We start from the raw sequence: 60,948 nt of genomic DNA, 5'->3' as shown, positions 1-60,948 counted from the left end.
CGGGCATTTAGAGTGACTGAATCTCCCTCCATCACTGACACTGAATCATCAAACACACACAGAACAAACAGAAACATGGTTTGTCACAGATAAACAGATTATAATTGTTTATTAAATTAAAGATTGAAATTTAAAATGAACAATACCTTAAAACAACACAAACAAAAAAACAAATGGCATATTAATTCATTTAAATGTTGTCATTATAAAACAGGTGTAACCGTTTTGAACTCACCATTGACAGTGAGAAAGAATCTCTTGATCTCACTGTTGATCAGTCGTTGATAATCTCCAGCATGTTCAGTTGTGGTGTTTGTGATGGTCAGAGATCCAGTTTGATTGTCCAGCTTCAGTCTGTCTCTGAATCTCCCATCAAGAACATCATCATATACAGTGATGTTGTCGGCCGGTTTATTGATTTCAGCTATTAAAGTGTTTTTATTTCCAAACCTCCACTGAATCACATCATCATCCTTCACTTCAGTAAGATTAGAGTTTAGAGAGACTGAATCTCCCTCCTTCACTGATATCTGAACTGTAACTCCAAACACTCCTGAAAACAGAGTTTTTCAAATCACTTGATGTTGGTTTGATGAAGCTTCACTAAAATACTTTTATTCATTTAAATGTGACATTAATAATATTCTGCAGCATTACAAAGACAAATGATGATGAATGAAAAGAGAAATAGATTTATATATGGAACAATAACTAAAATAAGACACTTTTACTTTAATGTTTAATGTCACACTCAAACTAATGCAGTTGAGTATCTGAGCTTCATATTTATTTTGTTATATTTAATAAATCACTAATAACTGAGTTTAGAGCTGAATTCAAGCTTGATCTGACAGTAAAATTAGTTTAATTATTTCTATATGAGAATAACAGTGAATGTTGATCTTCTCTGACTAAACTAACCAGTAATTTATCACATCAGAACAGAAACAACTGAAACCAGAAAAACACATTTAAAACTCACCATCCAGACGCCACAAACACAAGCAGAGCAAAACTAATTTGAGAAAAAAGAAAAAAAAATCATCGCTTTCAGTCCACGAATATGAAAAGCCAAACTCTACAAAACGGCTTCAGTAATAGATCCTGATCAGTGGGGTTATTTTCAAAAGTGTCCCGTGAAGTTGAGAAGTTAAAATGTCATTTTAGTGAGTCTTAAACTAACATAAAAAAATAAATAAAAAATTTACATTTATCATGCAAGACTCAAACCAGTGTTATTTCAGTATCATTGAGATACTATTTTTACTTATATTTTGAAACTGTTTTTATTTTTTATTTATTTTTTTTATTTTAGTTGAAGTTTTAGTAATTGTTGTGTGTTTTTGTGCTTGTTAGTGTAGAAGAAATTGTATCTTTAAAGGAGCCATATAAGATTGTGGCCAAAACTGGTACTGCTATCCCCTCCCCCTCCCCCCTGACTCGAGGTTGCCAGATAGGCTGCAGGATCCAGCAGGAACGTTTGTAGCTGCAGCTGTGGTAACTAGAGCAGAGCTGGCAACCCCGATGCCGAAACACTACTGACTTTGTGATTGGTAGATAGGTGGAGGGTGGAGCTTCAGGTCAAAACACAAGATGACAACATCAACATCAGTTGAGGGCTGCAACTTCACTTTTTAAATGATAATATCCTGGCCGGACTACTGTTGTCAGTGATATAAGTATTTGAAATGAACATGATTTCTTAATGTCTGGTGACATATCAGGGCCATTTTATGATTAATTGAAATACATTTCTTACATACAGCTCCTTTAAGATGTGTGTTTGTCTCTTATTCAGTGATATTATTTTGTTTGCCACCACATTAGTCATTTATTATTTTATTTTTTATAATTTGATTTATTTATTATTTTTAGCTAGTAATTGGCTATATTAGCTAAAACATCCACCCTGTTATGATACGTTGGATTGTAAGTGGACAGCTTCTACCCTTTAATGCTAAAAGGCCTCGACACACCAAGCTGACGGTCAGCTGTTGACCAACATCGGGCCGTTGTTGAGCGTCGTTCGCCTGTTTTTGCGGTGTGTTCTGAACCATCAGCACCAGTCGGACCTCGTTGCTCTGTTGCGAACGGCTTTCAATGGACAGTAGCTAAAACTGCTCGCTAAATGACGCTAGATGACATCATAGCGAGTCTCAGGAACTATATAAGGTTTGTCCAAGAAGTCGCTAGGTGAGATTTGATGAGAAAAGTCGCTAAAGGGGTGGGAAAGACAACATCGCTAAATGGGCAACACTGACTTACTGTTTTTTGGCCAACTGAGCATGTTGAATCAAGAAGAGAAAACAGTCTGACTGGCTGCACGTAAATAACGAGACGACGACACATTCAGCTTCCGTCCCCGCTAGTTCTTTTACAACGTCTTGATGTGTCAAGGTCTTAAGAGTAAGAATGACTTATACATTCTATTTATTTATAATGCTGTCAAAGTAAAGTATTGAATGAAATATGCTGTCATAAATACACAAATACAGCTGAAAGTTTCAGTGACTGCAGATTGTCTGTACTGTAACTTAATGCATGTGTTTTGTTAGACGGCACCAGCACTAAAAAAAATAAGCTGTTGAAGGAACTTAATTAAATTCAGGAAAACTTTTCCACGAAAATGAATTACATTTTTCCAACAAAATCTAATTTGTTCGAAATGATTTGTTGTAATCTTGTTGTATGAACTTAAATTCATTTAGTCATTCCTGCTAGTTAAAGTTTTGTCAGGTTGACTACATTTAATTTTTGCCCTGCCTAAAATCACCAACATTATAATTTCATTTAATTTGACTCTACAGTTATTTCCGATGATAGGAGCTACTAGTGTTCAGTTTAATTAATACCACTTTTTACAGAGTATTATTGAATATTACTTATGCAGGTCTGCAAATGAGGTTTAATGCACATATAGTGTAATACTGAGCCCACAGCTTAAACACAGTCGCCACTCTTCTGTATAATGGTAACCACAAAATTAAAAAACATTACAGTAATTCCTCTAAGTTTCTAACATTAGTGAATATTAAACACTAACATTAACAACATCATTCCATTTACAGAAAAACACATAAAATAACACTTTAATCCCTAAATTTACCCTCCTAATGCAGTCCCTTGCAAAGCATGCTAGGAACTACAGATCCACTGCCCAGTTAGTTGTCAACAAAAATGATTTATGTAGTTTTCACACAAATTAAAAATTGTCGGCAAATTGCCTTCTGTGTAAACGCAAACACAATCCCGGGTCACTTTATCCGTGTATTTTCCGGAATTTCTGTGTGAAAGGGGCGATAGAGTCTAGGCCTTCAAAAAAAAAAATGTTTGAAGCAGATTAGCACCATCTGGTGAGAGTATGGAGAGAAAGCGTAGAACCATGGTGTAACCACTAGATGGCATCTACAGTTCTCTATGGAGAGGCATGTGAATTCCCCAGCTTTTTATGGACACATTTACGTTTTTTTTTTTTTTTTTTACAGAATTTGTAACAAAAAATGCAATTCATTCAATTATAACACTTTATGTAAAATAATGTATTTTTTTTTTTTTTTTTTCAATTTCCCATTCATTTCCTATGGGGGTCATTTTTGACCGAAGACCACAGGTGTGACTATTTTTTTTACGACCACTTAGCATGCTCGAATCATGACCTCAATTTTTTTGTGTGTGCACATACCTAATGCCATAAAAGTCACCAAGTTTCATAACATTCCAATGAAGCTGTGATTTTTAAAAATTCAAAACAGATTTTTTGTAATAAAAATGTATTGGTGTGTATGTGTATAAAAGTGTATTTGTATGTGTGTGTGTGGGGGTGGGTGTGTCTGTTTTGCACTCTTGATGTTGTAGAGTGTCACCCCTTTACAGCAGTGTACTTTTTTGGGGGGATTGTGGCCGATTTGTAGATTGCACACACAAAAATTTGGAGAATTGTAATTTTTTTGTCAATTTCCCATTAATTTCCTATGGGGGTCATTTTTGACCGAAGACCAAAATCGTCACTATTTTTTTTACAACCACTTAGCATGCTCGGATCATGACCTCAATTTATTTTTTTGTATTCACATACCTAATGCCATAAAAGTCACCAAGTTTCATAACATTCCGATGAAGCTGTGATTTTTAGAAATTCAAAACAGAAAATGTTTCGGTCATAAATGACCGAGGACCGTCTGAGGGTTAAGTAAACTTCAGTTTTACATATATTAGATTGATTGAAGACAATTAAATTAAATTGTGACAAAATATTAAACAATTGTGTTACTTTTGCTTATTTTAATTAATTAAATTTAACAAGAGGCAAAGAAATATTTTTTTGAGTGAAGGCTTGATAAAGTTAAGTCTCTGTTAAACTGCCTCCTTGACATCATTACATACCTTTAACTTATAACATTACAGAACTGATTAATTGACGTCAATATAAGCTGAAAACCTTAATGTCAATCCCTGAATATTTTTATTTATTTTACAGTTATGACTGTATGCTTGATTAGAAATGTAGCCTAATGAAACTTAGCCGGCAAACAAAATACTTCAAGCAGAAAACACTGATTTACTCGCAGCCATTAAGTTTGTAAATTGCGCAGCTGATTGCATTCAAGTTCAGGTGAAGTTCAATGAACTTTTGAGAATTAGCTATATGATCTTTTCCCAACCCGAAACCAGACCAAACAAAAGACAATGAATGATGAGTGAGAACTTGAAGCATTACTCTGTTGAGGAAACCGTAGGACAACATGAACACAGTGACGAGACTGAACTTCAATGCTGTGAGTGGAGAAACGGCTGCACGCTTTAGAGACTGTAACAGCAAACTCATGCAAGCTCTCGCAGCCCTGGACTGATGAGTGTTTTCTGGACAAAACTGAACTAAAAACACTGTTAGACCTGACATGTACAGAGCTCTGATAGTGAATACGCTGTTAAAGCCACACTATGTAATTTTTCACCACTAGAAGCCGTTTATTCAAAACAAAGTTGTAGCTTGATGACGCCTTGACTTCGTGGAATCGTGGGAGTTGTTGTCTTCATCTCTCCAGCCGGTGGAGAATACAACGGGACTCGGGCAGAAATCATATTCATGGATGACCGGAATATATTGAAGATTTATTAATGTTACGAAAGCCGCTGGAGTGTAACGAGCCGCTGGAGCGATTGCTAATGAGAGACGAGCGTGACACACGGCTCGAGAGCAGTGGAGCTTTTATTATCCCGCAGACACTTCTGCTTCTTCTGGTCATGTGTGTGTAGGGAAACGCAGCGCTGTTTTCTGCCAATGGAGATATCCAAACAGTTGCTCACCAGTATAATAAAACACATAATATATATAAAAAATATATATATTAAAAAAAAAAACACACGAGTGTAAAGAATGCACCAATGAGCAGAAAGTAAATGTACTGCTGAGGTTCAATTCAGTGAAATGCAGACGCCTCCAGCTCTACTGACTGTAAGTTTTACTATTCTTCATTGTATATGGATAAACCTCATGCACCGCTGTGACTCTTTTCTGTGTCTGTAGTGGATCTCATAAATGTTGTTGTGCTCTGTACAGCAATTGTTTCCAGGATTACATGTTGGAGGATTTTCTTGAATAAACAGCGTATATAAATAACTTTGTCACCTGCAGAGTCTGGATTTTTCTGTCAGTTTGCATTTGCTCACCCTTATATGAATTTCCCCCTATCAGTACTGTCCTGTAACAGTGAATGTTGATCCTCTCTGACTAAATTAACCAGTAATTTATCACATGGTACCAGAACAGAAGCAACTGAAGCCATTAAAACACATTTAAACTCACCATCCAGACGCCAGAAACACAAGCAGAGCAAAACAGGGAGAAACATCTTCAACGGATTCAGTCCACAAATATGAAAAGACAAACTCTTCAAAACTGGTGAGAGATGCGCTGATGTGAAGCTGATCTGTAGTAAAGGGAAGTGAAACTCTACAATCAGTTAAAATAACTGCCTATTTATTCAGTGTTAATGCATGTGGCCGTCTAGCTCTATTTCTGCTGATTAATTCACACTTTGATCATTGACACTTTGAGCTCCAGTAGGCCTAAAATTCCTGTAAGTCAATGACATCATTTTCAATAGAAATAAACTGACCAATAACATGTTAAAAACATCTTAAAGCAACAGTTCGATCTTGTCATGAGATCCTGTGAGTGTTTGGCTCTGCTCTCTCCTGTAACTCTCTTCAGGACGTTTGTTGTTCATTTCTGATCAAATGTCTCGATTGTTTCTCCTCTCAGACTGATTTCAGAGTTTCTCTAATGGTTTTATGGAGCAGGAACAGATCGCCTGCTATAACTGTGTGTATGAAAGTGTTCTGAGATCTTCATATGATTAATATTCAACAGCTATGGATTATGACGCTGATGTGATGCTCTAAATGCTCACTTTGTTCAGAGTGAACACACATTAGTGAGACGCTCACACTGAAACACTGTGAAACTGTTCAACAATTTCTCACACGGCTCAGACAAGCTGCTAAAGACTGACGTCAGAGCTGACAAAGATAACTCCTGATAACATGTGAGTTCAGGGTGAGCCACTAGATGGAGGAGTTGCTCCTCAGACGAGACCACAGAGACAAATCACACTAGAGATTTTGGGCCCTATCACACACTGCAGCTGCAGTTTTTGCAGCTGTTTTTGTAATAAACATTACATTATTAAATGCAATAAAACATGGAGAGACTCTTGAACCTCAGAGTGAGAAAACTTTGATAAAGGCAAGCAAAAACATACAGCAAATATACAGCAGTAAAGTGAGATCTGTGGGTCTCTATTCATTTGTTTTGTTTCTGCCATAAAAGCCATACATATTGGATTTTGTAAAATCTGACTCTAAAAGACAGAAGCTCAAATAATAATCAGTTTTTTTTTTTGTTTTTTTTTTAAACACACTTGAAGAGCCTTTAAAGTTCAGTGTTCTGCTTTAGATTTCAATACTTCCTGAAAAAGATGAACATATAAATCCATTAATATGTGACAAATTTATAACTGTAAAATCAGTGTGTGAGAAATGACATCATCAATCATGTACCTGATGTGTGAATATGTGCTTGATCTCGTTCAGCTCTTCTGGATCTGATCTCATAAACCACAATGATGACAGTAGCCACGCCCACCAGAGCAGAGAGGACCAATCGGATCACAGCTTCAGTAGGACCACAGCAGTGGACAGAGTCTGAGGAATAAACACATCAAACTGAGATCAGATCAGTCCATAAACACTAATATCAGCGCTGACATCAGCTAATATCAGTGCTGTGGTACCTGCACATGTGTGACAGAGTGTGTTGATGTCCAGATGTGTGGTCTGGTTGCTGATGGGATTGTTCAGCACACAGCTGTAGGTGTTTTTATCCTGATATTCCACCTCCAGAGGTAGAGAGAGACTGATGCTGAGATCAGACGCACTGATGCTGGACAATACACTGATTCCTGCGTACCAGGAGAGAGTCACATGACTCACATTCACCACTGATGAACACACCAATGAACATGATGATGATGATGATGATGATGATGATGATGATGAAGAACAGTCTCTGCTGATGACAGGAACAGGCAGACGAGCTGGAAAACATGAGAGAATAAGATAAATGAGGATGAATGAAGATATTCAGGCAAACGAGGAAGAAACATCGAGAAGAACCGAAATGATCAAAAGCAGAGCATTTAAAACAATCTGATATACAAAGTTAAATATAAACCTGCTGTTAATGTAAAACAGTATGGTAAATAGTTATTTTAACTAATTAGTCATAAAAACATCAAACTGAGATCAGATCAGTCAATAAACACTAATATCAGCGCTGACATCAACTAATATTTCTGAATAAACAGAAATATGATCAAATCTAATCAACAATCTTATATTCGGTTCATAGTTTTTATGCGGTCTGTCATTTCAAACTATAAAATTATTCAACAATTCAATATGTAAATAGTATTTGAAGGACAAGACCAATGATCTCTACTCACCATAGACAGAAACTCTGAATGCTTTTGATGAGAATGACACTCCTTCAAGTTTATAATATCCATCATGTTCAGTTGTGGTGTTTGTGATGGTCAGAGATCCAGTTTGATTGTCCAGCTTCAGTCTGTCTCTGAATCTCCCATCAAGAACATCATCATATACAGTGATTCTGTCGGACGTTACATTGATTTCTGCTATTAAAGTGTTTTCAAACCTCCACTGAATCACATCATCATCCTTTATTTCAGTAAGATCAGAGTTTAGAGAGACTGAATCTCCCTCCATCAATGACTTCACTTCATCTGTCAAACACACCGAGAACAAACAGAAACAGGGTTCGTCACAGATTAAGACGGTTATTTTGATGGTTTCTAAGAGTAAATAGTTTAAAAGTTAAATTTGAAATGAATATCATCATTAAACACCAAAAGCAAAATGAGGTTTGAATTGAATTTGTGCTGATTAAAATATAAAACAGGTGAAACTGATATTTAACTCACCGAAGACAGTGAGACTGAAACCCTTGATCACACTGTTGATCTGTAGTTTATATTCTCCAGTATGTTCAGTTGTGGTGTTTGTGATGGTCAGAGATCCAGTTTGATTGTCCAGCTTCAGTCTGTCTCTGAATCTCCCATCAAGAACATCATCATATACAGTGATTCTGTCAGTCCGTTTATTGATTTCAGCTATTACAGTGTTTTCATCTCCAAACCTCCACTGAATCACATCATCATCCTTCATTTCAGTAAGATCAGAGTTTAGAGAGACTGGATCTCCCTCCATCACTGATCTCAGTCCTGAATCACCAAACACACACAGAACAAACATAAACAGTAGGGGTGTCCATGGTTAACCGATTAACCGATTAACCGTTAAAAATTGCGTAACCGAGTGAAACATTTTGCTCGGTTAAGTGGCGTCAATGGCGTGCACTGAATTTAGTTGTAATACATTTTTGCACCACCAGAGACCGCTAGACCAGTTTTCTAATATGAAGCGGGCAAAGAAAGCGCGCGTCCGAGAGTGAAGGCTGTGCGAGAGTGAAGGCTGTGCGCGAGCCAGAAACAAACATAAGCCCCTTTCACACAGAGATTCCGGAAAATACACGGATAAAGTGACCCGGGATTTGACCCGGGTTCATTTGATTTTGGTTCATTCACACTGCCAGTGATTTTCCGGAATCAGAGAGCGCGTTCACACACAACCTGTGTATGTCCCGGAAAGACACGTGACATCGATGTGACTTGTAATGTCTCAGCACAGCAGCGTCTTCAGTTTGCTTATGAGCTGCGATTTCTCTCTCGAGAAACCACGCTTGTGCATTTATTTCTCTGATTCGATCATAAAATTGCGCATTTCGTACCGTTTCACAGCTGGCGAACGATCCCGGCTTCAGCGTCATCACTACGACACGGCATTATTACGGCTTTTGTTCACACAGCGCGCGTCCCGGGACTGAACACGGCAATGTTACTACGTCCCCAACCCGGCATCGATCCCGGCATTAAACCCGGGTCGTGTTTGCGTTCACACAGAAGGCGTTCCGGCAATTTGCCGGCAATTTCCCGGGTTCAATGCGCTGTGTGAAAGGTATGGGGCGCCGTTTGTAAAGAGGCTCACGCTGAAAATAACAGCAACATTTTGTCACATTTAGCTTCAAACAATGTTTAAAAAACTGGTATGAATTTTTGACGGTCACTTTTTACCACATTTACAATAATATTTGTCAACTTAGAGATATTTTAAATAGTTAAATCTAAATATTAAATGTTACACCTAAATGTTAAATGTTAAATCTAAATGCTAAATCTAAATCTAAATGTTAAATCTAAATCTAAATGTTAAATATAAATATAAATCTAAATGTTAAATCTAAATGTTAAATGTTAAATCTAAATCTAAATGTTAAATCTAAATATTAAATCTAAATCTAAATGTTAAATCTAAATCTAAATGTTAAATCTAAATGTTAAATCTAAATGTTAAATCTAAATCTAAATGTTGAATCTAAATATAAATGTTAAATCTAAATGTTAAATCTAAATCTAAATCTAAATGTTGAATCTAAATCTAAATGTTAAATCTAAATCTAAATGTTGAATCTAAATGTTTGGGTTGAAACTAAATATTTAACTAATATGCAAATTCAAAATGCCGGTAACAGGAAGTGCCAAAATAAAAGCTCGAGGTGGTCAGTGTGTGTTTATAGCATGGTTTATAGTGTCAAATAACGAATAAAAACCATCTCATCCGAGGAAATGGACTCTTGGACATAGATTATCGTGATAATAACTACCTAAAATAATAAACACGTTTGGAGAAACTGTATTTGAAGAGTTGGCTAGTGTCACTTTTATGAAAAGTGCGGGACTTATGACCTGTAGCCATAATAGCCAGCCACTAGGGGGCTCACTTTGACTGAATGTCATGTCATTACTCTCATCACGATACTCTACAGTTTCTCCAAACGTGTTTATTATTTTAGGAAGTTATTATCGTTATATTATAGTTATTATTATGAGATGGTTTTTATTCATTATTTGACACTATAAACCATGCTATAAACACACACTGACCACCTCGAGCTTTTATTTTGCCACTTCCGGCATTTTGAATTTGCATATTAGTTAAATATTTAGTTTCACCCAAAACATTTAGATTCAACATTTAGATTTAGATTCAACATTTAGATTTAGATTTAGATTTAACATTTAGATTTAACATTTAGATTTAGATTTAACATTTATATTTAACATTTAGATTTAGATTTAATATTTAGATTTAACATTTAGATTTAGATTTAACATTTAACATTTAGATTTAACATTTAGATTTAGATTTAATATTTAGATTTAACATTTAGATTTAGATTTAACATTTAGATTTAACATTTAGATTTAGATTTAATATTTAGATTTAACATTTAGATTTAGATTTAACATTTAACATTTAGATTTAACATTTAGATTTAGATTTAACATTTAGATTTAGATTTAACATTTAGATTTAGATTTAACATTTAGATTTAGATTTAGCATTTAGATTTAATATTTAACATTTAGGTGTAACATTTAATATTTAGATTTAACTATTTAAAATATCTCTAAGTTGACAAATATTGTTGTAAATGTGGTAAAAAGTGACCATCAAAAATTCATACCAGTTTTTTTTAACATTGTTTGAAGCTAAATGTGACAAAATGTTGCTGTTATTTTCAGCGTGAGCCGCTTTACAAACGGCGCCCCATAGAAAGGGGCTATAGTATCCGCGCCACTGATGGCAGCACAATAATATCTGTCTGCAGAGCCGCAGAGCCACAGCTTTACCCCAGCAGTTTTACCTCGAGCATGCGCAATTTCATCACAACAGTTTTACCCGCAGAGTCCGTTTACCGTTACATTAACCCATACAATTTGTATTATGCATTTCCTAAACATGTACTTGCTAATCAATCACTTTATCTGAACAAACTATAGAACACAATCGGTCTTCCGACCTTTTACTATTGTGTTGATATGCGCGAGGGAGAGAGAGCAATACAGCGCTCGTGTTTTTTGAAGGCGGTGAGAGTGCGCGCGCGCGCGGCCGGGGCTCTCTCACTGTTTGTTCTTATGCTCCCTGTCCACTGATCTAAATAATTAGTTGTTACGACGACTTATTTGTTCCCTCGCTTTAATAAATCGTGGACACGTTGAACAAATTCCCTCCCTCATTTTGATTTAACGAATTACAACGTGGCCAAAAACAGTTTGATAATTAATTAGTGAATGCTAAAGACCTATTTTTTGTGAATTGGTGAATATTCAGGTGAATTATTTCGTGGCCACAAATTAATAATAATTATTAAACTGTTTTTCTTACCTGCTGTGAAGATAGCTCTTCAGTGAAGGCCGACTATTCTCGTACAGCTTTTTATTCCTTTTTTTGGTGTGTGTGTGTGTGTGAACTGGTGAATATTCAGGTGAATTGTTTCGTGGCCACGAATTAATAATACCTCAGCACGTTTTACAAGACCCTTCTCGATCGCAGCGTCAACGAGCACTTTGATCACTTGATTTAAAAAACAAAACATTTCAGCGCTAGATCGCCTAAAAAAAAACGAACGAAATGAATGCTCTGCTAGTTAACTGGTGATGTTTTGTTTATTTGTATTGGTATTCCTGCCGCGAGATGTTTCAAAAGTTGTGGGGACAATACAATATCGACCTTAGAAAATAGTGGTGGGGATATGTCTCACCCGCAAATTACGCCTATCTCGGGGTTGCGGCGCGTACAGCCGCACACTATGGTTAACCGAGTATTAACCGCTAAGGGCCTCGGTTAACGGTTAATGAAAAACTTGAAAACGTGCAGCCCTAATAAACAGGCATTGGCGGAAATCGTGGGGTGGGGGGTAATGGGTCAGGACCATCTTAGGGTTGACCCCCCTAAAAATAATTTTTATTGTAAATAGTATAATGATATATACTTAAAATAATTGTGCAAGTAGTAAAACAATACAAACATTTTGAGTCCCCCCTCCCTTGCCTCACAGTGCTTTGGTCCACTGCCGGCTCCCCCTTTTAAAGGACAAGTTCGGTATTTTACACTTAAAGCCCTGTTTACAGATCGTTTCTGATGAAATAGAACGGTTAAGATTAAAATGTGGACACATGCTGCTAGGCCGAGAATTTTCGGTTTCTTTCGCACCTCCGCAATGGCTGCGTAGGTGCACCGGAACAGTGGTTCTCAATCCTGGTCCTGGGGACCCACAGCTCTGCACAGTTTGTATATCTCCCTCATTTAACACACCTGATTCAGATCATCATCTCGTTAGGAAAGAGCTCTGAACTGAACTGGTTGTGTCAGATAAAGGAGACATATAAAATGTGCAGAGTTGTGGGTCCCCAGGACCAGGATTGAGAACCACTGCACTGGAACAATCCTTCCTAAAACGCATTAAACTTTCGTTTACAAAGACGTGAAACTCACCGAGTGGTCAGGGGTGTTCACTGATTCACTGCTCACACAAAAATCGCTGCAAAAGATGCTTTCCAACAGGTTTTATCGTAGTTTTTGTCCAACTCCATTGACTTGTATTGGATGTGCTGTGAGGTACGGTATTACTCCGCCGCCGGAAACCGGACTGGAGTGTCTATTATTCGAGCTCTCAACGGAAGAATGTTCGGGTGTGAGGCGTTTGGAAAAATACTGTAGGTCCACAGTTTTACAACGAATGGTAAAACACCTGTTGGAAAGCATCTTCTGCAGCGATTTTTGTGTGAGCATATCAGTGAACACCCCTGACCACTCGGTGAGTTTCACGTCTTTGTAAACGAAAGTTTAATGCGTTTTAGGAAGGATTGTTCCAGTGCACCTACGCAGTCATTGCGGAGGTGCGAAAGAAACCGAAAATTCTCGGCCTAGCAGCATGTGTCCACATTTTAATCTTAACCGTTCTATTTCATCAGAAACGATCTGTAAACAGGGCTTTAAGTGTAAAATACCAAACTTGTCCTTTAACTCACCACTACACACACAAAGTCCAGTGGGAGAGAACAACGTTTTTCAGTAGCTAGCTGTGGAACTCCAGTAAGTCAAGGCTATTTTATTCACTTTAAACATCGGATTAAGTGATTATTTTCTATTTAATATAGATCATATTGAGTCATTAATAAATCATGACCCCCCCCCCCCCCCCCAAAAAAAAAAAAGAAAAAGATGATAACCAATGTACTTTTGTAATCGATGCAGTCCGCTTTGTTAGCGGTTATAACGTTTACCCTTGTTTTATACAGATGCATTTACTTACTGTAGCTTACAGTATATCCCTCACACACACCCATAAGAGTGTACGCATACACTACGTGATGTAGTCTTGTAGATTAGACTAGTGCAGGTGCGCATTAAGATTGCCCCCCCCCCCTATTAAAAACAAAAAGCAAAATGAACTTCGAATTATTAATTGTATCTTTGTGCTGATTAAAAAACAAACAAACAAACAAAAAAAAAAAAACAGGTGAAACTGATATTTAACTCACCGTGCACATTGAGCCTGAACCTGTTGATCTCACTGTTGATCTGTAGTTGATAATCTCCAGCATGTTCAGTTGTGGTGTTTGTGATGGTCAGAGATCCAGTTTGATTGTCCAGCTTCAGTCTGTCTCTGAATCTCCCATCAAGAACATCATCATATACAGTGATTCTGTCAGTCCGTTTATTGATTTCAGCTATTAAAGTGTTTTTATATCCAATCCTCCACTGAATCACATCATCATCCTTCATTTCAGTAAGATTAGAGTTTAGAGAGACTGAATCTCCCTCCTTCACTGACAAAAACTCACCAAACACTCCTGAAGAACAAAAGATGATAATGAAAAGAGAAATAGATTTATATATGGAACAATAACTAAAAAGACACCTTTACTTTAATGTTTAATGTCACACTCAAACTGATGCTGTTGATTATCTGAGATTCATAATTATATTGTTTTATTTAATCAATCCATAATAACTGAGTTTAGAGCTGAAACTTGATCTCACAGTAAAATCAGTTTAATGTTATATGAGAATAACAGTGAATGAATATTATTGTCTGACTCACCAGTAATTTAGTGAGCGGTTTGCTGATGTCAACATTGTGGATCGAGTGGTTACATTTTTTTAAGTTTTTATTTTAATATGGTTTTCAATTTTGCTTTAAATTTCAGTTTAGTTTTAGTTTGCAAACACATTTCTATTTAGTTTTTATTTTATTTAGTTTCAGTTTTAGTAATTATAGTTTAGCAGAGCAAACAGAACACTTCCAGTGTAGACCTAAGCTAGACGTTTAATATCAGCAAAGTTTGTTTACACAGATTAGAGTTAAAGCTAAATTATGCAATAATTTTTCTGCCACTAGAGGGCGCTACATTCCAAACAACAACAACAGCGTAGCTTGATGACGATGTGAAGGAGCGTGGAATGATGGGAACTGTCGTTTTAAATCCACCGTGGATGTAAATCAGTCAGACGGGAATCGAAAAATCATGTTCATGGATGAGGCTAAGTTCTATTTTTATAATGGCATGCTTTTTGTGGCGAGGGGGGGCGTGGTTCAGCGCGGTCTGTAATGGGAGAGAGAAGAAACGAGCAAGTAGGTCAAGTGCAAATGACGAACACCTGTGTCTTATTGCAGTGATCGGCGTGGATAGGCCGCTTATAAGCCACGCTGGAACGAGAGAGAGACTGAAGAGAAAATTGGACGCAGAGAAAGAAAACCGGTGGATCCGAGCTCTCATTTTTGAACTGATTTGTGCCGTCGCGGTTGCCACGGTGAATGCATGTTGTGCGCGACTTTTGTTTGTTTTGTTTTATTTTATTTTAATAAAGTACGAGTCCCTGTCACACCGACCCCTGTCTTCTTCCTTCCTGACTCTTGAACCTCATCACACTTTTATTTCATTATAATGAATTAACCGCAAGAAAAGTAAGGTTTAATACTAAATTAGTTATCATTGATGTTACTGTATTTGTCGAATTCATTGTTGTGATAACCCGGCGCAGTTTTACGTGTTCTAAACAATTGTTGTAAAAGTACATTCGAACATACCCACATCATTTGCCAAAATACTGATTAATCTTTATGTATAACACATGCTATATTTATTTACATGGCCATAAACACCAGACGTGATAAACAATGTCAATGAACTAAACACAAATCTAAAGCAATAATACTTCCCTTACATAAACATAACTATTACCGAATGCTACATTTGGAAAATATAAAATTAAGCATGCTTTGTCGACAGAACCAGCTGCAATCGGTAAAGAATAATTGTGTTCCATAATGACTGCAAGAAACAAGCTAATGTTTCTTGCTTGATAGACGCTACAACTACAACTTCCACATTTGTCCAGGACTCCACGCAGTACGAGCGGAAACCGAGGGTAAAGCGGATATGACGCAATTGACTGGCGACTCCCAGCTCCCCCCTGCTCTAACGCCCCGTTTCCTTGGTTAAAATCGCAATTTTCTCACGATTTAAAAATAGCTGGAAACATTTGGGATATTGTAAGTAATCAACTTAACAAAATATATAACACTGGCCTTGAGATTATGGGATATTTTAATGCAAAATTCTTGCATATTGTACCTTTAACTGTCATGCAGACATCTTAATAATAAAAATACAATAATGGTTTGAGATTGAACAAAGCACCAAATAAATGGAACTTAAAAGTATACAAGAAAAAACGATGAAAAATTCAGACAACCTAATTCATATTAAAGATGAAATCTTGTTAAACATGCCATGTTTACTTTTTTTCAGCTGAACAATGTAGCAGAGTGACCACTGGTACATAAAAAAACAACAACAAAAAAACAGCTAATTTCATCTGACTACAGCCAACACAACCTGCTATGAAGCCAGTGTGGTTAGATAATGAGGTATCTATGCAGTGTGTGAGTGTCTACATGTTTTTCTATCCCGGTGGGGGCTTAAACCTGAATGCACACAGACTCATGAGGACTCGTGTCACTGTTTTGACCTAAATTGAGGTACACAAGCTTACATTCATACAGAATGAGTTTTTTAGAATGTTTAGAAAATGTAAAAATTCAGAATTTTTTCTGTGATGGGTAGATTTAGGGGTAGGGTTAGTGTAAGGAGATAGAATATACAGATTGTACAGTATAAAAACCATTACGTCTATGGTGTGTGTGTCTGTCTGTCTGTCTGTGTATGAGCGTGCTTGTGTGTCTGTCGTGTCCTGGGAAAACATTGTGGGGAAATGTCTCCACATGGATAGTAATATTCTTAGCAGTAAATGTTTTGTAAAAACAAAGATAATAACAGTACATTTCAGCATGTCAACCTTAATGAAAATATGACATCTCAAACATACAGTAGGCTAGATGTTGTTCTTGACGGACTTGTTTGGCTGTTGCACCCGCGTTTTGCACATGAAACTGCATTTTAAAAATGCTTCGCTCAAGTTCAACTTGCGTCTCATTACCTTGAACTATTTCCTATTCCACTGCCACAAACGCATCCTTTATGAACAGCCACTCAGGACTAGCGATGTGTTCTACGTTACGGTCCTACATTGAGCACGTCACAGGACAGCGGTTAATCGCCTCAGCTTCACACATGTGAAGCACCATTACAGGCATTTCCCTAAACAGCCACAGGTCAGATTTTACGCCAAAGTAAAAAGCTTATTAATTACGAAAACTATTATTTATCTTTGCTAATTATTACTTTATTTCAGTTCGTTTTTCAATAATGTTGTTAGTTTTGTTTAGTTTTAGTTTTTCATTTATTATTAATTATTAATTTTATTTCAGTTTACAGAAATGTTTTTTTGACCAACAGTTTTAGTCTTAGTTTAAATTTTCGTTTACGAAAATAACCTTGGTCTCCATTCCCGGGCCTCGGCCCCTGCCTCGACAGGATGTCTGCTCCCTGATTTAAAAACCCAGGGATGTAAACTGCTTTTAGAGAGAGCAAAATCCCTTGGGCCCATAGGAGGATCTGGTGAGCCAATTTGCATAAGTGACGTAACCTCAGACCCTCCTGATGATTGATGTAAGAGACCAGCGATGTGTTGTCTGTACAGACAAGCACATGATGGCCCCTCAGGTTTGGGAGGAAGTGTTTGAGAGCTTGAAACACCACCATCATTTCTAGCTGATTTATGTGCCAAGAAAGTAGATGGTCCTGCCACAGACCTTGCGCTGAGCACCCATTCATGATCGCCCACAAACTGTGAAGGAAGCATCTGTTGTTAGCATTACGCGATGACAAAAAGCCCCCAACACTGAGCCTTGGGCGAGGAACCTAAAACTAAAACACGTAGGCATCGCCGTGTGACCTTGATCATGCGAGATGGATTTCCCCTCGAAGAAAACCCCTTGGTTCTGAGCCACCACGGCAGCGGTCTCATGCAGGAGGCCAAAAGTTATTACGTTTGATGCAGCTGGCATTAGACCAAACAGTCTCTGAAACTGTTTCACAGTGAGTGACTGGCCTAGTTTTACCCCATTTACGGCTGAGAGAATCAATGCTATATGAGCCCCTAATAGCTGTGCTTGAATCGTCGTCGAATCCCAAACCACACCTAGAAAAGTGGTCCTCTGAGCCGGAAGGAGCGCACTCTTTTTGGCCACTGAGCCTCAGTCCCAACTTTCTCATATGAGACAGAACTACATCTCAGCATCAACAACATCAAATCAGAAGAGTATTTAACATTTAATTTCATCAAATGAAATGCAGCCAGAAACAAGCTGACAAGAATACATGGTCTGAATGACAGGATGAATATTCATATTGTAATCTCAAACAAAAAGAACCAAGAACCATAGCCTAAATTATAGAATGCCAACACTAGTTTGCACACAATCAAAAGAGAAAAATAGAAAGAGAATTCCCGTCTGCTCAGTTCCCTGCACATATAGCTTATATACATTGCGGACCCGATCAACACGTTGCCTTGGCAAACGCGGGATGAGCCACTAGATTCTTGTTGCAGAAATGCAGACGCAAAATCTACGCGCTACCTGTATGCACCGCTGTGACTCTTTTCTGTGTCTGTAGTGGATTTAGTAAATGTTGTTGTGTCCTGTGTCCAGGATTACCTCATATAAATATATATTTATATATATAAATAAATAAATATTTATAATATAGGTATTTAAATATATTTATTTGATTTAATATATTTAATTTAATATAGGTATATAAATACACTGTTAGACTTTTCTGTAATTTCTACAGTTATTTACTTTAAATCCCCCAGTATTATACTGCTATTTCTCTTTACAGTAAATAACTGTGATTCCAATTGCATCATGGGAATTTTCTGTGACGTCTAACACCACATACAGAGACTTACTGTATTTTTTTAATTTGCTGTATACTACTGTATTTGACGTAACTGCCTCTCTGGCTGGCACCATTCCACCGTGCTTTTTATTTCCTAATTTTTGCCTTACACCGCGTGTCTACAACGCTATAATAGCCAGAGGCTGTCTATATTGGACACATTGAAGCGACCGGACCTTTAAATGCAAACCTGTTTATCCCTTGTAAGAACTAGCGCGAGCGCTTGGACTCGTATCGGACTACGTCTGAAATATAACGGCCGCGGCGCATCACTACACTGTCTGGGATTTGTCGTGTGTGTCGCGTCAGAGCATCCAGTGTAGGTAATGGGGTCTGTCTTTTGTTGGATCGCGACGTTCGTGTCTGGCCCGGGGAAGAGACGGAATTCACTTCACCGAGAGAGAGATCAGCAAGCAAGGTAAAAAAAAAAAAACATTCTGTGTATGTTGACCATAGACTGGGTGTTGACAGGATTGTGCCCAGTTTAACGTATGTTATAACGTTAACGTTAGCCTGACGTTACTCGTTGTCAACATGGCGGTAACGAACTTTACCATGGTAAACTGAGCTAACGTTTCATTTTACACACTTTGTTAGATTATTGAATTGTCGAGTTAAAATATGCCAACGAGCAACGCGTTTACATTAACAATAAATGTGAATAAACTAATGTGAAATTCTGTTTATAGCCTAATGTTTGGCCTACTGATGAGAACCTTTATAGTTTTAGCATTAGTTTGCAAACTATACCATATTATAGTTTTTTTTTTTTTTTTAATGGAATTTAATATTTACTTCCATTTCTGTGTTTAAAGGCAACTGCAACAAAGCACCAATTCGCGCCAGTGACTTAGCAAGATTCCAGAGGTAAGTTAGGCCAGCCCATTTGTGATATATTTTGAGATAAGTTTACTGAAATGATTAGCATACGGTATGTGAAAATTGCTTTTGAGCCACTGGTGCAGACTAGGTAGCTTACAATATCTCATAAAATCTCTATAAAATTGGCTAACTTTATATCAAATAAGTGACCTTTGCATTATGTCTAACTTTATTACACAGCAAATGAACCAATCAGAAGATGGACCATTGTCTTTGTTCAGTCTCACCAGATTAAATGTATCCAGGTAAGCACTGCAGTAAAACTCTCACTAATTCATTCAGACCAAATCTAGCATTCTAAACAACTTAAGTTTATATTTTTGCATTATTTTTATATTTTATTAGCCAGAAGACTCTCTACCATTGCAGTTCCACCTGACTAGGAAGGTCCTAATATCAGCGCACAGGTGGGTTAACTACTGTAGGAAGGAGAACGATCATCACACAGTGATTTCTTGCATGTATCTTACTGTGTATTTGTCTCAAACAGGTACTCCTTCACGGCAGACAAGCTGAAATGGGCTAAAATCATCGATTTCAGTCTTTCTCTCTATGGATCTCAGCATTTTTGGACAGAATTTCGGATTTGTAAGTATTAAAATTTAATCTGGCATAATTTAATTTAGTTCTTTTGTATGCTATTTATTGACAAAAGCTGTTTACAAATATATATTCTTAAGTTTTTGTGAAAATAATAATAAAAATTAACAAAAAAGGAGGTTAAAAATAATGTGACACTAATATTCTCTCTCTCTCTCTCTCTCTCTCTCTCTCTCTCTCTCTCTCTCTCTCTCATATAGTTTTGGAAGCGGGATCTCCTCTGAAGGACTGAGTACATTTGTGTTTGTGGGCACGCATGCAGACCAGGGAACACTCTGATGTTGTCAATCAAGTTCTGAACAGGAACCAATCTTTGGAGAAGTTCGTTTATTCACAAAGGTGGACAAAAACATTGTGTTGGCTTTTTAAAGATTATTTTGATGATGACTTTTACTCCTATGCTGTAGAAAAGATGGAGTAGACAGTCAGACATTGATAATAATAAGAAATTACTTCTTTCAAAAACATTACGACACTTAAATACTTCTTTTGGCCACCAGTGTACATGAATCCAACACATTTTTGGAAATAAGTGAAATTATTTTTAAGATGGGGTTATGTGTCTTGTATTGTGAAAAGAACTGTGTTTTGTCCTGTTTTGGACATTTCCTTTTTGAATGCTTAAAAATGTATTTATATTCTGCAGTTTTATGAATGTAATGGTTGATATTTCATTATAATACTTGTATAAGCTAAACAACCAATGACTCTACATTCATTTAGTCAAATGCTAATGTTTTGTTTATGGTTTTATGTATGTTTTCAAAAATGTTTGCAGTGAAGGACAGCACATAATGTGTTAATTTAACACGTTTACACATCTTTGTGCTAACCTCTCTGACATATTTACTTTGTTAAAATCATTAACACAATGAATGAGTTAAAATTAACACAAAAAATGTTGTCTCTAAACTCACCCATTAATGTGTAAAAATTTCACACATCATTTCCAGCATTGGCATGTTTATTTTGTGATATATATATATGAAATGTTTTAAATAAAAAAATGGTATTTTGTGATAACTTTGTCTAATTGGTTTGTATGAAAGTAGTACTTATGTAGGATAAAAATAAAATTAATCTTATATCAAAATTATCAAATCTAATTTATATTTAGTACAAATAAAAATAATTACAGTAGTGTACTGATTAGCTTAGTTTTTACAGTAATACACTGTACTGATTAGCTTACTTTTTACAGTAATGCACTGTATTACACAAAACTGAAATACGGTTTGGTACTGTAACTCTTAATTACAGTAACTTACTGGCAACAGTGTTGCCAGTAAGTTACTGTAAAAAACCCTTGAAAAGTCTAACAGTGTAACCTGCAGTTTGGATTCTTTCTGTCGGTTTGCGTTTGCTCACCCTTATAATTTGAATTCCTCCCTATCAGTACTGTCCTGTAACAGTGAATGTTGATCCTCTCTGACTAAATTAACCAGTCATTTATCACATGGTACCAGAACAGAAGCAACTGAAGTCATAAAAACACATTTAAACTCACCATCCAGACGCCAGAAACACAAGCAGAGCAAAGCAGGGAGAAACATCTTCAACGGTTTCAGTCCACAAATATGAAAAGACAAACTCTTCAAAACTGGTTCAGTAATAAAATGACAGATGCACTGATGTGAAGATGATCAACTGTAAAGTGAAGTGAAACTCCACATTCAGTTAAAATAACTCTGAGCTCAAGTGAAGTTGATGACATAATTTTCAACAGAAATAAACTGACCAGTAACATGTTAAAAAAAGTCTTAAAGCAACAGTTTGATCTTCTCTTACGAATAAGAAGTATACTTCAAGTTAATTTACATGAAATATACTTAAGTAATGTGCGAGTATATTTTTAAGTATACATTATGTAGTAAGTATACTAATGTCAATATGTACTAGTAGTAAACTTGTAAGTGTACTATTTTAATGTAAATGTATTTTAATGGTAAATGTAAATGCACAACTAGTTCATAATTACGTTTTTCATTTGTACTGCAAGTGAACTTTTGAGTATACTAGTAGTTTACTATTTTAATACTTGTAGCAAAATTTATGAAAGTACACTTCGAAGTATACTCTCAGTAAACTAGGCCTACTTGTTTAATAGTTTTATTCTGCAAGTATACTTGTAAATTCTGAGTGAACTTAACATCATACTTGTAGTTTACTAATGAGTACAGCGGTGAGTACAGCGGTGATCGTGAGCTTCTCAAGCTCTCAACTGCTGTTTTAACAGCATCAAATTTATATTTGTTTGTGTGTTTGACAGTTGGTTAGAGGGCAAGAAGTGAGTGCTTCACTGTTTCAGTTCGCTGAGATCATTCCCTGTGTGCTCCGGCACTGGTGGCGGTCACATTTCCTAAAAGAGAAACACGGGTGCGTTTGCGTTTTTCTTTTTAAAAAGAAAAAGAAAATGTTATTCTGCCTGTGCGTTTCTGGATGCATTCATTCCCTGTCTCTCTCTGAAATGGTCACAATTGTTGCATCAGGTTTCTGGGCTTACAGCACACTGAGGCAGCTTTTGTGGACAGTTCATGTTCCCGCTGTGGGAATATGACTGTCGCGGTGTTGGTCGAGACTCTCCTTCGTCCGCGAAGCGCAAGTCCCCATTACCACGCCCCGCCTTCGGGTGCCACGTGGGGTGGGTGATAGGAGGATAGTGTTGAATGTCTTGCTCGGTAACCATTCCCTGTGGGCTCCTCAGTCTTCCCTTCCACCGCAGCCAGTGGAGTCCCCTGTGGAGCGTGCTGGCCCATATGTAATGGGTGGACTGGTCGTTTCACCCGGGGCTCACCCAGAGGACAGGATGCTGATTGCAGCATCGGAGGGTGAGCTGGCCTCTGGAGATGATGACTCGATTGCGTTATCTCCCTCTGGGAGCGTAACGTTGCCTGAGCCGAATCCAGAATTGTCAGCTATGCTGAAGTGGGCCGCCGAGGCAGTCGAGCTCGATTGTAACCCTCCGCCATGTCCTGCTCAGTCTCGGTTGGATGATTGGTATCTTGGGGCGGGCCCTGCTGGTTCTCAGCCCGCCACCCGAGTGTCCTTCTTTCCCGAAGTGCATGGAGAGCTTACTAGGTTGTGGACTTACTAGGAGTGGTTCTTTCCCCCTCGCTACCCTTGAGGGAGGAGCGGTGAAGGGTTATGAGGCTATCCCTCCAGTGGAGCGGTCTGTTGCGACACACCTGTGTCCAATGGCCGCTGCATCTGGGGGATCCTTATCTCCCCTCGCAGGCCTGAGAGCTTGCGTCAGGTTTGACGGTCAGAGCCTACAAAGCTTGTGGGCAAGCCGCCTCCTCTTTGCATGCCATGGCGTTGTTGCAGGTCTATCAAGCCAAAACACTCGTAGACATGCACGAGGGTAGTCTAGACCGTGCGCTCATGAGTGAGCTCCGCACTGCTGCTGACCTCACCTTCACGGGCATGAGCATCGCAGCGTGCGTGATCGTTCTAGCAGTGTCCACCCTAGTGGTCCAGCAGTGCCATTGTTGGCTCAGCCTGGTTGAGATGGCGGATGTGGACAAGGTTCGGTTCCTGGACTCCCCAATTTCCCAGGTTGGGTTTTTCGGTGACACGGTGGAGAGCTGTGCCCACAGCTCAACGCCGCCCAGGCACTGATGGAGGCCACCCGACACATCCTGTGGGACCGGAGGACGTAGGGAACGGCCACCGGTGGGAACGGCGGACATAGTCGACATCGACTGAATGGGGATCATGCTTAGGGAGCCTGTCGTCTTTGTACTACTATTTAATCAAGCCAATTCAACATTGGCGTGCGTGATTACACGCTCCGCCCCGCTTCACGGATATAAACACGGAAGTGGACACACGCACCAGTTGCTGTGCCCACAGCTCAACGCCACCCAGGCACTGACGGAGGCCACACGACACATCCTGCCCCGGTATTCAGTCGATGTTGACTACGTCCTCCGTTCCCTCCTTCAGGGAATGGTGGGTTGCATACGTAACCAGGACGTTTTATACTACAAGTTTTCTTTAAGTGGACTTAACATCATAGTTTACTAATTATTTAATATTTTTGCACAGTTTAAAGGGATATTTCACCTCTGGAAAGATGAATGTGTATTTAAAATAGATCATTTATGTAGAAGAAATTATAAGACATTTTTTAATTTGGAGCTTTCTAGACTGAGAAAAGCCAGATAATGTATTTTTGGCTTATGTGGATGAAAGACAACAACTCCCAGAATGCACTTGCTTTGCTGCCCTAGGAGGCCACTCCCAAGCCACACCTACCGGTTAGAGAGCGCAGTTGAAAACAACAAGGTTAGGCTACTAGTGAGTCTCCGTGACAAGTGCTCCGTGATTTCGAGATTGCCCAAAATGTCCGGGATTCGGCTTTTGCGTTCTACAGTCTCCATTCATTATGTTTACTGTGGCGAGCAGGACAAGGCTGACGGCCGCGGGAGAACGGCGCGAGGCCGGTGGCGTCATTACTGAAATTTTTTTTTAGCAATGTTAAAACGCACATCAACCGATCACTTGTTTAGCGTTCATGTAAACACTACATTCAGATTCACCAATCGGAATGAATTCAGTTAGATTGAAACAAAAGGTGTGCATGTAAACAATGAATGGCGATTGCAGAAAGCAAAAGCCGAATCACAGACATTTTGAACGATCTCGCCCGCCGGACAAGTCCGGGAAAAGGATGGTAACCCCTACTACTCAGCTTTCTCCTACTATTCAGCTTTCTCCACAGAACAAGAGCCTGCTAGCTTAGCTTCTAAAGAAAGATGGCTGACACTATTGGCGCTTTTCCATTACCAGTACCAGCTCGACTCGACTCGACTCGACTCGACTCGCCTCGACTCAGCTCGGCTCGGCTCGCTTTTCGCTCCGTTTTCCATTGCAGATAGTACCTCCACAATAGTACCTGGACGTCATAGCGACGCCGCAGGAAACTGCCGTGACTTAATCTTTTACGCGAGACACACCCGCTACCCACGCACACACAGGGCAAAGGAGGAAATCGAGTGTATGCTGTTTTTGGATGTTTTTGTTTTTGCTGTTTTTTATTCAGGATACTCCGTCTGGCGCGTGCAATGATGACGCAGTGAATAGTGACGATTCTCTCTGACCAATCAGCAGTCTGCCGTGTTTTCACGTCACATTTTAGTATCGCCTCAGCTCGCCTCAGCCCGCTTAGAACCTCGCCGGAGGTGGTACGAAAAAAAGTACCTGGAAGCAGGTACAGGTACAACTTTTACACAGTGGAAAACCAAACAGAGCCGAGTCGAGTCGAGCCGAGCTGAGCCGAGGCGAGCTGGTACTGTGTAGTGGAAAAGCGCCATATGTGTACATTCTGTGAGTGAGATCCCTCCCTCTATGGACAGGTTGAAAACATGCGGGACAGCCCCTCCTACTGGCTGTAGTCTCTCGCCTCTGGCCATAAAATCCTCAGATGACGCAAAATGACGATTTTTGCGTCATCGGAGGATTTTTTCCAGACAAAAAAATACATAAATCTCATCTCAGGGGGATATGAGGATGGAAAGCACGATAATTCGAAAATACTACAAGTTTTCTACTAATACAAAGCTTAATGCTAAATCCTGAAGTGTCCCTTTAAGTACACTACGATGTTCCTATTTAGGTATTAATTATTATACTTGAAATATACCTTTAATTGTACTTTAAATCTGATGTAAATTCTTATGTACACTATCAGTGGACTACACAAAATTTCACATACTCAGAATTACAAACATAAGTTATCTTTATAAATCAATAATTTCAAACAAATCTATTGTATTGGATTCCACATAAACATAAAATAACAATGACACTCACATTTACACTCCAGTTCGAAACAAAACAGTAAACACAATGTTTAAGGTAGGGTCAAGCAAGAAATCAGGTCCTAAAGAAACCACAAATCCAAACAATAGTTGTTCAAATATATGACAACAAAAATGTTTTATTCAAATGGGCTTCTTTGCAGTAGCTTGCTTGATGTAGTTTTCGTTGTTGCATTTTTTTTCTCATGATGCCTCTCACATCTTGCATTGTGATGTCAGGGAACTTTGACAGAGCATGGTCTGTGAGTTAAAACACACACACACACACACACACACACACACACACACACACACACACACACACACACACACAAACAAACAGAACGAAACATAGCTTTTAAAAAAAAATCATTCATTATCCTTAATTAACACAATAAAACAAAGTAGCATGTAGTGATATCTGAACACTAATGTAATAAAAATTTCTAGCTGAAAATGTCCTTTAAATGTCTAACTAACATAAATTAGGGTTATTTTTGGGCATCAAAGGGGCCTTGTGTGTCCCTGACTGGCTCCCTGTCAAGCTTGAATGAGACAGGGTTTCCCTGCCATAGACAAGCACGGCAAGGTCCCCGATGTACACTGACGGATTTGCCGTCCGCAGAGAGGTAAGCTTTCGCTTGGGGATCTTGACATCACAGCCTGGCACGAGAAACACCTGAAAAATAATTGTCAGTTTGCAATTGGTTAGCCTATACTTTGTTGTTAGACACTAAACTAATGAGATGATAATGAAACGCATTCCCTGGGATATATATCTCTTCATCATCTGAGCATTAATGCAAATAAACCAAGATATTATTCCCCAACCAAACAGGAAATCTGAGAGACATTCCCACATTTCCCAATAAAATTAACGAGGGTGCGAAATGCTCCTTTGCAATGTAAGCTTGTCCACACAGCTTTTTAATGACTCCACAGCATTAAACATTTCATTGGGAAATATGGGAATGCTTCCTAGATTTCCTGTGGTCAGGCAATATTCATAATAACCACTTATCATGCACATCCACCATGCAGATTTTTCAGGTAATGTGTATAATTACCGCCAAGTTGATTTCTGGGACATTGTATGATCACCTTCCCACATGGACCGTAACACTTACACTGAAACAAATTATAAACGCAACACTTTTGTTTTTGCCCCCCTTTTTCATGAGCTGATTCATTTATTTTTTATTCACAATATTAAGTCATATTAACTACTCAAGTGCCAATGATTTATGTTTTAAAACAAAGACTTGCTTCTTTTCCTATTTGGCTTGATGTTTTGTAAATGAGATTTAAAATTGTATCTACTTGTATAGCTTATTATAGAAGCTAGTATGAATAAATGTCGTTACAATACTCTTACACCTTGGAAGAATTGCCAATAACATCAGTAAAATGTATCTGTTTCTGTGTTATTATCGCTGTGTACAAGATCAGGTTCAGTTCCATGCTTATTTTATTTACTCTATAAGCTATTCCACCCACAAGCTTGTTACTATATAAACATGAACATGTTAGTTTATAAGGCAGTGTGTAATATTATGTTTTTTTTTTAAGTATTTAATAAACTACTCAATCAAAATAGTAAACACAAGTACAAGCCAAGAATACTTTATATAATATATAATTAATTATACTTTTAAGTATATCTCGATCAACAAGTATAGGCCAAATATACTTAGACTTTTCTGTCAGTATAAGTCAAGTACACTTAAGTGCAATTTGAAGTATATTTATGAGAAGTACATGAAAAGTAGACTGAAAGTATGCTTTCTTATTTTTAGTTTAAAAGAGGTATACTAATTGCACACTTGAATAAACTTATTTTTCTGTGATGAAGCGAGTGCCACTGCTCGCTTCCGGGGAAGGGAATAAAGGTAACTTGGGTCCGTGAGGATGTAAACAAAATGATGGCTTATTCGCAGAGCACTCTCGTGCAAGGTGTAATTTATTTACAGTGCCAAAAAAACAGACAGTCCACAGTGAAATATATACAGTATACAGGTGCACACAAAAACCTAAAAAGTACCAAAAAATAAATAAAATAATAATAAAGACAGAAAACTCTCCAAAATGTATCCACAGTAAAAGGTTTGCTTGAGGCACCGCAGTTGCACTCTCGCTCTGACTTGGTTAACAACTTGCTCTCTCCTGTAACTCTCTTCAGGACGTTTGTTGTTCATTTCTGATCAAATGTCTCGATTGTTTCTCCTCTCAGACTGATTTCAGAGTTTCTCTAATGGTTTTATGGAGCAGGAACAGATCGCCTGCTATAACTGTGTGTATGAAAGTGTCCTCTGATATCTTCATATGATTAATATTCAACAGCTATGGATTATGACCCTGATGTGATGCTCTAAATGCTCACTTTGTTCAGAGTGAAAAATACAACTGTGATCTCAAAGTATATTATAATGTGTCTCAAATCAGTATTTTCTCAGGTTAAAGGAGAAGGTGGGAAAGTTGTTTGTTCATTATTGTAGATAGAAAAAGAAATAAATTAATGATCTATTAATAATGTAAAAAATTACAAATAATGTTTTAAATAATATTTAAAAAATTGAAAGATTCATATGTGGTGCACTGTTTAAAATATACATAAAGTCTGTATTCCTCCAGGAGACGCTCAATATAATAAATGTAATAAAACATGGAGAGACTCTTGAACCTCAGAGTGAGAAACTTTATTGATAAAGTAAAAGCAAATACATACAGCAGTAAAGTGAGATCTGTGTGTCTCTCTATTCTTTTGTTTTATGTTTCTGCAAAAAAATATGAACAAAGCCATATATATTGGATTTTGTAAAATCTGACTCTGAAAGAGAGCAGAAGCTCAAATAATAATCAGTATTTATTATTTAAAAATAACACACTTGAAGAACCTTTAAAGTTCAGCATTCTGCTTTAGATTTCAATACTTCCTGAAAAAGATTAACATATAAAGTCATTAATATATCTGACATACATTTATAAATGCAAAATCAGTGTGTGAGAAATGACATCATCAATCATGTACCTGATGTGTGAATATGTGCTTGATCTCATTCAGCTCTTCTGGATCTGATGTCATAAACCACAATAATGACAGTAGCCACGCCCACCAGAGCAGAGAGGACCAATCGGATCACAGCTTCAGTAGGACCACAACAGTGGACAGAGTCTGAGGAATAAACACATCAAACTGAGATCAGATCAGTCAATAAACACTAATATCAGTGCTGTGGTACCTGCACATGTGTGACAGAGTGTGTTGATGTCCAGATGTGTGGTCTGGTTGCTGATGGGATTGTTCAGCACACAGCTGTAGGTGTTTTTATCCTGATATTCCACCTCCAGAGGTAGAGAGAGACTGATGCTGAGATCAGACGCACTGATGCTGGACAATACACTGATTCCTGCGTACCAGGAGAGAGTCACATGACTCACATTCACCACTGATGAACACACCAATGAACATGGAAAACACAAGAAAATAAGGATAAATGAGGATGAATGAAGATATTCAAGACATGTAATAGAAAGTTAAATATAAACCTGGCTGTTAATGTAAAAAAAGGTAATTAGTAATTTTAACTAATTAGTCATGATGAGATACTTCTTTAGATCTAGCTGTAATAAATAAAACGGGTGAAATTGATATTTAACTTACCATAGGCAGTGAGATTGAAAAGCATGATTGCATTTCTAAGGATCTTTACTTTATATTCTCCAGTATGTTCAGGTCTGGTGTTTGTGATGGTCAGAGATCCAGTTTGATTGTCCGGCTTCAGTCTGTCTCTGAATCTCCCATCAAGAACATCATCATATACAGTGATTCTGTCGGCCCGATTATTGATTTTAGCTATTAAAGTCCATTCATCTCCAAACCTCCACTGAATCACATCATCATCCTTCATTTCAGTAAGATCAGAGTTTAGAGAGACTGAATCTCCCTCCTTCACTGACACTGATATTTTAACTGAATCACCACACACAAACATGAAGAACAGAGTTTTTCACAGATTAAAGCTTTTAAACCACTTGATGTAGGTTTGATGAAGCTTTACAAAAAAAACTTGTGAAATGTGAAATCAATAATATTCTGCAGCAGTGCAGACACAAAATGATGAATGAAACCAAAACAAAAATACAATGACAAGAACAATAACTAAAAAAAGACACATTTACTTAAATGTTTAAAGGGCCCCTATTATGGATTTTTGAAAATGACCTTTCATGTAGTGTGCAACAGCTCTAAGTGAACGTAAACATCCTGCAAAGTTTTAAATCTGAAAGTGCACCATATATAAATGTAGCGCCCCCTACTTGCCTTTCTTGTAATTAAGTAGGATCAGCAGCACTCCAGATTCTCTGGTTGTGAGGAGAACATGCACGCTCACGTCATGTTAATAAAAGCCTTAAACCTTAAACATTCAGCCATAACTGTTGTGTCCAAACAGAGAAATTCTGTGTTCACAATATAAAAGACAGAATATTTGTGAAGAAATTCTTTAGTGAGAAAGCAAATAACACCAACTAACAGCAAAACCAACCAGACAGAACTGATAACATGTGAGTTCAGGGTGAGCCACTAGATGGAGGTGTTGCTCCTCAGACGAGACCACAGAGACAAATCACACTAGAGATTTAAAGACTTTATCGTTCCCTGTTGGAGGAAATGGAGCATCGATATGTTGTGTAAATGTATTTCACTGTGATCTCAAAGCATATTATAATGTGTCCCAAATCAGTATTTTCTCAGGATGAAGGAGAAGCTGGGGGAAGTTGTTTGTTTATTATTGTGGATAAAAAAAAAATAATACTGTGCTAATAGTAATGTATTTACAAAGAATGTTTTAATTTAAGTTTTAATAATGTAAAAACTGTATATGTGACACACTGCTAAGCTCTTTAAAATGTATATAAAGTTTGTATTACTTCAGGAGGCGCTTGACATGATAGTAAAACATGGAGAGACTCTTGAACCTCAGAGTGAGAAACTTTATTGATAAAGGCAAGGAAATACATACAGCAAATATACAGCAGCTTAAAGGGAGATCTGTCTTTATTCACTTTTTTGTATCTAAGAGAAATACAAAGCTGTAAAAATATGATGCTGAAAGAGAGCACAAGCTCAAATAATCATCAGTATTTATCATGAGAAAAACACTACAAAAAACACGCTTGAAGAGCCTTTAAAGTTCAGCGTTCTGCTTTAGACTTCAATATTCAATTCAGTTCACATTCATTTGTAGTGCTTTTCACAATACACATTGTTTCAAAGCAGCTTAACAGAAAATGCATGAGTCCACATTACAATTTCAGAGTTAACTCTAAGTTATGTATTTCAGAAATGTACATATACAAAATCACAGTTAGCTAAAAATTTATTAATTTAAGGCAGAAACAATGAGCTCATTGAAGTAATGAATACTTGTTTGTTTACAAATGATTATGAGATTTGAAAAAAGGTTGATTCAGAGTTTGCGTCATCTGAAGTCTTCTCGGGGTTTGGCGCCGTCTCTTCACAGGTGTTGGGCATCTGAACTCTTCATAATAGGCTGGATCCAAACTGCAACTGACATACTCTCTAGTTACCTCAGGATGGGCATCACGAGATAAAACAGAGAAGCAAATAATTAGTGTAGCCGCTGTTCATAACATTAAGCAAGAATAATCATGTGTATTTGATCTGATATAACTTTATAAGGTTATGAGATGCATTATATGAATGCTAGGCTAAAGAGATGCGTCGTTAATCTAGATTTAAACTGGGAGAGTGAATCTGAGACCTGGACATTATCAGGAAGGCCATTCCAGAGTTGAGGAGCCAGATGTGAAAACGCTCTCCCTCCTTTAGTGGACTTAGATTATATACTATTAGAAGCCCAGAATTTTGTGATAACAGATAACATTGCTGTTATATGGTCATATTGACCTAAGTACTCTAGCAGCTGCATTTTGGACTAATTGTAGCTTGTTTATTGAAGGTGCGGGACAACCAATGCGTTACAGTAATCTAGTCTCGAGGTCATGAATGCATGAATTCATTTTTCTGCATCAGAAACAGATAGCATGTTCCGGAGCTTAGCGATTATTTTGAGGTGGAAGAAGGCTGTTTTTGTAAAATATGAAGTATCATTTTCAAAAGACAAGTTGCTGTCTAATATAACACCCAGGTCTTTAATGAAGTAACTGTACATCCTTCTGAATGCAAATTGTATTCTAAGAGATTCTGTGTACAGGTTTTTGGTCCAATAAGTAATACCTCAGTCTTAGCTGAATTTAATAGAAGAAAATTACAGGTCATCCAATATTTTATATCCTTAACACACTCTGTCAAGATAATTTAGAGATTTCATCTGGTCGTGATAAAATGTAACTGAGTATCATCGGCATAACAGTGGAAACTAATTCCAAGTTTCTTATAATATTACCAAGTGGCAGCAAATATATTGAAAATAGCAGAGGGCCTAACACAGATCCTTGTGGCACTCCATAATTTGTTCTGGACGTTATCTTTAAAAAAGACAAAATGGTAACGGTCTGATACGGACCATCTAAATCACCTTAATGCCTGTGCCAACCAATGTAATTTTGTAGTCGATCTAAGAGTATTTTATGATCTTTAGCTGGGTTCCTCAATTAGTTTTCACCAAGGGCCAAATTCTGCCAACAATACAAAGCCAAGGGCCACTGACCACAGTTTTATGACCACAATGTTTGTTCTGCTACACTATAAAAAAATGCTGGGTTAAAAACAACCATTTCTAGGTTATTTTGCAACCCAGCGCTAGTAAATATTGGACAGAATACATGCTGTGATATTTTTACCCAGCTTGTTGGGTTGTATACATTAACCCATTTGCTGTTTTTTTTTTTTTTTTTTTTTTTTTTTGACAGTTGTGTTTTAATGTTTTAACTACAGAGATAATTGCTCATCATAACAGCAGATTATCTGAGAAAATATTTTCCTGCAAATAATGCACAACAAGGCCTAGGCTATCTGCTTCCATGAAAAATATAAATCAATTAAACATACTATTTGGCCAGTGGAAAAGATTGAGAAAAACTTTATCTGAAATGTATTTTACACTATTTGATTTATTTATTAAAAAAACAAGGCAAGGATAGGCTACTAAATGATTTTTATCAATGTAATGTGACGGCACATCCATTAATTGATTAGTTGTTTGGTCTATCAGAAAAATGTGGATCAGTGTTTCCCTATATAGGGAAAAGTCTTTAACCTGGTGCAGGCTTGATTCCCTCTGAATCTCTTGGGTTTTGACATGCTCCCTACATTAAACCAACTGCCTGTAATGAATAAAAAAAATCACTTTTTTGCCTCGTTTTAATGATTTCCTATTGTGGCTGCGATCAAGTTTCATTCTCTTGTTATTATAATAAAACTTGCATTATATATCTCTCTGTATGTTTACAGCATTAGGTGAGATGTTTTTTTCTTAAGAAAAATGAATGCCTATCTTGTGTAGCCTACCTAATATTTATTTAAATGAGTCAATATTAAATCAAATCACAATAGGCCTAATTGAATTGAAAACCAGAAATTGTACCATGTAGCCTAAACATTGTAACATGTTGTATAAAATTCATTTAGTTACTAAAATGTTTTGACAATCACAATACACTTATTGTGATGCAATAATTTTTTTACATCCCCCCAATCCCCCCTAACATCTCTCCCCAAACATCCTGCCCCCCGCCACCATAAATCTCACTCCAAGCAAAACTCAAAAGTTGGCAGCTATGCCACTTGGATATCTTACCTAATCTAACTTGTTTCCCTAAACTAACTTACTTCCTAAACTAGCGTCCTGCGCAGGAATACATTGACAAACAGATCTGCACATGTCCTTTAAATGCTTTAATCACGGCCAGGAGATCTTCCCGAGCAGTTCTCAGGGAATCTCTCCCAAGAAGCAAGGCCGGAGGATCTCAGAAAAATTCCATTGAGAATCCCACCGTAAAACACAGATAACACAGTTTTCTATAGTATAGAGGTATGGCATACATTTCATGCTGCATTACATAATTTCCCCACTATTTGATTGGTTCTTCAAATGCAAACCCCTCTGTTACTAGGTAAAGCAAACTCTGATCTTGTGATTACTTATCACAAGGTTTTAATGATGACTTCATTTGTTCATTTCCCCTTTTCTGTTATTAATACACATACAGTCAGTCAGTCAGTCAGTCACAAGTTTCCCCAAAGAGTTTGGAAACATTTAAAGCATACGAATGTTGTTCCTGCAAGAAAAACAAACGTTAGTTGATTAATTAAAGTTGATTAATTAAAATTTATTCACATTCCCCTCTCTGGTCGTAATCATTTATACGACCAAATACCTGGATTTTAATTACTCTAATGATCTAATTATTCCATACCTGCCTGATTTACCTGCAAACTAATTTACCTTTACCAAATCATCCCATTATAAGTCAGTGACCTTAATACCACCTGATATCTCTAATCATACCATGTTCCATCTTTTACATCATAGTACATTGCCTTTATAACTTTAGTAGACCTTGAGTCAAGTTTAAAGGGATACTTCACCTCTGGAAAGATGAATGTGTATTTAAAATAGGTCATTTATGTAGAAGAAATGTGAAGAATTTTTTTTAATTTGGAGCTTTCTAGACTGAGAAAAGCCAGAAAATGTATTTCTACCAGAAAGACTCGGGAGACTAAATACTGTGACAATTAACCATTTACTAGCAACCCAGCAAGCAATAAAGTTCTTTGGCGTAGGCCCCGTCCGTAGCTCGTAATCTGAGGGTCCGGACTCTGCATATCCTGCCTGAAGATCAAGGCAGGGGCGCAGCCGACCCCCGTGAGGTATGGAAGGGACCATCCTGGTGGTGGTGGTGAGGAGGATGAGGGAAGGATTCAATTTGGAGGAGGTGGGGAGGATGGTGGTGAATTGAAGCGTCAGCATCTGCGAACTCAAACATGAGTAAGTACCGATCTTATATACCACAAGTGTTGGAATGTGATTGGATAGATAAAAAGTAGAGTGACGTAACAATTAAGTCTTCCTGGCAGAACTTAATGCTAGAGCTTTCATTTTTGGCTTATGTGGATGAAAGACAACAACTCCCAGAATGCACTTGCTTCGCTGCCCTAGGAGGCCACTCCCAAGCCACGCCTACCAGTTAGAGAGCGCAGTTGAACACAACAAAGCTAGGCTACTATTGAGACTCCGTGGTGAGTTTGCCAGGGATTTCGAGATCGCCCAAAATGTCCGGGATTCGGCTTTTGCGTTCTACAGTCTCCATTCATTATGTTTACTGTGGCGAGCAGGACGAGGCTGAGGGCCGCGGGAGAACGGCACGAGGCCGGTGGCGTCATTACTGACATGCGCCGGTCTCGTATCTCTCACTGAGGAGGAATTTTCTTAGCAATGTAAAAAAGCACATCAACCGATCACTTGTTTAGCGTTCAGGTAAAAAAATACATTCAGATTCACCAATCGGAATGAATTCAGTTAGATTGAAACAAAAGGTGTGCATGTAAACAATGAATGGCGACCGCAGAAAGCAAAAGCCGAATCACAGACATTTTGAACGATCTCACCCGCCGGACAAGTCTGGGAAAAAGAGGATGGTAACCCCTACTACTCAGCTTTCTCCACAGAACAAGAGCCTGCTAGCTTAGCTTCCAAAGAAAGCCGGCTGACACTGTGTACATTCAGTGAGTGAGATCGCACCCTCTATGGGCGGGTTGAAAACATGCGGGACAGCCCCTCCTACTGGCTCTAGTCTCTCGCCTCTGGCCAGAAAATCCTCCGATGACGCAAAATGACGATTTTTGCGTCATCGGATGATTTTTTCCAGACAAAAAATACATAAATCTCTCGTCTCAGGGGGATATGAGGGTGGAAAGCACGGTAATTCGAAAATACTACAGGTTTTCTACTAATACAAAGCTTAATGCTAAATCCTGAAGTATCCCTTTAAGTATCTACTTTCTCTGAATTTTGAATCTCATTGATCTATTAGGCCTTTAAAAGGATACTGCTGATTAACCATTTAACCAATCTAACCAAAATAGAAATTCTATAATATTTTAATTTTTATCCTTAACACAAATATCAATCATTTTATTATTTTGTTTCAACCAATGTCATTATGTTAAAATTAACTCAGCTCTTGCCATGAGAATAGCCTTAGCTGCTGACATGCCATTTAATCTTTAACTATTTATCTTCCTACAGTCCTATTTTTCAGAATTAGCTGATGGACATAGCATGTCCTGCCTCTATTTGTTGGAAATGCGGAATAGTTCAAAATGGATCAATTGATCCAGATCATTAAATCTGTAACTTCATTCTGAATTAAGAAAGCTTTTTTAGAATTTTGCTTTATGAGCAAATATTCTATTTCACTGAAATGTCTTAACTGTTTAGATTCATTTTAGTTTAAATTGAACATGTTTGGGTTACATTGTTCTTGGTCTAGGTTTTAACTTTGTGCACCCTACATAATTTTCTTAATTCGTTGAAGACCTTTTCTCAACAAAACAAGTCCATATTTCATTTCTGGAAGCCGGGCTAAATAAGCTGTTACTGTACTGTATTCCTAGATAGACTAGACCCGCAGTCACCTCTCATATCAAATACAGACATTAGACAATACAAGAAAGAAACATTTCAATAATCACACTGGTAACTTCTTTAACTAATAATAATCCAGAAATTAAATATGTTTCCCAAAATCAATCTCCTTTTGAAAGTTTTTCTTTTGCTATTTTAACAAATGGAAACACCTAAAAAATATTTAATTTAGTCATTCATTCATCGCCATAGAAGTTTACCCAATTATCTATATTCGGACCTAGTCCGGCAAAGTAACTTATCATCCATTCTCTCATTAGAGAACAATTATTGCCACTATTAATTTTTATATTTTTTTAGCATCTTTGATATCTGAATTAGGGTTCGAAAAGTTTCTTCAAGAATAGTCCCTAGATTATTTATTATTTTTACAGTAATGTACCTATTTAGAGTCCCTATACTCTACAGAATTAAGAGATTTTCCTCTTCTTAATTTACATGTACCAAATATTTTCAAATTAATCAGTAATTGTTCAAATCATGAGATCTAAATACTCAGTCCTACAGTCTAGTTTGATTGAATCAAATAAAACATCAATAAACATCACACAAAATTAATTATTACAGTATTCTAAGCTTAAACCATTAGTTGGTCCACATCTTCCTCCAGATGTGTTGATCATCTTGTTGCCCCATGGACGTTCCATCTTCACAGAAATCTTCAAACAATCTTGGATCCATGGACAAAAAGAAAATAACATTTCCATCTCGTACCCCTGATGATGTCAGACGCTGGACAGCCGAATCAGAGGAGACGCTACGTGACGCGCTGAGTGACGTAGACTGGGAGATGTTCCGGGTGAGTGCAGACAATGACATCAGTGTGTTTGCAGATGTGGTTACGAGCTTTGTGGCCACACTGATAGATGATGTTATACCAACGGCGATGGTGAAGTCTTTTCCGAACCAAAAACCGTGGGTCGACAGATCCATCCGCGCTGCACTGAAAGAGCGCACCACCACTTACAACGCTGGACTGTTGTCGGGTGACATGACGGAATACAAGGCTGCATGCTACAAACTGAGGCGGGATATAGCGGATGCTAAGCGACGCTACACGGACAAGATGGAAACACAATTCGAGAAAAAGGACACACGAAGCATATGGCAGGGATTACATGAAATCACGGACTACAAGGGGGTTCGCCCCTGTATGGTGAGTGCGGACGCGACGCTGGCGAATGAACTGAACTCCTTCTATGCACGTTTCGAACCTAGAAATGCTAACGCTGGCCATTCTAACGCTGCACTGTCCAATGCAGATAGAAGGAGCTCTACCAGTGAGGCAGGACTCAGCCCCGTTTTTTCTGAGCACGACGTGAGGAGGGAGCTGAAAAAGGTGAACACCAGAAAGGCAGCTGGCCCGGATAGGATTTCAGGAAGAGTCATCAGGACCTGCGCTGACCTTCTGGCTCCAGTGTTCACCACCATATTTAATCTCTCTCTTACACAATCTATAGTCCCCACATGTTTCAAGATGTCCACCATCATCCCTGTGCCCAAGAACGCCTCCCCAGCCGGTATGAACGACTACCGTCCCGTAGCACTGACCTCGGTGGTTATGAAGTGCTCGTCCTCAACACAGGGGTCCCTCAGGGCTGTGTGCTGAGTCCGTTATTGTACTCCCTGTACACCCACGACTGTGTCGCCAGCCACAACTCCAATACCATCGTGAAGTTTGCGGACGACATGGTTGTGGTGGGCCCGATCACTAACAACGACGAACGGGCCTACCTACAGGAGGTGTCAGACCTGATAATGTGGAGTAAGGACAACAGCTTACTGCTTAATGGGAAGAAGACCAAGGAGATGGTGGTGGATTTCTGCCCACAACGTTGCAGGACCTACACCCCTCTCCTGATAGACGGGACACCAGTGGAAAGGGTGAGTAGTTTTAAATACCTCGGAGTACACATTTCCGAGGATTTATCATGGACTGTACACACGGACACTGTGGTGAGAAAGGCAAGACAGCGCCTTTATCACCTTAGACAGCTCAGGAGATTCATGGTCTCCCAACGGATCCTGATTTCCTTCTACTCTGCTGTTGTACAGAGTATACTGACTGGAGCCATATCTGTTTGGTACGGTAGCAGCTCCTGTAGGGACCGGCGAGCCCTGCAGAGGGTGGTGAAGACCGCTGAGCGGATCATGGGTACCACACTTCCCCCTCTGCAGGACTTATACACCACACGCTGTATCAACAGGGCCAGAAGAATTATTAAGGATCCCCATCACCCCTGCAACAAACTGTTTGTAACCCTCAAGTCAGGCAGACGCCTGCGCTGCCACAAAACACGTACAGAGAGGATGAGGAACAGTTTTTTTCCTGCGGCAATCAGAGTACTGAACTCTGCATTCTGAACTTTTTAAACTTTTAATACACTTTCAACACTTTAAAACAGCCATTGAATTTGAACATTTGTACATTTGTCTGTCGATTTAGCTTTAACTTATATTATAATAATATATGTTTGTATGTATGTAAACTTCCGCTAAAAACCGTACTTTATTGTATTTATTGTTTTTATTGTATTTTATTTATGTTTTTTTTTAGTTACATTGTATTTATTTTTATTACAATTAAGCACAGAAGTACAGGGCGTGTCACAAAAACATTTCACTGCGCATCTTGTATGAGTATGTGACAAATAAAACCTTTGAAACTTGAAACTTGAAACTTGATGACAGCATGTGATTTCAAAAGTCTATAATTAGAAAACATTGTTTCTATTGAATCCAGAAAATTACCTTTAAATAAAATGGAGTGACCAATATTTTTGCTTTTCTAGTCATAATTTCTCATTAGACGCCTTGTGGCCTACTGTATATTGTATTTTTCTTTTCCATAGAATTCTGCATAGTCAATAACCTGCTTTTACATAACTCGCACTGCCATATCCAGCCTCAGTTTTAACCGATTCGTGAGTCATGCTCTCACTTCCGCTATTGCACTTCATGCAGTAGGGCTTTTGCTGGTACCTATTGAAAGCAGATTTAAAGTGTTAGTTTAAACAGTTTCAGAATATGAAGAAATATGAAGAATTGCTGAAACCAGTGGATAATCAAAAACAATCAAGTTAATAATAACTCAATTTGAAAGGGTCTCTGTAGTGATCACTGAAAATGCAGCACCTAGCCCACAAGGTCTTTCTGTGTGGATTGTCATTCAGTTGAACTTCAGGCTGATACATTCGTCAGGCTGTGATTGCACTCTCCTCGGTCAAGTGTCAACTTCCTCTTTCAGGATGGGAGCTGCAGGCCCCACTTCCTCTTTTTTGTTTTTCTGCAGTCATCCCCACTCAACAAGGTGTCTGAAATCTTGAACACTCAGAGAACCGCAAAAATCAAATTAAACAGCTTAACTTCCAAAAGTCTCTTCTGTTTTACAACACAGCAATTCTTCAATACATTAAAAAGCTTAGTGCTTCATTGCGGAAAAAAGCAAGCTTTCTTCATTGCAAAGATGCAGGAAAAAGCAGGAAAACTCCTCTAATTATCATACAGAGTATAATGTAAACAAAATAATTCGTTGTCTTCTTTCTTTTTACAAAAAAACAAAATAAAATGGCTCTAAGATGTCTGTTATGTGCTTGTTCAAATCACAATTTATATTTAAAGTTGGTCACCCAATCTCATTCTCATACTATGCACAATGCACAAGAAATTATCTTAGTTAAACATAAACCATTGACTCTTAGAATCTCTGCAATGGATCAGTTTTTCACACTGTCTCCCACAAGGGATAACGGGATACAAATTCTAGACACCTTCAGATAGAAAGTATATTATTTAGACACGTGCAGTTAACATCTTATTATTTATTCATTACTTACTATTTATTCATCACTTTACACTGTAAAAAATTTGTAACACTCCCCAATCAAAAATTTCAATTGACCGATAACATCTAAATTTTTCAATTGGCCCAAGTGAAATTCTGTAAATTCTAAAATTAAATGTACAGATTTTCACTTGGGCCAATTGAAAAATTTAGATGTTATCAGTCAATTGAAATTTTTGATTGGGGAGTGTTACAAATTTTTTACAGTGTAAGAGCACCTATTGCTCGGTTTTATATACTGTATCTCATCTACATAAATAAATCAAAGTCTAACTCATAAAAGTTTCTTCATGACTCAAAATTTCCTAATTATCACAGAGTGCTTATTCTTATTATTATGATTAATCATTTTAACAATTTCTGCAATGTTTAATTGATTTCAAAATGTAAAAATTCATAAATCTCATGATAACAATATTGATTGTTTACTATTTATCTTGTTTCCACATTTCTTTCTTTATCTTTGTTTATATTCAATCAGAATTAAAGTCTTATTCAAACAAAAAGCAAGTTTCATTACTGCAGCATCTCGGGGTATTTTTCCTCACATATCTGGTTTCCAGCATGACAAGTTGCTATTTGCAGAACAAAGTTTCATTCACAGCTTTCTGGGCGCACTCTCAACCACAACAAATAAAATACTCAACATATACTAATTTGGTTGAATTTAACCATCATCATTGCCCTTATTAGCAAAGGTAAAACATTTTTTAAATCACTTAAAGCAACACTAAGGAAGATTTTATACCTTAAAATAATGTTTCCAAAATCGTTTCAGTGGTTCATCAAGTCGTAACAGGGTGAAAGGCACTTATGTCTCCGCTTTGTGGTCCTTTATCTGCTATATAACCACTCTATGTAAGATTGCCTGAACGGGTCGCGACTCTGTAGTTCTAATGAGACAATTCCGCTTCCAACCTGTAGGGCGACCGCAGAGGAAAAGTTCCATAGTGTTACTTTAAATCTTTTAGATGTGATTACCAGTTTTCTTCAAAAATGTACTTAACAGAATTAGCCAATTTTTAATTAAACCTTTTAATTAATTTAGAAGTATTTTAAAGGAAAAATGTCAAGTCTGTTCATCCTACCCCAGGGACGTGCACAGGAATTTTGAGGGGCAGTTGCTCTGACCTGAAAAAAGGGCAAAGTAAGCAAACTGTACTTTTTATGTAATTTATGTAATAAATAGAACCTTATTGTAAAGTGTTACTGATTAGTTATACACCGATTCAGACGTCTCCTGAGTTCACTGTTGGAAAGATCAGTTGTTTTAACTATTCATTAAAATTAATCGGTTCAAAGGAGTCATTAGTTCGCGAATTGGACGTGTCATGTGCGTTGGGTGATTATCCCAGCAGTAAGGACATGGACATCCAAGATTTGTGTCAACAACACAGAAAACATTTCATCACTGGATAGTTTTTTTTCGTTTAATTAAAGTGTTGTTTCATGTCAGCTGAATGTCCGGAACGCTTTTCAGCGAAGATAAGGCAACTTATTTAGCACAATTCACACCCAGCCCAGCGGTAATTCAGAAAAAAAAAAAAAAAATCTCCGAATGCTCCACATGAAACTTTTGGTCTTCCGACCTTTTACCACCGTGTCGATTTATTTTGATTAATATGTGCGAGGGAGAGAGAGCAAGACAGCGCTTAGTTTGGAGACGGTGAAGTCTTGTTTACATTTTCGCCTGGCTCCGAAGAGAGAGGGAGTGCGCGCGCGCGACCGCGTCTCTCTCTCTCTCTCTCTCTGCTCGTTCTTTCAGTTAAACATGCTCCCTGTCACAAGCGCAGCAGTTCATCTACATTACTCACCGATCAAATAAGACTTTGGCGGGACAAAAAAATCCCCTTGGCGTGCGCTAAAACAAGTTCAATGCAGGAAAATTCATGCGTGAATTTACATGACCATGCACTCGCACAAATGCGACCACATCAAATTTTAACTCGCACATTCTCAAAAAATGGTCGCAGTCTGGAACCCTGATGATGATCGTTTGTTTGTTATACATCACAAACTCACCTTTTCCGACAACGCTGAGTCGTCTCACCCGACAACCGCGACAATCTCCTTCTAGGGCCGCTCATGCAGGCTCAGCTCAGGTACGTGCCAGTCGCGTGCAGCGCTGCAGCCACGTAAACAGAGTTTGCGCTTCCCCTACTGACTTTCACTTTCGGTGCCCGAATGGAAGTGAATGAGGATTTTATTTTTTTTTTTTATCTAGGCCTTCGTGAAATTCTGCATCCACTGTATTTTTTTTATTTTTTTTTCTCGGAAGGGCATATGGGCAGTTGCCCGGGCAACCTGAGCAACCCCCCTGTGCATGTCCCTGACCTACCTAAATACTTTAAGTCCTTTTAGCCCGACTGGAATGGTCCCTCTGTCGAACAGGGTTCTGCAGTCTGGCAGAGTGAAGACAACGTGGTTCCTCGCTCCCATCGATCCGACAGAGGGAGATTCCGAGGACTGGATCTCTGTCTCGCCACATTGTGGTGGATATTTTTGCCTAAACCTAACTACCTGGGTCTCGTCTCCTGGCGATGTCCCCACTCGGGTAGCTGATATCTGAGTCTCGTCTCCTGGCGACGTCCCCACTTGGATATCTTACCTAATCTAACTTGTTTCCCTAAACTAACTTACTTCCTAAACTAGCTTCCTGCGCAGGAATACATTGACAAACAGATCTGCAAATGTCCTTTAAATGCTTTAATCACGGCCAGGAGATCTTCCCGAGCAGTTCTCAGGGAATCTCTCCCAAGAAGCAAGGCCGGAGGATCTCAGAAAAATTCCATTGAGAATCCCACCGTAAAACACAGATAACACAGTTTTCTATAGTATAGAGGTATGGCATACATTTCATGCTGCATTACATAATTTCCCCACTATTTGATTGGTTCTTCAAATGCAAACCCCTCTGTTACTAGGTAAAGCAAACTCTGATCTTGTGATTACTTATCACAAGGTTTTAATGATGACTTCATTTGTTCATCACAAGATTCTAACAGACTGTCTAGTTTTCATTTCCCCTTTTCTGTTATTAATACACATACAGTCAGTCAGTCAGTCACAAGTTTCCCCAAAGAGTTTGTAAACATTAAAAGCATATGAATGTTGTTCCTGCAAGAAAAACAAACGTTAGTTGATTAATTAAAGTTGATTAATTAAAATTCATTCACAATAGCATACAGTACCGGCCAACATTTTTTATTTTTTTTTTATTTTTTTTTTAACAAAAAAAAGTTTTTAACCCTATACAAATATGGAATACATGCTAAGACAGAGAGAATGTTTTTGAAAGAAGTTTCTTCTGCTCATCAAGCCTGCATTTATTTGATCAAAAATACAGAAAAAATAAATAATATTGTGATATATTATTACAATTTAAAATAATTGGTTTTCAATTTATTATACTTTAAATTATCATTTATTTCTGTGATGCAAAGCTGAATTTTCGGGATCATTACTCCAGTCAATCACATGATCCTTTAGAAATCATTCTAATATGATGATTCATTATCAAAGTTGGAAACAGTTCTGCTGCTTAATATTTTTTCATAAACTGTGATACTTTTTTTAGGATACTTTGATGAATAAAACGTAAAAAAAAAAAAAAAAAAAAAAAAAAAAAAGGAGGCAAATGTTTTAAAAATATAAATCCTTTGTAACAACAATATGGTCAATAATTTTGGCTAATGCCACTCTAAAAGAAAGCCTTGCCACCCCTGCTGCCACCCCAGTTGGCAGCAACAAATTAAAAGTTATGGCCAATTTACCAGTGATTAAATTCAGTATATATACGTCTGTCATATGTTGCCACCCCTCAAAAGTTCCTCCTTGGAAATTATTATCTCCTTAGTCTTTTTTTAAACACACTTCCACCAAGAAAATCAATGGGTTATTTAATAATAAAGCATGTCAAAGTAAAAAACAAAAAAACAAAAAAAAAACACACATTAAATTCTGAATTTAGCTTATGGGTGTCATATGGTGCAATTTCTTGTTTTCCCTTTTCTTTAGTGTGTTATATGTTTGTGCATGAATAAGATCTGCATAGTTACAAAGCTCAATGTGTCAAACCCAAAGAGATATTCTTTGTAAAAGTTAAGGCTCAGCCCTGCCTTCCTAAAACACTAAGTTCAAACACACGTTCACAAATCTACGTCAGTGTCATGTATCCTTGCTCGAAGAATGAGACGGCCCAACGGTCAGTTGAAATTTAAAAGGCTGATTTTCGCGCTTCAGGACAGTGACGACGAGTAGCCTACATGTGTCGTCCAGTGGTTTTCATGACGCCACAGGCACAACCTTAAGCAATGGCCCTGAACGGTGGTTCAAAACGTTGTTAGAAGGTTGGTACGTTGTGCCATCAGCGTTCTGTGTTTGCTGGGACAATCCTGTAAAAACAGGGGATATCGGTCGGGACTCGGGAGCTTCTCTTAACTTTGCGCACTTCAGTGAGAAATGCCTTGTGGGCGAGGTCATAAACGAGGGGCGTTTTATTTGCCCACGTCACATTGATTTAGGGTTTTAGGAGTGGGGTCAGGCGACTGGGATCATTTTCGTTGCGTGATTTATAAACACCAACCAGTTTGAAAACAATCACAAATTTAGAAACGCCCGCAGTCCTTCTGGAGTCAAAACAACATCACGACATTCGCGCGGCTGTTGAAAGCGAAAGTAAACTTTTATTTCCGATATTCTGTTGAAGGAGAGTATTTTTTATCTGACGGAGGACATCTTATAGCTCGACTGTCTTGTGTACTTCTCAGTAAGTGTAACTTTTTTTTATTATTTATATTTGCCATATCTAGCAACATGTTCATCCTTAGATCTTCTGTTTGAGCGTCTGCATGTGGAATTGAGTTTGGTTTAGAAAAAAAGTATCAACATGTTCGCAGAGAGAGAGAGAGAGAGAGAGAGAGAGAGAGAGAGAGAGAGAGATGTTAGTGAGGGACAAAAGCAATGATCATCATGGTTCGTGGCATTTTCTTTGTATATTATTTATTATCACAAACCTTTGAAAAACAGCTGAGCGCTACATATATTGGAGTATGTAATATGTCAATATGAGAACATGAAGATTTGATAATATGGCGAAGACTAGGATTAAAGCCGATTACTGTCATTTAGCTAACGTTTCACAGTAAAACACATCGATATCGATGCTAAAACATTCATAAGATCGTTATGAATTGGCTTTATGTTTATAAAAGATACAAAGATGTGTTATACTGTTTAACACAAAAAAGCTTTATTTCTCTCGTCCTACATGAGTCATGCAGCATTACTGTAATAATAAACTCAAATATTAAAGAAAAATAATGTTAATGCCTGGATTACTTTTGTGCAAATATATTTCACAAAATAAACATTGGGTCTCCGTTTTGAATATAGACATTTGGGGCCCTATTTTAACGATCTGAAACGCAAGTGTCAAAGCGCAAAGCGCAAGTAACTTTGTGGGCGGGTCTCGGCGCTGTTACTATTTTCCCGGCGGGATATATTATTCTTGCGCCCGACGCAAATCTAAAAGGGGTTGGTCTGAAGTAGCTTCATTATTCATAGGTGTGGTTTGCTCGTAACGTGAAATAAACCAATCAGAGCGTCATCTCACATTCCCTTTAAGAGCAGACGCGCTTTTTCCTTGGCGTATTGTTATTATAACGGCGGATTTGCCAGGCGCGCACCAGGAGCGGTTCACAGCCGAGGAGAGCAAGGCTCTCGTCACAGCCGTAAAAGAGAGAGAAGTGACATTGGGGATGGAGAAACACACCCAAATTAGCTTCGGTTAAACAGGCATATAATAATGTGGGTAAATGTGTAAGCTAGATGTATGCTTTTATAATACATTGTCTATCTATCTATCTATCTATCTATCTATCTATCTATCTATCTATCTATCTATCGTTTGTTAGTTCATTAGTTTAGCGACGTGCTTCTGTGGAGGGAAAAGCGCGCTTTGCGCGGGTGCAAAATAGGAATGAAACATGCGTTGGTGTACAAAGTCAATTGCGCTGGGTGCAAGATAGGGCCCATGGTCTCTATTTGAATAAAATATATTATATATTAATTATATTATTATATAAAAATATATTTTGAATATAGACCAATGTGTTGTTTTTTTTTTTTTTTTACTCATTCAAACATTAGTGATTATTAATAACTATCCGTCCATTCTCCAGACTGCCTGTCTAACATGATATTGAAGCCAGTTCAGGACTAACACACACACACACACACACACACACACACACACACACACACGTTTACTTAGCTATCTAAATGTGGACATTCTGTAGATTTTTATACTGTACAAACTGTATTTTCTATGCCCCTAAACCTACCCATTGCACAAAACTTTCAGCAAAAAGCATTTAATTCATTTATTTATGTTTACCCGTTTACTGTAAAAATGAGGACGTCCCTAAAGGGAGGTTTTTGGAGATTTGTCAGGTTTTGCTCAATTCTGGGTACAATTTTCCCCCCAAAATAAGTAGGTACACACAAACACTCACTCAGACACACACTTGACCCGCCCGATACACAGATTATCCACAGATTAACCGCAATCTGTGCATATAAACATATAATTATTCTGCAAACGTCTTACAAAACCGCTGTATTTCCTCCACACTCAGCTTCTTTTATACAGTATATTACAATAAAGCATGAAACAGCATTAATGTGAATGTATTGTGTTGTGTACATCTTAACATATTTGCTTATTTGTAGTTTGGACCCTATTTTTTCTTGGTGAAAGTGTCTTGAACAAAAGAAAAAGGACCTGAAAATGAAGTATCAGGTGAGTACGTTTTTTTTATGAAGGTAAAAGAGTAGCAAAACCTGAGAGCATGTAGGCTAGATGTGAATTTGAAAACTTGAACAATAAATCTTCGTACTTGTACGCATGCAAAAATTTACACTCACAACTCCGTGAAAACCTGTAAAATAAAAATCTGAAGATGAATCTTGAGATTTGCACTCGCAGACAGTAGTCACAAACCTGTATTCTGAATTTGAAGGCTCAGACAAGTAGTCACAAATGTGTAAAATATCATTCACAGAAATACAATGACAGACACAAACTTGTAGTACATAGTTGCACTTTTTCTCTCATTCACATTCGCAGTACAGCCTCACTTAGGCATTTGCAACTTCTCAGATCTGTCACTGCAATTTTAAATCTACTCTAATGATATTAGATGCAAAACTAACTTGTGCACTAGCAACTCAGTGGCGGTAAGAGAGAAAGGCGGGGCAGGGAGAGGGGAGGGTGCAACGGAGTCATTTTATTGGTTGGTGCCTACCCAATGAACCTGGACTTCTTTTGTACATGATGATGCCAGAAACCCACGTCTGAGTTTTGCTACTCTTTTATAGTATTTTACCCCCTCTGGATCATTTGTAACAGACATAATGATTGTATAGGTGTTTTAGTTGACTGTATCCTGCATGGTTTTATGTATTTTAGAGGTTAGAGAACCAAGAGTTGATGAGAGATGAAGATGAAGATTGTCGGCTGCTGTTGATTGGTAAAACCAGAACCGGGAAAAGCGCCACAGGAAACGTCATCTTTAATGATCAAGTGTTTGAGTCACTAAAGAGCTCTTCATCAGTGACCAGAGTCTGTCAGACACACACTGGAGAAGTTAATAACAGAAGCGTGACAGTGATCGATACTCCAGACTTCAGATTCTCCACTCACACTGACTTTGATTCAGACTCGGAGCTGAAGAGAGCTCTACGTTCACCAGGAGCTCATGTCATCCTGCTGATTCTGCCTTTGAGCACTTTCACTGAACATGAGAAGGATTTCATTGATTGGTTTGAGCACAAGTTTGGTGTAGAAGCTCTGAGATTTACTCTAGTGCTCTTCACTCATGTGGATCAGAGAGACATGAGATCACTAGGAGAAATGATCAGGGCAAATCCTCAATTATCTGCTTTCATTAACCGATGTGATCAGAGATATCATGAGTTTAACATTAAAGATCCAGCAAACAGACGACAGGTGACTGAACTCATGGAGAAGATCCACAGACTGGTAACTGAGAACACAAACTCCCGTTACACACTAGAAATGATGCAGGAGACCGAGAGGAGAAGAGAAGAGGCAGAGAGGAGGGCAGAGAAGGAAAAGAGAGAAGAGGAGGAGAGGAGAGAGAGAGAACGTAAAACGACATTAGACAGAGTCAGACGAGAGACAGAGGAGCGAGTGATGAGAGAATATGAGGAGGAGAAACACGGGTGGGAAATACTGGAGTCAGAAGAGGAGGAGCTAGAACAAATGACATTAGAAGAAGTCGGAATAGAGACAGAGGAGAAAATCAGAGCAGAGTGTTATTCTAAACAGAGTTATTTATCAGAAACATCTTGGAACAATCTGTATTATGTGGCTGTTGGAACTGCTGTTGGAGCTGCTGGTGGAGCAGTTGCTGGAGGAGCTGTTGTTGGTGGAGCTGTTGGAGCTGTTTTTGGAGCTGTTTTTGGAGGTGTTAGTAGAGCTGGTGTTGGTGTCATCTGACAGAGCAAAATGTGTAACACGTTCTGATACTGAAAGCCCCTCCAGTCTGAATAAAATTGAAGAGGCCCAAAGCAAGAAACTGTCATGAGGCCCATCCCTATAGTGGCAGCACTGGGTGGGGCTGTTCGTGAATATGTGTTTGTTGGGACAATGATCTTTGATCAGCAACATTTCATGTACATAAACTCATTTATAAATAAGTTAAAGGTATTATAAAATATATTCACCATTTAAAATTATACTATAACAAGGAAAAATCCAGAAATGTAAATATTGTTTTATTTTCTAGTTTGTTCACAGATTTTGATTAATGTGGTTTGATGTATGAATTATGATCTGATTTGCATCTTTTGTGTTTATCTCTCATAACTGAGGGGTTGATGTCAAGAGTGCAGTAACTTCTAATACAATCAATAAATGGTTCTGAGTGTGAAATTTATTTTACACATACAGTAATTTGTTGTTATGTGGCATTTCTTGATTTTGTAATTAAAAGTATTATTTTGTTTAATAGTGAAGTTTCTGAGTGACATCTGTTTTTTCTGTGATTTCTAAACCTTAACTGTCAATGTTAGATTAACTTCTCAAAGATAATGAGTTAGCAATGTACAGTTTACATCAATATTATTCTTGTTTAAGAGACTTTACCAACACAATTTCTCACAATGGACTCAGACGTATATTAAAAACTCATTGTCCATATGTCTGTGGAATGAACATTATATGCATCGTCATCTATCTCTCTGTAATCATTCATAAGTTCATTCTGTTCAAATAAACATGCTGTCAGTAGTTGAAATGTATTGATAATTCATCATCACCTGATTGCTATTAGAATTACCAATAAAATAATTGGAAATTATTACCTCCTTTGTCTTTTTTAAACACACTTCCACCAAGAAAATCAATGGGTTATTTATTCATAAAGCATGTCACAGTGGAACAAAAAAAATTCACATTTGATTCTGAATCTTGCTTATGGGTGTAATATGATGCGATTTCTTGTTTCCCCTTTTCTTTAGTGTGTTATGTAGCTGTTTGTGCATGAATAAGATCTGCAGTTACAAAGCTCAAAGTGTCAAACTCTTTGTAAAAGTTAAGGCTGAGCCATGCCTTCCTAAAACACTAAGTTCAAACACACACAAATCTATGTCAGTGTCACGTGTCCTTGCTCGATGAAGGAGACGGCCCAACGGTCAGTTGACATTTAAAAGGCTAATTTTCAGTGGTTTTCAAGACACCACAGGCACAACCTTAAGCAATGGCCCTGAACGGTGGTTCAGTGTCAACACTGTGACAACGCTGTAACAACCTTCACCACACAGCGTAGTTATACCAACCTTATGGCCATGTTGTTAAAACGTTGTTAGAAGGTTGGGTAGCCTACGTTGTGCCAACGTTCTATGGCAAGCCGTTTTAACATTTAATCATTTAAACCGACTAATCTCTATTTTCATGCTACTAGTACTTAGTTTTATCTATTCCATTAAGTACTGATTCATTAGCTACTAGTGCTTATTCTTTAGGTACTAGTGCCTATTCTTTAGATACTAGAGCTTATTCTTTAGTTACTAGTACTTATTCAATAGATACTAGTACTTATTCATTAGATACTAGTACCTATTAAATAGATACTAGTACTTATTCATTAGATACTAGTACCTATTAAATAGATACTAGTACTTATTCATAGTACTTTTTCATTAGATACTAGTTCTTATTTATTAGATACTAGTACTTATTCATTAGATACTAGTTCTTATTTATTAGATACTAGTACTTACTCATTAGATACTAGTACCTATTAAATAGATACTAGTACTTCTTCATTAGATACTAGTACTTATTCCAATAGTGACTAGTAACTAGAGTATTATGGGATATGAGTCGTGAGTATTATGGGATAAAAGTCAGTGAATATTTTGGGATACGAGTCAGTGATTATTATGGGATATGAGTCAGTGAGTATTATGGGATAAAAGTCAGTGAGTATTATGGGATATGAGTCGGTGAGTATGGGATATGAGTCGGTGAGTATTATGGGATATGAGTCGTGAGTATTATGGGATAAAAGTCAGTGAGTATTTTGGGATATGATTCGGTGAGTATTATGGGATATGAGTCAGTGAGTATTATGGGATATGAGTCAGTGAGTATTATGGGATAAAAGTCAGTGAGTATTTTGGGATATGAGTCGGTGAGTATTATGGGATATAAGTCAGTGAGTGTTTTGTGATATGAGTCAGTATTATGGGATATGTTTCTTGCACTGAATGATTGTTTTGTATTTGTGAGGCCTATAATGGAGTCTCTGTGTCTTTTACTTTTGTTATGAAATTCTAAAACTGAAGACCAACAAGAGTGACTCTGGAAAACACGTTCAACAACACATAATATACTGCACAATGCCAAATATGATCAACAAGTCACAACAGATGCAAAATTGTGTTAAAATGGCATTAATCATTGCATCTCATATTAAATAAAACTCTCATTTCCTCATGAAGTTAGTCTGAGCTCCACACAACATCAAACACAGAAAAACACTTTTACTTCAGACTAGAATCACGTCACACTGAAACTAATGCTGTTGCTGTTTGAGCTTCAGTATTTTATAGAACCAACATTTAGAGAGACCAACAATGAACCTGTCATAGAAAGAACAGTTGAAATTAATTATAAATCAGTTAAAAAATATACATGGACGCTGGTTCATTCATAGGTTCATGAGTTCATTGTTGAAACATTGAAATTTTGAATCATTTACAAACAGTTATGGCGTGTAATGAACCCTCGTTTACTAAAATCACGTGACTTTAGAAGTTTGATACATGCTCCAAATCACTGGTTCAAAACAAATGATTCACAAAGGTTTCAAAGCTTCACAAAGAGTGTTTAGAAATTGCGCCCGTCACTACTGGAAGGATTATGTAGAGTTGGGGTACTCGAACTCGGACTCGAGTTTTTTAATGAACTCGGACTTGTCACGCACTCGGATGAATTTGTACTCGGACTTGACACGGACTCGGACATTTTAGACTCGGAAAATTTGCCGAGTATAGTCGAGGACACAATATTATTCAAAAACGAAACGAAACGAAACTGCTTAAGCTACATTGTGTTGTATCAGTGTTGAGCACTGTAGCCAATCACAGATATGTATATTAAGCGCATGAACACAGTGACCAATCAGAGGCGTTTTGAGTCACCATGCGGAGAAGTCGCTCAAAACGTATGTTCAGAATCAGCGCGAGTTTTATCCTTTCGGAAATCTCCTCATAAACAACAAAGCCTTGACGCGATATAAATAAGAGATTCGCTGTGCAGTGCGGACAACTTCAGTGTTTATGACGAGAGTTTCAGTGAGAGTGCAGAACGCGGTAAGTAAGTGATGGTGAGCGCTATTGACAATCTAAATAATATATTTTTTCATGCTTGTAGAGGACCAGTACGGTTACGTTCACACTGTAAATTAAAAAGAGTGATAGCTAGCTGCATTTAAATGTGGGAGAGAATCCACAGAGTTTTAGTCCTGTGAGTCATGAAATTGCGATGATTGACACAGTAACCATAGCAACATGAGAACGCGATAACCAAAGCAACATTTTGGCGTCTAATAATGTTATGATTTTTGTTACATTGATTTAGCCTACACTTTAGTCATAAGTTTACATACACCTTGCAGAATCTCCAAAATGTAAAATTCTTTTTTTTTTTTTTTTAATGAGGATGATCATAAAAACATTGTTTCTATTTATTACTGCCCTGAAAAATCTTTTTCACACAATGGATGTTTAATAGTCTAGTCCACAAGAAAAAATGCAAACACAAAATACAAGACAAATTACATAGGCTTGATTTTAATATTGTGTTTCATTACCTGAATGATCACAAGTTTTTTTTTTTTTTTTTTTTTTTTTTAAATGGTTGTTCATGAGGAAAAATCCTCCAGCTCCTGCACATTCTTTGCTTTTCCAGCATCTTCTGCATATTTGACTCCTTACTAGCAGTGACTATGATTGTGAGATCCATCTTGTCACACTGAAGACAACTGATGGACTCATACACAACTATTACAAACCCTGCAAACATTTAGTGATGCTCAAGAAGGAAGCAACCATTAGGAGCCAGGGGGTGTACATTTTTGAACTGGATCATTGGTGTAAATTGCTCTTATTTTATTTAAAAATTAATTACTTAATTTAGTCCTGCCATTTAGAGGCTAAATAAGATATTAGCATGTAAAACAAAATAAGATAATCAAAATAAATCAAAATGAAAAAATCGTCATCTTGCTCAAAAGTTTACTCCTGGCTCTTAATGCATCGTGTTATATTCTTGAGCATTACCATGCAGAATCTGAAAGATGGACGATAGGTAAACGTATGACTGTAACTATACATTGGAATCATTTTGTAAGGTTTAACATATTAATTTAAGAGCTCAGTGTTGAGACCTTTCACTGGAATTTGATTGACATTGATCTGACCAATCATAATACAGATACCTGCCATTTTTGTCCGACAAACAAACCAAACCAGATAGTAGATTAAAGTCATTTGACTTGAACTTGAAAAATGGTGTGTATTGAATTCTTTTTGCAATTCTGATGTTCATTCATGTTTAAAGGGATACTCCACTTTTTTCGGAAATATGCTCATTTTACAACTCCCCCAGAGTTAAACAGTTGAGTTTTACCGTTTTAGAATCCATTCAGCCGAACTCCGGGTCTGACGGTACCACTTTTAGCATAGCTTAGCATAGATCATTGATTCTGATGAGTCCAGTAGCATTTCTTTCAAAATGACCAAAGAGTTTAAATATTTTTCCTATTTAAAACTCGACTCTTCTGTAGTTAAACCGTGTACTAAGATCGACGGAAAATGAAAAGTTGCGATTTTCTAAGCCTATATGGCTAGGAACTACTCTCATTCTGGCGTAATAATCAAGGAACTGTGCGGCTGTACCATGAGTGCAGCAGGCGTAATGATATGACGCAGCGCCTGAAAATAGGTCTAATGGGTTAGACAAACTTAGTCCCGGTCACGTTGGAAGAAGTTACCGAGCTGGGGACTATTTTCAGGCGCTGCGTCATATCATTACGCCTGCTGCACTCATGGTACGGCCACACAGTTCCTTGATTATTACGCCGGAATGAGAGTAGTTCCTAGCCATATAGGCTTAGAAAATCGCAACTTTTCATTTTCCGTCGATCTTAGTACACGGTTTAACTACAGAAGAGTCAAGTTTTAAATAGGAAAAATATTGAAACTCTTTGGTCATTTTGAAAGAAATGCTACTGGACTCATCAGAATCAATGTCTGAATCAATATACCAATATATCAATTAACTCTGGGGGAGTTGTAAAATGAGCTTATTTCCGAAAAAAGTGGAGTATCCCTTTAATTCGTGCTATAACTAGATGATATTATCAGTTCATGTGCTGCTTGAGTTGAGGCCTATATTAAAGCACCACAAAACGGTGTGTATTGTTTTAATTTCATAAAAATTACAAAATTTGAAAGCGGAGACTTTATTCCATACCAGAAGTAGCCTTGTCTTCTCTGTTGGCGCATTGTCAGTGTCCTCTTTGCTCCGCAATATATATTTCACTGTGTGAGAACATGTGGAGTGAGAGCGGAATGGCTTGTCGGACGTAGCGACAGTAAGAGGGGCGGGTCTCTGTGAAAGGTCAATTTAAAACCATTTAAATCTTTGAGGACTCGGCCGGACTCGACTCGGACTCGGATGTTAAGGACTCGGACTCAAGTGCAACTCGGCCCTCTTTGGACTCGGACTTGGACTCGGACTCGATTGTTAAGGACTTGGACTCGACTCTGACTCGACAATGGTGGACTTGGACCCAACACTAGGATTATGTGATTGATTATGAGTGCTTAAAATGGCCGACTCCCTTATCAGTGCTTACATCTGCGTCTCGTCATCGTGGCGGTGGCCGTACAAAAAATGATCAGACAAAACAATGCTGTCTACCCGTGTGCTTCATCGCACATGATCAGACCCCATCTAGAGGCCACTTCACTGCTTAAAGATTCTCCAAATAACTAAACCAGACCCACTATAGACCTTATTCAGAGCAGCGCCATGACAGGTATGGAGGCAACAGACTTACCGTGTTTTCAATGGCAGCCGCTGTAAAAAGTTGTATATGTCTGGAGTTTTTTGTCTACTGAAACTTCTTGGAAATATATTGTTGCAGTATTTCATTAGCAGAACAATCCAAAAACACATTAAATAACAGTACAACCCACGAGATGTCAAGAGTATGTCTATCCCTCAGCCTCACTTTCATTCCCATTAAAAATCAAAGATGGCACTGATGTGAATAAGATCTATAGATCGGCACATATGAATCAAGAGAGCGCAAGTCTGTGGTGTGATACGAGAGAAAGTCGCACCTAAACCGAATGTGTGGTCTGAAATACAGCGTTGCTATGGATGACGACATTTATCAGAGAATATGTGAATTCAACGATTGACCAATCAGAATAAAATATTCCAGAAATAAACGCTAATATCAGCGCTGTGGTACCTGAACATGTGTGACAGAGTGTGTTGATGTCCAGATGTGTGGTCTGGTTGCTGATGGGATTGTTCAGCACACAGCTGTAGGTGTTTTTATCCTGATATTCCACCTCCAGAGGTAGAGAGAGACTGATGCTGAGATCAGACGCACTGATGCTGGACAATACACTGATTCCTTTGTACCAGGAGAGAGTCACATGACTCACATTCACCACTGATGAACACACCAATGAACAATTTGATGATGATGATGAACAGTCTCTGCTGATGACAGGAACAGGCAGACGAGCTGGAAAATAAACAGAAATATGATCAAATCTAATAAACCATCTTATATTCGGTTCAGTGTGTTAAGTGAGTTTTATATGGTCTGTTATCTCAAACTATAAAATGATTCAACAATTAAATATTTGAAGAATATTTGAAGGACAGGATACATTATCTCTACTCACCATAGACAGAAACTCTGAATGATTTTGATGACAATCTTCCTGAAAACATCAGTAGTTGATAAACTCCAGCATGTTTAGTTGTGGTGTTTGTGATGATCAGAGATCCAGTTTGATTGACACGGACATCAAGAACATCATCATATACAGTGATTCTGTCGGCCCGTTTATTGATTTCAGCTATTAAAGTGCCTTTAAACCTCCACTGAATCACATAAACATTCTTTATTTCAGTAAGACCAGAGTTTAGAGTGACTGAATCTCCCTCCTTCACTGACACTGACCTTTCTCCATCAACACCTAACATACCTGAAGTACAAACACAGCAAGATTCTTCTGTTTAAATGATAGACTTTTAAATAACTTTATGATGGATTACTAATATAAACAGTTAAACTACAAAACCGCTTAATAATTGTATCTTTGAGATGATTTAGAATAAAACTCATTTACTGATGAAGTTGGTCTGATCCACACAACATTAAACACTGAAGACACTTTTACTTCAGACGAGAATCACGTCACACTGAAACTAATACTGTTTGAGCTTCAGTGTTTTATAGAACCAACATTTAGAGAAACTAACAGTGAATCTGATGCAGAAACAACTGAAGTCATAACTAATTATTAAAACACATTTAAAACTTACCAACCAGATAACCAAGTAATTCAAAATACTTTTACAGCACCTTTCACAATAAATATTCCAGTGCAATGCTTCACTTGAAAAAGAGGTAAGAAATAGCTAAATTAATATTTGACCATTTATTATAATACAAATGTTAAACAACTGACCGGTAGTATAACAGTTTTTCAAATTGCTTGCACACAATTTCTGAAACCATGGCTCAAGTTTTTTGGAAACTCACAAAACCACAAAACACGCACCCAACATGCAACACATCAGACAGCTCTTGCAAAATCAAACTCTTCCAAAAATTGTGTTTTTTGCGTAGTAACTCTACACACAAACATCAAATGCTTAGCCACATACACACCAAACTACACACAGGTGTGAAAAATGTAAAACACTACTCTACTCTACTGTCTTTTGCTTGTTCATTGCAGTGAGTGTGCAGGAGTTTGTCACATGTACATGTATACAGTATATATGCATTCTGATGAATGTTACAGTTATTGAACTAAACAGACTCAACACTGAAGTGACTTGAGCTGAATAATCACTCTATTGGCTTCTAGAGCTGCTTTACAGGAGAATTTGTTTTGAATTTGTTACTATTGTGAAGCTGCTGTGAAACAATCTAAATTGTGGCTTGTATGTACATTCAATATATATATAGTATACACACACACACACACACACACACACACACACACAGTCACAGTGTCTGCTTTGTGTTTCCCTGGGTAACCGCTAGAGGTCCTCTTCCCCCACAGTGTCTTTCACTCATACTACATTTCCCATCATCCTGTTCTGTCACTCATTGATCATTGCACACAGCTGTTTCCCATTACCTTGTTAGTATTTGTGTGTATATATACCCTGTTTGTTTCTGTGATTGTTGTGGATTCCTTGTTTGATGTCTGCACACGTCCATGTTTCCATGCCTATATTGTTTTGCGGTTTCTGGACTGCCTTTGTTGGATTTTGACCTTTTGCCTGACTTGGATTATGATTACCCTAATAAATTGGTATTGGATCTTACCTTCCTGTGTGTGCGTCGTGACACACACACACACTGAATATGCATACAAGCCAAGTCAAAAAGTTTCTAAAACGCTGTGTGTATATATGTATATGTAGTATATACACAAACACAAACACACACACTGAATATGCATACAAGCCAAGTCAAAAAGTTTCTAAAGCGCTTTGTGTGTACGTGTGTGTGTGTATATGTATATGTAGTATATACACAAACACAAACACACACTGAATATGCATACAAGCCAAGTCAAAAAGTTCCTAAAACGCTGTGTGTGTACGTGTGTGTATATTCTCAACAACCATGCCATGCTCAAATTGCTTAAATCACCTTTCTTTCCCATTCTGACATTCAGTTTGCAGTTCAGGAGATTGTCTTGACCAGGACCACACCCCTAAATGCATTGAAGCAACTGCCATGTGATTGGTTGATTAGATAATTGCATTAATGAGAAATTGAACAGGTGTTCCTAATAATCCTTTAGGTGAGTGTATATCATATAACAGTGAATGTTGATCCTCTCGAATTTAACCATTAATTTATCACATCAGAAACAACTGAAGTCATAAAACCACATTTAAAACTCACCAACCAAATGCCAAAACAGTTTTTAAATAGATAGAATAGAACAGAAAAAAGAAAAGAAAGTGTTAGTATTAACTTAATGTAACGAAAGAGTAACAAGCACCACTTAAATGTCCAGCCCGCAGAAGTCACACTTACCCTGTAACTACATGAACAAGAGTATATTTCAATTTGCAACAGTTCTAAAATACCGACAGTATAAATAATTTGTTAATTCTTCTGGTTATTACCCCTTTATTCCTAAAAATTTACATGTTGTAGGGACACTATAATTACAGAAAGTTACACTGTTAATTAGTTTTAAATACGCAGTTCTCTGCGGGCTGTAATCTAAAGCGTTAGTTCAACTGGCTTTAGTCTCTTTTCTAAATATTATTCAACATACATATATTTACTTTAATGTAACATTGTCTATCACAGCATTTCTTGTCCAACTTCACAATCTGTATGGTGTTCTGTATTTTCCTGATGACAGGCAGACGAGCTGGAAACCATGAGAATAGAGATAAATGAGGATGAATGAAGATATTCAAGCAGACGAGGAAGAAACATCGAGAGGAACCGAGTTTATTGTAGAATTGAAAATAATCCAAGATATTTGCTTGATTGTTTTTCTACGCCCTCTTCCTACCACAATGAGCATTTGGTGTTCCTAAGGCACAGAGGTTTCTGATAGTGATCTAGCAAGATGTCTGTACTTTGAAGTGTAGAAGTGTAAATATCTGATTGGTCAGTTTGAATGTCTCACATCTGGGTTTTAGTCACATGGTCAAGGAAAGGATAAAAGAAGATTGAAACTGTTGCTCTGTCTTTTTTGACGTGCTGGCTCTCTTCTTCTCTGGGTCCCTTTCTTGGGGCTCTCTTATTATTGGGGCTCTCTCCTTTTACCTCTTTTCTTTCTCTCTGGTAACATTTTACATGCTGGGTTAGATTAATGGTATAATAATCATCATCTCATACATCTATTTTGTAACTATTTTAAGTGTAACCATAACCATATTATGTCATTAAACCTATTCAATTACAACTAATGTGCCAACTAGTTTTGATTTGGTATTGACTTTGAAGTGCTACATATTGCAATACAATATCATCACTATCTATAGCAACGCTCTCCCACAAATATTAAGCTATTGTAACTGCGCTTATTTCCGTCATTGGTATACAGTAAGTGGCAGTGGGTGGAATAGACAAGAAATGTGCAGTTTTCTACTGTCTTGCTAATAACGTTTCTTTAGTCATTCAGCATTTCTTGCAGCTTGAACCACTGCAGGAATCCACCCTTACAGATGGTGCCGAAACCTGGGATCCCTTGCAGTGAGTCAACTAAAATTTACTTTAATAAGTCATCAGAATTGGACATTTTTTCATTGTTGATTTTTTGAATGGATTAAAGCTGACCTTCTGACCATGGAATGGGTAAGTCTGTTTTCATTGTTTAATGGTATGATAGGAAAAGTATCCATTTGCATGAATTGAATGAAAAAAAAAAAAAGAAAAAAAAGAAAAAAAAAGAAAAAAAAAGTTGAGCCCATCTTGTGCAAACTCAAGAAAGAGTACATTGGAATTAAATGTCCAGATAAGGAAATTATCCAATGGTGGGACACAGTTGTCAAACATCAAAAGAAATCAAAACATGAAATAATTGAGGCTTTAACCTTCATAAGTTTTACACGGCTACGTGAGTTAACGTGTCTATCTTCAAGTATAGATGCTAAATGTAAAGTGCAATCTAAAAATGCAGAGGCACAAAAGTCTGAGGCAAAGATTCAAGATCTTCAAACACAGCTAGATAAATTAGCCTACTAGCTGAGCAGTTAGCCCTGACTGAAAAGTGTAAAAGTCACAAGGAAATCATTGCAGATCTCAAGGCTAAGCTAAATTGTCTCCCAAAATGCTTAAAGGGATACTTCACTGTTCTTTCATATTAAACTGTTATTCTCTTAACTAAGACGAGTTGATCCATACCTCTCGTTTCAGTGCGTGCACTCAATCGCTCTTGCACGCGGCGACACTTTGATAGCACTTAGCTTAGCCCAGTTCATTCATTAGGGACCAAACAGAGATGAAGTTAGAAGCGACCAAACACCTCCACGGTTTCCCTATTTAAATACAATTACACGAGTAGGAGAAAGAGTTCACTAAAATCAAGTCTCTGAAACCCTTTAAAGAGAGGTTAAGATTCAGTGAGCTTCTCAGTGGTCTGCTCCAGCTGTCCTCCCTCAGTCGAACGGATACGTCCAGAGGATCACGGTAGCCGTCAGAACCACAGGAAAAAGTTATGGTGCTCCATGAAGCAAGCAGCAAACGTTGAGGGAGGTTCAAAGATAGCCACACAGTCTTCAGGACAACATCCAGACGTCGGAACCACAGAATGGGTATTGACGAGGCTAAAAGCAAGCAACCACAATGAACACATCTGGGCTTCAGTTACAGAGCAGGAGTATGCATTGAACACAATGGCAGCCGATCAACCGCCACCAAGCAAGACCTCTCTCTTCCAAAGGACCAGTTTTTATCTTCCTTCAACCCAAGCACGGCCAGCTGGTAAACAATTAGTCA

General features: G+C 37.8%; 2 protein-coding genes across 2 annotated transcripts; one reads left to right on the top strand and one right to left on the bottom strand.

The window, feature by feature from the left end:
* Positions 1–6,719: 6,719 nt before the first annotated feature.
* On the bottom strand, positions 6,720–21,995 carry LOC308702285 (uncharacterized protein). The gene is made up of 7 exons (XM_081384994.1): positions 21,847–21,995; positions 14,028–14,339; positions 8,505–8,804; positions 8,007–8,306; positions 7,296–7,598; positions 7,063–7,206; positions 6,720–6,971 (listed from the first exon to the last, which is right to left on the bottom strand). The coding sequence occupies exons 1-7, from the start codon at positions 21,890–21,892 to the stop codon at positions 6,955–6,957; spliced, it is 1,422 nt and encodes a 473-aa protein (XP_081241120.1). The 5' UTR covers positions 21,893–21,995; the 3' UTR covers positions 6,720–6,954.
* A 22,846-nt stretch (positions 21,996–44,841) lies between these two features.
* LOC308702289 (GTPase IMAP family member 9-like) lies at positions 44,842–50,001 on the top strand. The gene is made up of 3 exons (XM_081385000.1): positions 44,842–45,383; positions 47,348–47,417; positions 48,087–50,001. The coding sequence occupies exons 2-3, from the start codon at positions 47,406–47,408 to the stop codon at positions 49,137–49,139; spliced, it is 1,065 nt and encodes a 354-aa protein (XP_081241126.1). The 5' UTR covers positions 44,842–45,383; positions 47,348–47,405; the 3' UTR covers positions 49,140–50,001.
* Positions 50,002–60,948: the final 10,947 nt, after the last annotated feature.

This window comes from Scardinius erythrophthalmus (assembly GCF_964197995.2).
Source record: "Scardinius erythrophthalmus genome assembly, chromosome: 14".
NCBI classification, from domain to species: domain Eukaryota; kingdom Metazoa; phylum Chordata; class Actinopteri; order Cypriniformes; family Leuciscidae; genus Scardinius; species Scardinius erythrophthalmus.
Note: the sequence above shows the minus strand (reverse complement) of the source record. Positions and strands in the feature narration are given on the sequence as shown.

Excerpts from the sequence above, each read along its gene's own strand:
- LOC308702285 (XM_081384994.1), bottom strand. The coding sequence starts at position 21,892 with ATGTTTCTCCCTGCTTTGCTCTGCTTGTGTTTCTGGCGTCTGGATG. Across the intron at positions 7,599-8,006 it reads ATTCAGAGTTTCTGTCTATG|CTCGTCTGCCTGTTCCTGTC; the intron begins GTGAGTAGAGAT and ends CATGTTTTCCAG. Across the intron at positions 7,207-7,295 it reads ACTCTGTCACACATGTGCAG|ACTCTGTCCACTGCTGTGGT; the intron begins GTACCACAGCAC and ends TTTATTCCTCAG.